The sequence below is a fragment of the Pleurodeles waltl genome, chromosome 9 (assembly GCF_031143425.1).
Source record: "Pleurodeles waltl isolate 20211129_DDA chromosome 9, aPleWal1.hap1.20221129, whole genome shotgun sequence".
NCBI classification, from domain to species: Eukaryota; Metazoa; Chordata; class Amphibia; order Caudata; family Salamandridae; genus Pleurodeles; species Pleurodeles waltl.
The window spans coordinates 175,890,339-175,962,244 of NC_090448.1; positions in this window are offsets into that span (position 1 = coordinate 175,890,339).

The following is a 71,906-nucleotide window of genomic DNA, read 5'->3' on the forward strand; positions in this document are numbered from 1 at the left end:
CCAGGTTCTGTTAACCTGAATCCTTTGCAAACCTCAAAATTTGGCTAAAAAAACACATGTTCCTCACATTTCTGTGGCAGAAAGTTCTGGAATCTGAGAGGAGCCACAAATTTCCTTCCACCCAGCGTTCCCCCAAGTCTCCCGATAAAAATGATACCTCACTTGTGTGGGTAGGCCTAGCGCCCGCGACAGGAAACGCCCCAAAGCGCAACGTGGACACATCCAAATTTTTGAAAGAAAACAGAGGTGTTTTTTGAAAAGTGCCTACCTGTAGATTTTGGCCTCTAGCTCAGCCGGCACCTAGGGAAACCTACCAAACCTGTGCATTTCTGAAAACTAGAGACCTAGGGGAATCCAAGATGAGGTGACTTGTGTGGCTCGGACCAGGTTCTGTAACCCTGAATCCTTTGCAAACCTCAAAATTTGGCTAAAAAAACACATGTTCCTCACATTTCTGTGGCAGAAAGTTCAGGAATCTGAGAGGAGCCACAAATTTCCTTCCACCCAGCGTTCCCCCAAGTCTCCCGATAAAAATGATACCTCACTTGTGTGGGTAGGCCTAGCGGCCGCAACAGGAAACGCCCCAAAGCGCAACGTGGACACATCCAAATTTTTGAAAGAAAACAGAGGTGTTTTTTGCAAAGTGCCTACCTGTAGATTTTGGCCTCTAGCTCAGCCGGCACCTAGGGAAACCTACCAAACCTGTGCATTTCTGAAAACTAGAGACCTAGGGGAATCCAAGATGGGGTGACTTGTGTGGCTCGGACCAGGTTCTGTTACCCTGAATCCTTTGCAAACCTCAAAATTTGGCTAAAAAAACACATGTTCCTCACATTTCTGTGGCAGAAAGTTCTGGAATCTGAGAGGAGCCACAAATTTCCTTCCACCCAGCTTTCCCCCAAGTCTCCTGATAAAAATGATACCTCACTTGTGTGGGTAGGCCTAGCGCCCGCGACAGGAAACGCCCCAAAGCGCAACGTGGACACATCCAAATTTTTGAAAGAAAACAGAGGTGTTTTTTGCAAAGTGCCTACTTGTAGATTTTGGCCTCTAGCTCAGCCAGTACCTAGGGAAACCTACCAAACCTGTGCATTTCTGAAAACTAGAGACCTAGGGGAATCCAAGATGAGGTGACTTGTGTGGCTCGGACTAAGTTCTGTTACCCTGACTCCTTTGCAAAACACAAAATTTGGCTAAAAAAACACATGTTCCTCACATTTCTGTGGCAGAAAGTTCTGGAATCTGAGAGGAGCCACAAATTTTCTTCCACCCAGCATTCCCCCAAGTCTCCCGATAAAAATGATACCTCACTTGTGTGGGTAGGCCTAGCGCCCGCGACAGGAAACGCCCCAAAGCGCATCGTGGACACATCCAAATTTTTGAAAGAAAACAGAGGTGTTTTTTGCAAAGTGCCTACCTGTAGATTTTGGCCTCTAGCTCAGCCGGCACCTAGGGAAACCTACCAAACCTGTGCATTTCTGAAAACTAGAGACCTAGGGGAATCCAAGATGAAGTGACTTGTGTGGCTCGGACCAGGTTCTGTTACCCTGAATCCTTTGCAAACCTCAAAATTTGGCTAAAAAAACACATGTTCCTCACATTTCTGTGGCAGAAAGTTCTGGAATCTGAGAGGAGCCACACATTTCCTTCCACCCAGCGTTCCCCCAAGTCTCCCGATAAAAATGATACCTCACTTGTGTGGGTAGGCCTAGCGCCTGCAACAGGAAACGCCCCAAAGCGCAACGTGGACACATCCAAATTTTTGAAAGAAAACAGAGGTGTTTTTTGCAAAGTGCCTACCTGTAGATTTTGGCCTCTAGCTCAGCTGGCACCTAGGGAAACCTACCAAACCTGTGCATTTCTGAAAACTAGAGACCTAGGGGAATCCAAGATGAGGTGACTTGTGTGGCTCGGACCAAGTTCTGTTACTCTGACTCCTTTGCAAACCTCAAAATTTGGCTAAAAAAACACATGTTCCTCACATTTCTGTGGCAGAAAGTTCTGGAATCTGAGAGGAGCCACAAATTTCCTTCCACCCAGCGTTCCCCCAAGTCTCCCGATAAAAATGATACCTCACTTGTGTGGGTAGGCTTAGCGCCCGCGACAGGAAACGCCCCAAAGCGCAACGTGGACACATCCAAATTTTTGAAAGAAAACAGAGGTGTTTTTTGCAAAGTGCCTACCTGTAGATTTTGGCCTCTAGCTCAGCCGGCACCTAGGGAAACCTACCAAACCTGGGCATTTCTGAAAACTAGAGACCTAGGGGAATCCAAGATGGGGTGACTTGTGTGGCTCGGACCAGGTTCTGTTATCCTGAATCCTTTGCAAACCTCAAAATTTGGCTAAAAAAACACATGTTCCTCACATTTCTGTGGCAGAAAGTTCTGGAATCTGAGAGGAGCCACAAATTTCCTTCCACCCAGCTTTCCCCCAAGTCTCCTGATAAAAATGATACCTCACTTGTGTGGGTAGGCCTAGCGCCCGCGACAGGAAACGCCCCAAAGCGCAACGTGGACACATCCAAATTTTTGAAAGAAAACAGAGGTGTTTTTTGCAAAGTGCCTACCTGTAGATTTTGGCCTCTAGCTCAGCCGGCACCTAGGGAAACCTACCAAACCTGTGCATTTCTGAAAACTAGAGACCTAGGGGAATCCAAGATGAGGTGACTTTTGTGGCTCGGACCAAGTTCTGTTACCCTGACTCCTTTGCAAACCTCAAAATTTGGCTAAAAAAACACATGTTCCTCACATTTCTGTGGCAGAAAGTTCTGGAATCTGAGAGGAGCCACAAATTTTCTTCCACCCAGCGTTCCCCCAAGTCTCCCGATAAAAATGATACCTCACTTGTGTGGGTAGGCCTAGCGCCCGCGACAGGAAACGCTCCAAAGCGCAATGTGGACACCTCCAAATTTTTGAAAGAAAACAGAGGTGTTTTTTGCAAAGTGCCTACCTGTAGATTTTGACCTCTAGCTCAGCCGGCACCTAGGGAAACCTACCAAACCTGTGCATTTCTAAAAACTAGAGACCTAGGGGAATCCAAGATGGGGTGACTTGTGTGGCTCGGACCAGGTTCTGTTAACCTGAATCCTTTGCAAACCTCAAAATTTGGCTAAAAAAACACATGTTCCTCACATTTCTGTGGCAGAAAGTTCTGGAATCTGAGAGGAGCCACAAATTTCCTTCCACCCAGCGTTCCCCCAAGTCTCCCGATAAAAATGATACCTCACTTGTGTGGGTAGGCCTAGCGCCCGCGACAGGAAACGCCCCAAAGCGCAACGTGGACACATCCAAATTTTTGAAAGAAAACAGAGGTGTTTTTTGCAAAGTGCCTACCTGTAGATTTTGGCCTCTAGCTCAGCCGGCACCTAGGGAAACCTACCAAACCTGTGCATTTCTGAAACCTAGAGACCTAGGGGAATCCAAGATGGGGTGACTTGTGTGGCTCGGACCAGGTTCTGTTACCCTGAATCCTTTGCAAACCTCAAAATTTGGCTAAAAAAACACATGTTCCTCACATTTCTGTGCCAGAAAGTTCTGGAATCTGAGAGGAGCCACAAATTTCCTTCCACCCAGCTTTCCCCCAAGTCTCCCGATAAAAATGATACCTCACTTGTGTGGGTAGGCCTAGCGCCCGCGACAGGAAACGCCCCAAAGCGCAACGTGGACACATCCAAATTTTTGAAAGAAAACAGAGGTGTTTTTTGCAAAGTGCCTACCTGTAGATTTTGGCCTCTAGCTCAGCCGGCAACTAGGGAAACCTACCAAACCTGTGCATTTCTGAAAACTAGAGACCTAGGGGAATCCAAGATGGGGTGACTTGTGTGGCTCGGACCAGGTTCTGTTACCCAGAATCCTTTGCAAACCTAAAAATTTGGCTAAAAAAACACATGTTCCTCACATTTCTGTGGCAGAAAGTTCTGGAATCTGAGAGGAGCCACAAATTTCCTTCCAACCAGCGTTCCCCCAAGTCTCCCGATAAAAATGATACCTCACTTGTGTGGGTAGGCCTAGCGCCCGCGACAGGAAACGCCCCAAAGCGCATCGTGGACACATCCAAATTTTTGAAAGAAAACAGAGGTGTTTTTTGCAAAGTGCCTACCTGTAGATTTTGGCCTCTAGCTCAGCCGGCACCTAGGGAAACCTACCAAACCTGTGCATTTCTGAAAACTAGAGACCTAGGGGAATCCAAGATGAAGTGACTTGTGTGGCTCGGACCAGGTTCTGTTACCCTGAATCCTTTGCAAACCTCAAAATTTGGCTAAAAAAACACATGTTCCTCACATTTCTGTGGCAGAAAGTTCTGGAATCTGAGAGGAGCCACAAATTTCCTTCCACCCAGCGTTCCCCCAAGTCTCCCGATAAAAATGATACCTCACTTGTGTGGGTAGGCCTAGCGCCTGCAACAGGAAACGCCCCAAAGCGCAACGTGGACACATCCAAATTTTTGAAAGAAAACAGAGGTGTTTTTTGCAAAGTGCCTACCTGTAGATTTTGGCCTCTAGCTCAGCCGGAACCTAGGGAAACCTACCAAACCTGTGCATTTCTGAAAACTAGAGACCTAGGGGAATCCAAGATGAGGTGACTTGTGTGGCTCGGACCAAGTTCTGTTACCCTGACTCCTTTGCAAACCTCAAAATTTGGCTAAAAAAAAACATGTTCCTCACATTTCTGTGACAGAAAGTTCTGGAATCTGAGAGGAGCCACAAATTTCCTTCCACCCAGCGTTCCCCCAAGTCTCCCGATAAAAATGATACCTCACTTGTGTGGGTAGGCCTAGCGCCCGCGACAGGAAACGCCCCGAAGCGCAACGTGGACACATCCAAATTTTTTAAAGAAAACAGAGGTGTTTTTTGCAAAGTGCCTACCTGTAGATTTTGGCCTCTAGCTCAGCCGGCACCTAGGGAAACCTACCAAACCTGTGCATTTCTGAAAACTAGAGACCTAGGGGAATCCAAGATGAAGTGACTTGTGTGGCTCGGACCAGGTTCTGTTACCCTGAATCCTTTGCAAACCTCAAAATTTGGCTAAAAAAACACATGTTCCTCACATTTCTGTGGCAGAAAGTTCTGGAATCTGAGAGGACCACAAATTTCCTTCCACCCAGCGTTCCCCCAAGTCTCCCGATAAAAATGATACCTCACTTGTGTGGGTAGGCCTAGCGCCCGCAACAGGAAACGCCCCAAAGCGCAACGTGGACACATCCAAATTTTTGAAAGAAAACAGAGGTGTTTTTTGCAAAGTGCCTACCTGTAGATTTTGGCCTCTAGCTCAGCCGGCACCTAGGGAAACCTACCAAACCTGTGCATTTCTGAAAACTAGAGACCTAGGGGAATCCAAGATGGGGTGACTTGTGAGGCTCGGACCAGGTTCTGTTAACCTGAATCCTTTGCAAACCTCAAAATTTGGCTAAAAAAACACATGTTCCTCACATTTCTGTGGCAGAAAGTTCTGGAATCTGAGAGGAGCCACAAATTTCCTTCCACCCAGCGTTCCCCCAAGTCTCCCGATAAAAATGATACCTCACTTGTGTGGGTAGGCCTAGCGCCCGCGACAGGAAACGCCCCAAAGCGCATCGTGGACACATCCAAATTTTTGAAAGAAAACAGAGGTGTTTTTTGCAAAGTGCCTACCTGTAGATTTTGGCCTCTAGCTCAGCCGGCACCTAGGGAAACCTACCAAACCTGTGCATTTCTGAAAACTAGAGACCTAGGGGAATCCAAGATGAGGTGACTTGTGTGGCTCGGACCAAGTTCTGTTACCCTGACTCCTTTGCAAACCTCAAAATTTGGCAAAAAAAAAACATGTTCCTCACATTTCTGTGGCAGAAAGTTCTGGAATCTGAGAGGAGCCACAAATTTCCTTCCACCCAGCGTTCCCCCAAGTCTCCCGATAAAAATGATACCTCACTTGTGTGGGTAGGCCTAGCGCCCGCGACAGGAAACGCCCCGAAGCGCAACGTGGACACATCCAAATTTTTTAAAGAAAACAGAGGTGTTTTTTGCAAAGTGCCTACCTGTAGATTTTGGCCTCTAGCTCAGCCGGCACCTAGGGAAACCTACCAAACCTGTGCATTTCTGAAAACTAGAGACCTAGGGGAATCCAAGATGAAGTGACTTGTGTGGCTCGGACCAGGTTCTGTTACCCTGAATCCTTTGCAAACCTCAAAATTTGGCTAAAAAAACACATGTTCCTCACATTTCTGTGGCAGAAAGTTCTGGAATCTGAGAGGACCACAAATTTCCTTCCACCCAGCGTTCCCCCAAGTCTCCCGATAAAAATGATACCTCACTTGTGTGGGTAGGCCTAGCGCCCGCAACAGGAAACGCCCCAAAGCGCAACGTGGACACATCCACATTTTTTAAAGAAAACAGAGGTGTTTTTTGCAAAGTGCCTACCTGTAGATTTTGGCCTCTAGCTCAGCCAGCACCTAGGGAAACCTACCAAACCTGTCCATTTCTGAAAACTAGAGACCTAGGGGAATCCAAGATGGGGTGACTTGTGTGGCTCGGACCAGGTTCTGTTAACCTGAATCCTTTGCAAACCTCAAAATTTGGCTAAAAAAACACATGTTCCTCACATTTCTGTGGCAGAAAGTTCTGGAATCTGAGAGGAGCCACAAATTTCCTTCCACCCAGCGTTCCCCCAAGTCTCCCGATAAAAATGATACCTCACTTGTGTGGGTAGGCCTAGCGCCCGCGACAGGAAACGCCCCAAAGCGCAACGTGGACACATCCAAATTTTTGAAAGAAAACAGAGGTGTTTTTTGAAAAGTGCCTACCTGTAGATTTTGGCCTCTAGCTCAGCCGGCACCTAGGGAAACCTACCAAACCTGTGCATTTCTGAAAACTAGAGACCTAGGGGAATCCAAGATGAGGTGACTTGTGTGGCTCGGACCAGGTTCTGTAACCCTGAATCCTTTGCAAACCTCAAAATTTGGCTAAAAAAACACATGTTCCTCACATATCTGTGGCAGAAAGTTCAGGAATCTGAGAGGAGCCACAAATTTCCTTCCACCCAGCGTTCCCCCAAGTCTCCCGATAAAAATGATACCTCACTTGTGTGGGTAGGCCTAGCGGCCGCAACAGGAAACGCCCCAAAGCGCAACGTGGACACATCCAAATTTTTGAAAGAAAACAGAGGTGTTTTTTGCAAAGTGCCTACCTGTAGATTTTGGCCTCTAGCTCAGCCGGCACCTAGGGAAACCTACCAAACCTGTGCATTTCTGAAAACTAGAGACCTAGGGGAATCCAAGATGGGGTGACTTGTGTGGCTCGGACCAGGTTCTGTTACCCTGAATCCTTTGCAAACCTCAAAATTTGGCTAAAAAAACACATGTTCCTCACATTTCTGTGGCAGAAAGTTCTGGAATCTGAGAGGAGCCACAAATTTCCTTCCACCCAGCTTTCCCCCAAGTCTCCTGATAAAAATGATACCTCACTTGTGTGGGTAGGACTAGCGCCCGCGACAGGAAACGCCCCAAAGCGCAACGTGGACACATCCAAATTTTTTAAAGAAAACAGAGGTGTTTTTTGCAAAGTGCCTACCTGTAGATTTTGGCCTCTAGCTCAGCCGGCACCTAGGGAAACCTACCAAACCTGTGCATTTCTGAAAACTAGAGACCTAGGGGAATCCAAGATGAAGTGACTTGTGTGGCTCGGACCAGGTTCTGTTACCCTGAATCCTTTGCAAACCTCAAAATTTGGCTAAAAAAACACATGTTCCTCACATTTCTGTGGCAGAAAGTTCTGGAATCTGAGAGGACCACAAATTTCCTTCCACCCAGCGTTCCCCCAAGTCTCCCGATAAAAATGATACCTCACTTGTGTGGGTAGGCCTAGCGCCCGCAACAGGAAACGCCCCAAAGCGCAACGTGGACACATCCACATTTTTGAAAGAAAACAGAGGTGTTTTTTGCAAAGTGCCTACCTGTAGATTTTGGCCTCTAGCTCAGCCAGCACCTAGGGAAACCTACCAAACCTGTGCATTTCTGAAAACTAGAGACCTAGGGGAATCCAAGATGGGGTGACTTGTGTGGCTCGGACCAGGTTCTGTTAACCTGAATCCTTTGCAAACCTCAAAATTTGGCTAAAAAAACACATGTTCCTCACATTTCTGTGGCAGAAAGTTCTGGAATCTGAGAGGAGCCACAAATTTCCTTCCACCCAGCGTTCCCCCAAGTCTCCCGATAAAAATGATACCTCACTTGTGTGGGTAGGCCTAGCGCCCGCGACAGGAAACGCCCCAAAGCGCAACGTGGACACATCCAAATTTTTGAAAGAAAACAGAGGTGTTTTTTGAAAAGTGCCTACCTGTAGATTTTGGCCTCTAGCTCAGCCGGCACCTAGGGAAACCTACCAAACCTGTGCATTTCTGAAAACTAGAGACCTAGGGGAATCCAAGATGAGGTGACTTGTGTGGCTCGGACCAGGTTCTGTAACCCTGAATCCTTTGCAAACCTCAAAATTTGGCTAAAAAAACACATGTTCCTCACATTTCTGTGGCAGAAAGTTCAGGAATCTGAGAGGAGCCACAAATTTCCTTCCACCCAGCGTTCCCCCAAGTCTCCCGATAAAAATGATACCTCACTTGTGTGGGTAGGCCTAGCGGCCGCAACAGGAAACGCCCCAAAGCGCAACGTGGACACATCCACATTTTTGAAAGAAAACAGAGGTGTTTTTTGCAAAGTGCCTACCTGTAGATTTTGGCCTCTAGCTCAGCCGGCACCTAGGGAAACCTACCAAACCTGTGCATTTCTGAAAACTAGAGACCTAGGGGAATCCAAGATGGGGTGACTTGTGTGGCTCGGACCAGGTTCTGTTACCCTGAATCCTTTGCAAACCTCAAAATTTGGCTAAAAAAACACATGTTCCTCACATTTCTGTGGCAGAAAGTTCTGGAATCTGAGAGGAGCCACAAATTTCCTTCCACCCAGCTTTCCCCCAAGTCTCCTGATAAAAATGATACCTCACTTGTGTGGGTAGGCCTAGCGCCCGCGACAGGAAACGCCCCAAAGCGCAACGTGGACACATCCAAATTTTTGAAAGAAAACAGAGGTGTTTTTTGCAAAGTGCCTACTTGTAGATTTTGGCCTCTAGCTCAGCCAGTACCTAGGGAAACCTACCAAACCTGTGCATTTCTGAAAACTAGAGACCTAGGGGAATCCAAGATGAGGTGACTTGTGTGGCTCGGACCAAGTTCTGTTACCCTGACTCCTTTGCAAAACACAAAATTTGACTAAAAAAACACATGTTCCTCACATTTCTGTGGCAGAAAGTTCTGGAATCTGAGAGGAGCCACAAATTTTCTTCCACCCAGCATTCCCCCAAGTCTCCCGATAAAAATGATACCTCACTTGTGTGGGTAGGCCTAGCGCCCGCGACAGGAAACGCCCCAAAGCGCATCGTGGACACATCCAAATTTTTTAAAGAAAACAGAGGTGTTTTTTGCAAAGTGCCTACCTGTAGATTTTGGCCTCTAGCTCAGCCGGCACCTAGGGAAACCTACCAAACCTGTGCATTTCTGAAAACTAGAGACCTAGGGGAATCCAAGATGAAGTGACTTGTGTGGCTCGGACCAGGTTCTGTTACCCTGAATCCTTTGCAAACCTCAAAATTTGGCTAAAAAAACACATGTTCCTCACATTTCTGTGGCAGAAAGTTCTGGAATCTGAGAGGAGCCACAAATTTCCTTCCACCCAGCGTTCCCCCAAGTCTCCCGATAAAAATGATACCTCACTTGTGTGGGTAGGCCTAGCGCCTGCAACAGGAAACGCCCCAAAGCGCAACGTGGACACATCCAAATTTTTGAAAGAAAACAGAGGTGTTTTTTGCAAAGTGCCTACCTGTAGATTTTGGCCTCTAGCTCAGCTGGCACCTAGGGAAACCTACCAAACCTGTGCATTTCTGAAAACTAGAGACCTAGGGGAATCCAAGATGAGGTGACTTGTGTGGCTCGGACCAAGTTCTGTTACCATGACTCCTTTGCAAACCTCAAAATTTGGCTAAAAAAAAACATGTTCCTCACATTTCTGTGGCAGAAAGTTCTGGAATCTGAGAGGAGCCACAAATTTCCTTCCACCCAGCGTTCCCCCAAGTCTCCCGATAAAAATGATACCTCACTTGTGTGGGTAGGCCTAGCGCCCGCGACAGGAAACGCCCCGAAGCGCAACGTGGACACATCCAAATTTTTGAAAGAAAACAGAGGTGTTTTTTGCAAAGTGCCTACCTGTAGATTTTGGCCTCTAGCTCAGCCGGCACCTAGGGAAACCTACCAAACCTGTGCATTTCTGAAAACTAGAGACCTAGGGGAATCCAAGATGAAGTGACTTGTGTGGCTCGGACCAGGTTCTGTTACCCTGAATCCTTTGCAAACCTCAAAATTTGGCTAAAAAAACACATGTTCCTCACATTTCTGTGGCAGAAAGTTCTGGAATCTGAGAGGACCACAAATTTCCTTCCACCCAGCGTTCCCCCAAGTCTCCCGATAAAAATGATACCTCACTTGTGTGGGTAGACCTTGCGCCCGCAACAGGAAACGCCCCAAAGCGCAACGTGGACACATCCAAATTTTTGAAAGAAAACAGAGGTGTTTTTTGCAAAGTGCCTACCTGTAGATTTTGGCCTCTAGCTCAGCCAGCACCTAGGGAAACCTACCAAACCTGTGCATTTCTGAAAACTAGAGACCTAGGGGAATCCAAGATGGGGTGACTTGTGTGGCTCGGACCAGGTTCTGTTAACCTGAATCCTTTGCATCCCTCAAAATTTGGCTAAAAAAACACATGTTCCTCACATTTCTGTGGCAGAAAGTTCTGGAATCTGAGAGGAGCCACAAATTTCCTTCCACCCAGCGTTCCCCCAAGTCTCCCGATAAAAATGATACCTCACTTGTGTGGGTAGGCCTAGCGCCTGCAACAGGAAACGCCCCAAAGCGCAACGTGGACACATCCAAATTTTTGAAAGAAAACAGAGGTGTTTTTTGCAAAGTGCCTACCTGTAGATTTTGGCCTCTAGCTCAGCCGGCACCTAGGGAAACCTACCAAACCTGTGCATTTCTGAAAACTAGAGACCTAGGGGAATCCAAGATGAGGTGACTTGTGTGGCTCGGACCAAGTTCTGTTACCCTGACTCCTTTGCAAACCTCAAAATTTGGCTAAAAAAAAACATGTTCCTCACATTTCTGTGGCAGAAAGTTCTGGAATCTGAGAGGAGCCACAAATTTCCTTCCACCCAGCGTTCCCCCAAGTCTCCCGATAAAAATGATACCTCACTTGTGTGGGTAGGCCTAGCGCCCGCGACAGGAAACGCCCCGAAGCGCAACGTGGACACATCCAAATTTTTTAAAGAAAACAGAGGTGTTTTTTGCAAAGTGCCTACCTGTAGATTTTGGCCTCTAGCTCAGCCGGCACCTAGGGAAACCTACCAAACCTGTGCATTTCTGAAAACTAGAGACCTAGGGGAATCCAAGATAAAGTGACTTGTGTGGCTCGGACCAGGTTCTGTTACCCTGAATCCTTTGCAAACCTCAAAATTTGGCTAAAAAAACACATGTTCCTCACATTTCTGTGGCAGAAAGTTCTGGAATCTGAGAGGACCACAAATTTCCTTCCACCCAGCGTTCCCCCAAGTCTCCCGATAAAAATGATACCTCACTTGTGTGGGTAGGCCTAGCGCCCGCAACAGGAAACGCCCCAAAGCGCAACGTGGACACATCCAAATTTTTGAAAGAAAACAGAGGTGTTTTTTGCAAAGTGCCTACCTGTAGATTTTGGCCTCTAGCTCAGCCAGCACCTAGGGAAACCTACCAAACCTGTGCATTTCTGAAAACTAGAGACCTAGGGGAATCCAAGATGGGGTGACTTGTGTGGCTCGGACCAGGTTCTGTTAACCTGAATCCTTTGCAAACCTCAAAATTTGGCTAAAAAAACACATGTTCCTCACATTTCTGTGGCAGAAAGTTCTGGAATCTGAGAGGAGCCACAAATTTCCTTCCACCCAGCGTTCCCCCAAGTCTCCCGATAAAAATGATACCTCACTTGTGTGGGTAGGCCTAGCGCCCGCAACAGGAAACGCCCCAAAGCGCAAAGTGGACACATCCAAATTTTTGAAAGAAAACAGAGGTGTTTTTTGAAAAGTGCCTACCTGTAGATTTTGGCCTCTAGCTCAGCCGGCACCTAGGGAAACCTACCAAACCTGTGCATTTCTGAAAACTAGAGACCTAGGGGAATCCAAGATGGGGTGACTTGTGTGGCTCGGACCAGGTTCTGTTACCCTGAATCCTTTGCAAACCTCAAAATTTGGCTAAAAAAACACATGTTCCTCACATTTCTGTGGCAGAAAGTTCTGGAATCTGAGAGGAGCCACAAATTTTCTTCCACCCAGCATTCCCCCAAGTCTCCTGATAAAAATGATACCTCACTTGTGTGGGTAGGCCTAGCGCCCGCGACAGGAAACGCCCCAAAGCGCATCGTGGACACATTCAAATTTTTGAAAGAAAACAGAGGTGTTTTTTGCAAAGTGCCTACCTGTAGATTTTGGCCTCTAGCTCAGCCGGCACCTAGGGAAACCTACCAAACCTGTGCATTTCTGAAAACTAGAGACCTAGGGGAATCCAAGATGAAGTGACTTGTGGGGCTCGGACCAGGTTCTGTTACCCTGAATCCTTTGCAAACCTCAAAATTTGGCTAAAAAAACACATGTTCCTCACATTTCTGTGGCAGAAAGTTCTGGAATCTGAGAGGACCACAAATTTCCTTCCACCCAGCGTTCCCCCAAGTCTCCCGATAAAAATGATACCTCACTTGTGTGGGTAGGCCTAGCGCCCGCAACAGGAAACGCCCCAAAGCGCAACGTGGACACATCCAAATTTTTGAAAGAAAACAGAGGTGTTTTTTGCAAAGTGCCTACCTGTAGATTTTGGCCTCTAGCTCAGCCAGCACCTAGGGAAACCTACCAAACCTGTGCATTTCTGAAAACTAGAGACCTAGGGGAATCCAAGATGGGGTGACTTGTGTGGCTCGGACCAGGTTCTGTTAACCTGAATCCTTTGCAAACCTCAAAATTTGGCTAAAAAAACACATGTTCCTCACATTTCTGTGGCAGAAAGTTCTGGAATCTGAGAGGAGCCACAAATTTCCTTCCACCCAGCGTTCCCCCAAGTCTCCCGATAAAAATGATACCTCACTTGTGTGGGTAGGCCTAGCGCCCGCAACAGGAAACGCCCCAAAGCGCAAAGTGGACACATCCAAATTTTTGAAAGAAAACAGAGGTGTTTTTTGAAAAGTGCCTACCTGTAGATTTTGGCCTCTAGCTCAGCCGGCACCTAGGGAAACCTACCAAACCTGTGCATTTCTGAAAACTAGAGACCTAGGGGAATCCAAGATGGGGTGACTTGTGTGGCTCGGACCAGGTTCTGTTACCCTGAATCCTTTGCAAACCTCAAAATTTGGCTAAAAAAACACATGTTCCTCACATTTCTGTGGCAGAAAGTTCTGGAATCTGAGAGGAGCCACAAATTTTCTTCCACCCAGCATTCCCCCAAGTCTCCCGATAAAAATGATACCTCACTTGTGTGGGTAGGCCTAGCGCCCGCGACAGGAAACGCCCCAAAGCGCATCGTGGACACATTCAAATTTTTGAAAGAAAACAGAGGTGTTTTTTGCAAAGTGCCTACCTGTAGATTTTGGCCTCTAGCTCAGCCGGCACCTAGGGAAACCTACCAAACCTGTGCATTTCTGAAAACTAGAGACCTAGGGGAATCCAAGATGAAGTGACTTGTGGGGCTCGGACCAGGTTCTGTTACCCTGAATCCTTTGCAAACCTCAAAATTTGGCTAAAAAAACACATGTTCCTCACATTTCTGTGGCAGAAAGTTCTGGAATCTGAGAGGACCACAAATTTCCTTCCACCCAGCGTTCCCCCAAGTCTCCCGATAAAAATGATACCTCACTTGTGTGGGTAGGCCTAGCGCCCGCAACAGGAAACGCCCCAAAGCGCAACGTGGACACATCCAAATTTTTGAAAGAAAACAGAGGTGTTTTTTGCAAAGTGCCTACCTGTAGATTTTGGCCTCTAGCTCAGCCAGCACCTAGGGAAACCTACCAAACCTGTGCATTTCTGAAAACTAGAGACCTAGGGGAATCCAAGATGGGGTGACTTGTGTGGCTCGGACCAGGTTCTGTTAACCTGAATCCTTTGCAAACCTCAAAATTTGGCTAAAAAAACACATGTTCCTCACATTTCTGTGGCAGAAAGTTCTGGAATCTGAGAGGAGCCACAAATTTCCTTCCACCCAGCGTTCCCCCAAGTCTCCCGATAAAAATGATACCTCACTTGTGTGGGTAGGCCTAGCGCCCGCGACAGGAAACGCCCCAAAGCGCAACGTGGACACATCCAAATTTTTGAAAGAAAACAGAGGTGTTTTTTGAAAAGTGCCTACCTGTAGATTTTGGCCTCTAGCTCAGCCGGCACCTAGGGAAACCTACCAAACCTGTGCATTTCTGAAAACTAGAGACCTAGGGGATCCAAGATGAGGTGACTTGTGTGGCTCGGACCAGGTTCTGTAACCCTGAATCCTTTGCAAACCTCAAAATTTGGCTAAAAAAACACATGTTCCTCACATTTCTGTGGCAGAAAGTTCTGGAATCTGAGAGGAGCCACAAATTTCCTTCCACCCAGCGTTCCCCCAAGTCTCCCGATAAAAATGATACCTCACTTGTGTGGGTAGGCCTAGCGGCCGCAACAGGAATCGCCCCGAAGCGCAACGTGGACACATCCAAATTTTTGAAAGAAAACAGAGGTGTTTTTTGCAAAGTGCCTACCTGTAGATTTTGGCCTCTAGCTCAGCCGGCACCTAGGGAAACCTACCAAACCTGTGCATTTCTGAAAACTAGAGACCTAGGGGAATCCAAGATGAGGTGACTTGTGTGGCTCGGACCAAGTTCTGTTACCCTGACTCCTTTGCAAACCTCAAAATTTGGCTAAAAAAAAACATGTTCCTCACATTTCTGTGGCAGAAAGTTCTGGAATCTGAGAGGAGCCACAAATTTCCTTCCACCCAGCGTTCCCCCAAGTCTCCCGATAAAAATGATACCTCACTTGTGTGGGTAGGACTAGCGCCCGCGACAGGAAATGCCCCGAAGCGCAACGTGGACACATCCAAATTTTTTAAAGAAAACAGAGGTGTTTTTTGCAAAGTGCCTACCTGTAGATTTTGGCCTCTAGCTCAGCCGGCACCTAGGGAAACCTACCAAACCTGTGCATTTCTGAAAACTAGAGACCTAGGGGAATCCAAGATGAAGTGACTTGTGTGGCTCGGACCAGGTTCTGTTACCCTGAATCCTTTGCAAACCTCAAAATTTGGCTAAAAAAACACATGTTCCTCACATTTCTGTGGCAGAAAGTTCTGGAATCTGAGAGGACCACAAATTTCCTTCCACCCAGCGTTCCCCCAAGTCTCCCGATAAAAATGATACCTCACTTGTGTGGGTAGGCCTAGCGCCCGCGACAGGAAACGCCCCAAAGCGCAACGTGGACACATCCAAATTTTTGAAAGAAAACAGAGGTGTTTTTTGCAAAGTGCCTACCTGTAGATTTTGGCCTCTAGCTCAGCCAGCACCTAGGGAAACCTACCAAACCTGTGCATTTCTGAAAACTAGAGACCTAGGGGAATCCAAGATGGGGTGACTTGTGTGGCTCGGACCAGGTTCTGTTAACCTGAATCCTTTGCAAACCTCAAAATTTGGCTAAAAAAACACATGTTCCTCACATTTCTGTGGCAGAAAGTTCTGGAATCTGAGAGGAGCCACAAATTTCCTTCCACCCAGCGTTCCCCCAAGTCTCCCGATAAAAATGATACCTCACTTGTGTGGGTAGGCCTAGCGCCCGCGACAGGAAACGCCCCAAAGCGCAACGTGGACACATCCAAATTTTTGAAAGAAAACAGAGGTGTTTTTTTAAAAGTGCCTACCTGTAGATTTTGGCCTCTAGCTCAGCCGGCACCTAGGGAAACCTACCAAACCTGTGCATTTCTGAAAACTAGAGACCTAGGGGAATCCAAGATGAGGTGACTTGTGTGGCTCGGACCAGGTTCTGTAACCCTGAATCCTTTGCAAACCTCAAAATTTGGCTAAAAAAACACATGTTCCTCACATTTCTGTGGCAGAAAGTTCTGGAATCTGAGAGGAGCCACAAATTTCCTTCCACCCAGCGTTCCCCCAAGTCTCCCGATAAAAATGATACCTCACTTGTGTGGGTAGGCCTAGCGGCCGCAACAGGAAATGCCCCAAAGCGCAACGTGGACACATCCAAATTTTTTAAAGAAAACAGAGGTGTTTTTTGCAAAGTGCCTACCTGTAGATTTTGGCCTCTAGCTCAGCCGGCACCTAGGGAAACCTACCAAACCTGTGCATTTCTGAAAACTAGAGACCTAGGGGAATCCAAGATGGGGTGACTTGTGTGGCTCGGACCAGGTTCTGTTACCCTGAATCCTTTGCAAACCTCAAAATTTGGCTAAAAAAACACATGTTCCTCACATTTCTGTGGCAGAAAGTTCTGGAATCTGAGAGGAGCCACAAATTTCCTTCCACCCAGCTTTCCCCCAAGTCTCCTGATAAAAATGATACCTCACTTGTGTGGGTAGGCCTAGCGCCCGCGACAGGAAACGCCCCAAAGCGCAACGTGGACACATCCAAATTTTTGAAAGAAAACAGAGGTGTTTTTTGCAAAGTGCCTACCTGTAGATTTTGGCCTCTAGCTCAGCCGGTACCTAGGGAAACCTACCAAACCTGTGCATTTCTGAAAACTAGAGACCTAGGGGAATCCAAGATGAGGTGACTTGTGTGGCTCGGACCAAGTTCTGTTACCCTGACTCCTTTGCAAACCTCAAAATTTGGCTAAAAAAACACATGTTCCTCACATTTCTGTGGCAGAAAGTTCTGGAATCTGAGAGGAGCCACAAATTTTCTTCCACCCAGCGTTCCCCCAAGTCTCCCGATAAAAATGATACCTCGCCTTGTGTGGGTAGGCCTAGCGCCCGCAACAGGAAACGCCCCAAAGCGCAACGTGGACACATCCAAATTTTTGAAAGAAAACAGAGGTGTTTTTTGCAAAGTGCCTACCTGTAGATTTTGGCCTCTAGCTCAGCCGGCACCTAGGGAAACCTACCAAACCTGTGCATTTCTGAAACCTAGAGACCTAGGGGAATCCAAGATGGGGTGACTTGTGTGGCTCGGACCAGGTTCTGTTACCCTGAATCCTTTGCAAACCTCAAAATTTGGCTAAAAAAACACATGTTCCTCACATTTCTGTGGCAGAAAGTTCTGGAATCTGAGAGGAGCCACAAATTTCCTTCCACCCAGCTTTCCCCCAAGTCTCCCGATAAAAATGATACCTCACTTGTGTGGGTAGGCCTAGCGCCCGCGACAGGAAACGCCCCAAAGCGCAACGTGGACACATCCACATTTTTGAAAGAAAACAGAGGTGTTTTTTGCAAAGTGCCTACCTGTAGATTTTGGCCTCTAGCTCAGCCGGAACCTAGGGAAACCTACCAAACCTGTGCATTTCTGAAAACTAGAGACCTAGGGGAATCCAAGATGGGGTGACTTGTGTGGCTCGGACCAGGTTCTGTTACCCAGAATCCTTTGCAAACCTCAAAATTTGGCTAAAAAAACACATGTTCCTCACATTTCTGTGGCAGAAAGTTCTGGAATCTGAGAGGAGCCACAAATTTCCTTCCACCCAGCGCTCCCCCAAGTCTCCCGATAAAAATGATACCTCTCTTGTGTGGGTAGGCCTAGCGCCCGCGAGAGGAAACGCCCCAAAGCGCATCGTGGACACATCCAAATTTTTGAAAGAAAACAGAAGTGTTTTTTGCAAAGTGCCTACCTGTAGATTTTGGCCTCTAGCTCAGCCGGCACCTAGGGAAACCTACCAAAACTGTGCATTTCTGAAAACTAGAGACCTAGGGGAATCCAAGATGAGGTGACTTGTGTGGCTCGGACCAGGTTCTGTTACCCTGACTCCTTTGCAAACCTCAAAATTTGGCTAAAAAAACACATGTTCCTCACATTTCTGTGGCAGAAAGTTCTGGAATCTGAGAGGAGCCACAAATTTCCTTCCACCCAGCGTTCCCCCAAGTCTCCCGATAAAAATGATACCTCACTTGTGTGGGTAGGCCTAGCGCCTGCAACAGGAAACGCCCCAAAGCGCAACGTGGACACATCCAAATTTTTGAAAGAAAACAGAGGTGTTTTTTGCAAAGTGCCTACCTGTAGATTTTGGCCTCTAGCTCAGCCGGCACCTAGGGAAACCTACCAAACCTGTGCATTTCTGAAAACTAGAGACCTAGGGGAATCCAAGATGAGGTGACTTGTGTGGCTCGGACCAAGGTCTGTTACCCTGACTCCTTTGCAAACCTCAAAATTTGGCTAAAAAAAAACATGTTCCTCACATTTCTGTGGCAGAAAGTTCTGGAATCTGAGAGGAGCCACAAATTTCCTTCCACCCAGCGTTCCCCCAAGTCTCCCGATAAAAATGATACCTCACTTGTGTGGGTAGGCCTAGCGCCCGCGACAGGAAACGCCCCGAAGCGCAACGTGGACACATCCAAATTTTTTAAAGAAAACAGAGGTGTTTTTTGCAAAGTGCCTACCTGTAGATTTTGGCCTCTAGCTCAGCCGGCACCTAGGGAAACCTACCAAACCTGTGCATTTCTGAAAACTAGAGACCTAGGGGAATCCAAGATGAAGTGACTTGTGTGGCTCGGACCAGGTTCTGTTACCCTGAATCCTTTGCAAACCTCAAAATTTGGCCAAAAAAAACACATGTTCCTCACATTTCTGTGGCAGAAAGTTCTGGAATCTGAGAGGACCACAAATTTCCTTCCACCCAGCGTTCCCCCAAGTCTCCCGATAAAAATGATACCTCACTTGTGTGGGTAGGCCTAGCGCCCGCAACAGGAAACGCCCCAAAGCGCAACGTGGACACATCCAAATTTTTGAAAGAAAACAGAGGTGTTTTTTGCAAAGTGCCTTCCTGTAGATTTTGGCCTCTAGCTCAGCCAGCACCTAGGGAAACCTACCAAACCTGTGCATTTCTGAAAACTAGAGACCTAGGGGAATCCAAGATGGGGTGACTTGTGTGGCTCGGACCAGGTTCTGTTAACCTGAATCCTTTGCAAACCTCAAAATTTGGCTAAAAAAACACATGTTCCTCACATTTCTGTGGCAGAAAGTTCTGGAATCTGAGAGGAGCCACAAATTTCCTTCCACCCAGCGTTCCCCTAAGTCTCCCGATAAAAATGATACCTCACTTGTGTGGGTAGGCCTAGCGCCTGCAACAGGAAACGCCCCAAAGCGCAACGTGGACACATCCAAATTTTTGAAAGAAAACAGAGGTGTTTTTTGCAAAGTGCCTACCTGTAGATTTTGGCCTCTAGCTCAGCCGGCACCTAGGGAAACCTACCAAACCTGTGCATTTCTGAAAACTAGAGACCTAGGGGAATCCAAGATGGGGTGACTTGTGTGGCTCGGACCAGGTTCTGTTAACCTGAATCCTTTGCAAACCTCAAAATTTGGCTAAAAAAACACATGTTCCTCACATTTCTGTGGCAGAAAGTTCTGGAATCTGAGAGGAGCCACAAATTTCCTTCCACCCAGCGTTCCCCCAAGTCTCCCGATAAAAATGATACCTCACTTGTGTGGGTAGGCCTAGCGCCCGCGACAGGAAACGCCCCAAAGCGCAACGTGGACACATCCAAATTTTTGAAAGAAAACAGAGGTGTTTTTTGAAAAGTGCCTACCTGTAGATTTTGGCCTCTAGCTCAGCCGGCACCTAGGGAAACCTACCAAACCTGTGCATTTCTGAAAACTAGAGACCTAGGGGAATCCAAGATGAGGTGACTTGTGTGGCTCGGACCAGGTTCTGTAACCCTGAATCCTTTGCAAACCTCAAAATTTGGCTAAAAAAACACATGTTCCTCACATTTCTGTGGCAGAAAGTTCTGGAATCTGAGAGGAGCCACAAATTTCCTTCCACCTAGCGTTCCCCCAAGTCTCCCGATAAAAATGATACCTCATTTGTGTGGGTAGGCCTAGCGGCCGCAACAGGAAGCGCCCCAAAGCGCAACGTGGACACATCCAAATTTTTGAAAGAAAACAGAGGTGTTTTTTGCAAAGTGCCTACCTCTAGATTTTGGCCTCTAGCTCAGCCGGCACCTAGGGAAACCTACCAAACCTGTGCATTTCTGAAAACTAGAGACCTAGGGGAATCCAAGATGGGGTGACTTGTGTGGCTCGGACCAGGTTCTGTTACCCTGAATCCTTTGCAAACCTCAAAATTTGGCTAAAAAAACACATGTTCCTCACATTTCTGTGGCAGAAAGTTTTGGAATCTGAGAGGAGCCACAAATTTCCTTCCACCCAGCTTTCCCCCAAGTCTCCTGATAAAAATGATACCTCACTTGTGTGGGTAGGCCTAGCGCCCGCGACAGGAAACGCCCCAAAGCGCAACGTGGACACATCCAAATTTTTGAAAGAAAACAGAGGTGTTTTTTGCAAAGTGCCTACCTGTAGATTTTGGCCTCTAGCTCAACCGGTACCTAGGGAAACCTACCAAACCTGTGCATTTCTGAAAACTAGAGACCTAGGGGAATCCAAGATGAGGTGACTTGTGTGGCTCGGACCAAGTTCTGTTACCCTGACTCCTTTGCAAACCTCAAAATTTGGCTAAAAAAACACATGTTCCTCACATTTCTGTGGCAGAAAGTTCTTGAATCTGAGAGGAGCCACAAATTTTCTTCCACCCAGCATTCCCCCAAGTCTCCCGATAAAAATGATACCTCACTTGTGTGGGTAGGCCTAGCGCCCGCGACAGGAAACGCCCCAAAGCGCATCGTGGACACATCCAAATTTTTGAAAGAAAACAGAGGTGTTTTTTGCAAAGTGCCTACCTGTAGATTTTGGCCTCTAGCTCAGCCGGCACCTAGGGAAACCTACCAAACCTGTGCATTTCTGAAAACTAGAGACCTAGGGGAATCCAAGATGAAGTGACTTGTGTGGCTCGGACCAGGTTCTGTTACCCTGAATCCTTTGCAAACCTCAAAATTTGGCTAAAAAAACACATGTTCCTCACATTTCTGTGGCAGAAAGTTCTGGAATCTGAGAGGAGCCACAAATTTCCTTCCACCCAGCGTTCCCCCAAGTCTCCCGATAAAAATGATACCTCACTTGTGTGGGTAGGCCTAGCGCCTGCAACAGGAAACGCCCCAAAGCGCAACGTGGACACATCCAAATTTTTGAAAGAAAACAGAGGTGTTTTTTGCAAAGTGCCTACCTGTAGATTTTGGCCTCTAGCTCAGCCGGCACCTAGGGAAACCTACCAAACCTGTGCATTTCTGAAAACTAGAGACCTAGGGGAATCCAAGATGAGGTGACTTGTGTGGCTCGGACCAAGGTCTGTTACCCTGACTCCTTTGCAAACCTCAAAATTTGGCTAAAAAAAAACATGTTCCTCACATTTCTGTGGCAGAAAGTTCTGGAATCTGAGAGGAGCCACAAATTTCCTTCCACCCAGCGTTCCCCCAAGTCTCCCGATAAAAATGATACCTCACTTGTGTGGGTAGGCCTAGCGCCCGCGACAGGAAACGCCCCGAAGCGCAACGTGGACACATCCAAATTTTTTAAAGAAAACAGAGGTGTTTTTTGCAAAGTGCCTACCTGTAGATTTTGGCCTCTAGCTCAGCCGGCACCTAGGGAAACCTACCAAACCTGTGCATTTCTGAAAACTAGAGACCTAGGGGAATCCAAGATGAAGTGACTTGTGTGGCTCGGACCAGGTTCTGTTACCCTGAATCCTTTGCAAACCTCAAAATTTGGCCAAAAAAAACACATGTTCCTCACATTTCTGTGGCAGAAAGTTCTGGAATCTGAGAGGACCACAAATTTCCTTCCACCCAGCGTTCCCCCAAGTCTCCCGATAAAAATGATACCTCACTTGTGTGGGTAGGCCTAGCGCCCGCAACAGGAAACGCCCCAAAGCGCAACGTGGACACATCCAAATTTTTGAAAGAAAACAGAGGTGTTTTTTGCAAAGTGCCTTCCTGTAGATTTTGGCCTCTAGCTCAGCCAGCACCTAGGGAAACCTACCAAACCTGTGCATTTCTGAAAACTAGAGACCTAGGGGAATCCAAGATGGGGTGACTTGTGTGGCTCGGACCAGGTTCTGTTAACCTGAATCCTTTGCAAACCTCAAAATTTGGCTAAAAAAACACATGTTCCTCACATTTCTGTGGCAGAAAGTTCTGGAATCTGAGAGGAGCCACAAATTTCCTTCCACCCAGCGTTCCCCCAAGTCTCCCGATAAAAATGATACCTCACTTGTGTGGGTAGGCCTAGCGCCCGCGACAGGAAACGCCCCAAAGCGCAACGTGGACACATCCAAATTTTTGAAAGAAAACAGAGGTGTTTTTTGAAAAGTGCCTACCTGTAGATTTTGGCCTCTAGCTCAGCCGGCACCTAGGGAAACCTACCAAACCTGTGCATTTCTGAAAACTAGAGACCTAGGGGAATCCAAGATGAGGTGACTTGTGTGGCTCGGACCAGGTTCTGTAACCCTGAATCCTTTGCAAACCTCAAAATTTGGCTAAAAAAACACATGTTCCTCACATTTCTGTGGCAGAAAGTTCTGGAATCTGAGAGGAGCCACAAATTTCCTTCCACCTAGCGTTCCCCCAAGTCTCCCGATAAAAATGATACCTCATTTGTGTGGGTAGGCCTAGCGGCCGCAACAGGAAGCGCCCCAAAGCGCAACGTGGACACATCCAAATTTTTGAAAGAAAACAGAGGTGTTTTTTGCAAAGTGCCTACCTCTAGATTTTGGCCTCTAGCTCAGCCGGCACCTAGGGAAACCTACCAAACCTGTGCATTTCTGAAAACTAGAGACCTAGGGGAATCCAAGATGGGGTGACTTGTGTGGCTCGGACCAGGTTCTGTTACCCTGAATCCTTTGCAAACCTCAAAATTTGGCTAAAAAAACACATGTTCCTCACATTTCTGTGGCAGAAAGTTTTGGAATCTGAGAGGAGCCACAAATTTCCTTCCACCCAGCTTTCCCCCAAGTCTCCTGATAAAAATGATACCTCACTTGTGTGGGTAGGCCTAGCGCCCGCGACAGGAAACGCCCCAAAGCGCAACGTGGACACATCCAAATTTTTGAAAGAAAACAGAGGTGTTTTTTGCAAAGTGCCTACCTGTAGATTTTGGCCTCTAGCTCAACCGGTACCTAGGGAAACCTACCAAACCTGTGCATTTCTGAAAACTAGAGACCTAGGGGAATCCAAGATGAGGTGACTTGTGTGGCTCGGACCAAGTTCTGTTACCCTGACTCCTTTGCAAACCTCAAAATTTGGCTAAAAAAATACATGTTCCTCACATTTCTGTGGCAGAAAGTTCTTGAATCTGAGAGGAGCCACAAATTTTCTTCCACCCAGCATTCCCCCAAGTCTCCCGATAAAAATGATACCTCACTTGTGTGGGTAGGCCTAGCGCCCGCGACAGGAAACGCCCCAAAGCGCATCGTGGACACATCCAAATTTTTGAAAGAAAACAGAGGTGTTTTTTGCAAAGTGCCTACCTGTAGATTTTGGCCTCTAGCTCAGCCGGCACCTAGGGAAACCTACCAAACCTGTGCATTTCTGAAAACTAGAGACCTAGGGGAATCCAAGATGAAGTGACTTGTGTGGCTCGGACCAGGTTCTGTTACCCTGAATCCTTTGCAAACCTCAAAATTTGGCTAAAAAAACACATGTTCCTCACATTTCTGTGGCAGAAAGTTCTGGAATCTGAGAGGAGCCACAAATTTCCTTCCACCCAGCGTTCCCCCAAGTCTCCCGATAAAAATGATACCTCACTTGTGTGGGTAGGCCTAGCGCCTGCAACAGGAAACGCCCCAAAGCGCAACGTGGACACATCCAAATTTTTGAAAGAAAACAGAGGTGTTTTTTGCAAAGTGCCTACCTGTAGATTTTGGCGTCTAGCTCAGCCGGCACCTAGGGAAACCTACCAAACCTGTGCATTTCTGAAAACTAGAGACCTAGGGGAATCCAAGATGAGGTGACTTGTGTGGCTCGGACCAAGTTCTGTTACCCTGACTCCTTTGCAAACCTCAAAATTTGGCTAAAAAAAAAAATGTTCCTCACATTTCTGTGGCAGAAAGTTCTGGAATCTGAGAGGAGCCACAAATTTCCTTCCACCCAGCGTTCCCCCAAGTCTCCCGATAAAAATGATACCTCACTTGTGTGGGTAGGCCTAGCGCCCGCGACAGGAAACGCCCCGAAGCGCAACGTGGACACATCCACATTTTTTAAAGAAAACAGAGGTGTTTTTTGCAAAGTGCCTACCTGTAGATTTTGGCCTCTAGCTCAGCCGGCACCTAGGGAAACCTACCAAACCTGTGCATTTCTGAAAACTAGAGACCTAGGGGAATCCAAGATGAAGTGACTTGTGTGGCTCGGACCAGGTTCTGTTACCCTGAATCCTTTGCAAACCTCAAAATTTGGCTAAAAAAACACATGTTCCTCACATTTCTGTGGCAGAAAGTTCTGGAATCTGAGAGGACCACAAATTTCCTTCCACCCAGCGTTCCCCCAAGTCTCCCGATAAAAATGATACCTCACTTGTGTGGGTAGGCCTAGCGCCCGCAACAGGAAACGCCCCAAAGCGCAACGTGGACACATCCAAATTTTTGAAAGAAAACAGAGGTGTTTTTTGCAAAGTGCCTACCTGTAGATTTTGGCCTCTAGCTCAGCCAGCACCTAGGGAAACCTACCAAACCTGTGCATTTCTGAAAACTAGAGACCTAGGGGAATCCAAGATGGGGTGACTTGTGTGGCTCGGACCAGGTTCTGTTAACCTGAATCCTTTGCAAACCTCAAAATTTGGCTAAAAAAACACATGTTCCTCACATTTCTGTGGCAGAAAGTTCTGGAATCTGAGAGGAGCCACAAATTTCCTTCCACCCAGCGTTCCCCCAAGTCTCCCGATAAAAATGATACCTCACTTGTGTGGGTAGGCCTAGCGCCCGCGACAGGAAACGCCCCAAAGCGCAACGTGGACACATCCAAATTTTTGAAAGAAAACAGAGGTGTTTTTTTGAAAAGTGCCTACCTGTAGATTTTGGCCTCTAGCTCAGCCGGCACCTAGGGAAACCTACCAAACCTGTGCATTTCTGAAAACTAGAGACCTAGGGGAATCCAAGATGAGGTGACTTGTGTGGCTCGGACCAGGTTCTGTAACCCTGAATCCTTTGCAAACCTCAAAATTTGGCTAAAAAAACACATGTTCCTCACATTTCTGTGGCAGAAAGTTCTGGAATCTGAGAGGAGCCACAAATTTCCTTCCACCCAGCGTTCCCCCAAGTCTCCCGATAAAAATGATACCTCACTTGTGTGGGTAGGCCTAGCGGCCGCAACAGGAAACGCCCCAAAGCGCAACGTGGACACATCCAAATTTTTGAAAGAAAACAGAGGTGTTTTTTGCAAAGTGCCTACCTGTAGATTTTGGCCTCTAGCTCAGCCGGCACCTAGAGAAACCTACCAAACCTGTGCATTTCTGAAAACTAGAGACCTAGGGGAATCCAAGATGAGGTGACTTGTGTGGCTCGGACCAAGTTCTGTTACCCTGACTCCTTTGCAAACCTCAAAATTTGGCTAAAAAAAAACATGTTCCTCACATTTCTGTGGCAGAAAGTTCTGGAATCTGAGAGGAGCCACAAATTTCCTTCCACCCAGCGTTCCCCCAAGTCTCCCGATAAAAATGATACCTCACTTGTGTGGGTAGGCCTAGCGCCCGCGACAGGAAACGCCCCGAAGCGCAACGTGGACACATCCAAATTTTTTAAAGAAAACAGAGGTGTTTTTTGCAAAGTGCCTACCTGTAGATTTTGGCCTCTAGCTCAGCCGGCACCTAGGGAAACCTACCAAACCTGTGCATTTCTGAAAACTAGAGACCTAGGGGAATCCAAGATGAAGTGACTTGTGTGGCTCGGACCAGGTTCTGTTACCCTGAATCCTTTGCAAACCTCAAAATTTGGCTAAAAAAACACATGTTCCTCACATTTCTGTGGCAGAAAGTTCTGGAATCTGAGAGGACCACAAATTTCCTTCCACCCAGCGTTCCCCCAAGTCTCCCGATAAAAATGATACCTCACTTGTGTGGGTAGGCCTAGCGCCCGCAACAGGAAACGCCCCAAAGCGCAACGTGGACACATCCACATTTTTGAAAGAAAACAGAGGTGTTTTTTGCAAAGTGCCTACCTGTAGATTTTGGCCTCTAGCTCAGCCAGCACCTAGGGAAACCTACCAAACCTGTGCATTTCTGAACACTAGAGACCTAGGGGAATCCAAGATGAAGTGACTTGTGTGGCTCGGACCAGGTTCTGTTACCCTGAATCCTTTGCAAACCTCAAAATTTGGCTAAAAAAACACATGTTCCTCACATTTCTGTGGCAGAAAGTTCTGGAATCTGAGAGGACCACAAATTTCCTTCCACCCAGCGTTCCCCCAAGTCTCCCGATAAAAATGATACCTCACTTGTGTGGGTAGGCCTAGCGCCCGCAACAGGAAACGCCCCAAAGCGCAACGTGGACACATCCAAATTTTTGAAAGAAAACAGAGGTGTTTTTTGAAAAGTGCCTACCTGTAGATTTTGGCCTCTAGCTCAGCCGGCACCTAGGGAAACCTACCAAACCTGTGCATTTCTGAAAACTAGAGACCTAGGGGAATCCAAGATGAGGTGACTTGTGTGGCTCGGACCAGGTTCTGTAACCCTGAATCCTTTGCAAACCTCAAAATTTGGCTAAAAAAACACATGTTACTCACATTTCTGTGGCAGAAAGTTCTGGAATCTGAGAGGAGCCACAAATTTCCTTCCACCCAGCGTTCCCCCAAGTCTCCCGATAAAAATGATACCTCACTTGTGTGGGTAGGCCTAGCGGCCGCAACAGGAAACACCCCAAAGCGCAACATGGACACATCCAAATTTTTGAAAGAAAACAGAGGTGTTTTTTGCAAAGTGTGTACCTGTAGATTTTGGCCTCTAGCTCAGCCGGCACCTAGGGAAACCTACCAAACCTGTGCATTTCTGAAAACTAGAGACCTAGGGGAATCCAAGATGAGGTGACTTGTGTGGCTCGGACCAAGTTCTGTTACCCTGACTCCTTTGCAAACCTCAAAATTTGGCTAAAAAAAAACATGTTCCTCACATTTCTGTGGCAGAAAGTTCTGGAATCTGAGAGGAGCCACAAATTTCCTTCCACCCAGCGTTCCCCCAAGTCTCCCGATAAAAATGATACCTCACTTGTGTGGGTAGGCCTAGCGCCCGCGACAGGAAACGCCCCGAAGCGCAACGTGGACACATCCAAATTTTTGAAAGAAAACAGAGGTGTTTTTTGCAAAGTGCCTACCTGTAGATTTTGGCCTCTAGCTCAGCCGGCACCTAGGGAAACCTACCAAACCTGTGCATTTCTGAAAACTAGAGACCTAGGGGAATCCAAGATGGGGTGACTTGTGTGGCTCGGACCAGGTTCTGTTAACCTGAATCCTTTGCAAACCTCAAAATTTGGCTAAAAAAACACATGTTCCTCACATTTCTGTGGCAGAAAGTTCTGGAATCTGAGAGGAGCCACAAATTTCCTTCCACCCAGCGTTCCCCCAAGTCTCCCGATAAAAATGATACCTCACTTGTGTGGGTAGGCCTAGCGCCCGCGACAGGAAACGCCCCAAAGCGCAACGTGGACACATCCAAATTTTTGAAAGAAAACAGAGGTGTTTTTTGAAAAGTGCCTACCTGTAGATTTTGGCCTCTAGCTCAGCCGGCACCTAGGGAAACCTAGCAAACCTGTGCATTTCTGAAAACTAGAGACCTAGGGGAATCCAAGATGAGGTGACTTGTGTGGCTCGGACCAGGTTCTGTAACCCTGAATCCTTTGCAAACCTCAAAATTTGGCTAAAAAAACACATGTTCCTCACATTTCTGTGGCAGAAAGTTCTGGAATCTGAGAGGAGCCACAAATTTCCTTCCACCTAGCGTTCCCCCAAGTCTCCCGATAAAAATGATACCTCATTTGTGTGGGTAGGCCTAGCGGCCGCAACAGGAAGCGCCCCAAAGCGCAACGTGGACACATCCAAATTTTTGAAAGAAAACAGAGGTGTTTTTTGCAAAGTGCCTACCTCTAGATTTTGGCCTCTAGCTCAGCCGGCACCTAGGGAAACCTACCAAACCTGTGCATTTCTGAAAACTAGAGACCTAGGGGAATCCAAGATGGGGTGACTTGTGTGGCTCGGACCAGGTTCTGTTACCCTGAATCCTTTGCAAACCTCAAAATTTGGCTAAAAAAACACATGTTCCTCACATTTCTGTGGCAGAAAGTTTTGGAATCTGAGAGGAGCCACAAATTTCCTTCCACCCAGCTTTCCCCCAAGTCTCCTGATAAAAATGATACCTCACTTGTGTGGGTAGGCCTAGCGCCCGCGACAGGAAACGCCCCAAAGCGCAACGTGGACACATCCAAATTTTTGAAAGAAAACAGAGGTGTTTTTTGCAAAGTGCCTACCTGTAGATTTTGGCCTCTAGCTCAACCGGTACCTAGGGAAACCTACCAAACCTGTGCATTTCTGAAAACTAGAGACCTAGGGGAATCCAAGATGAGGTGACTTGTGTGGCTCGGACCAAGTTCTGTTACCCTGACTCCTTTGCAAACCTCAAAATTTGGCTAAAAAAACACATGTTCCTCACATTTCTGTGGCAGAAAGTTCTTGAATCTGAGAGGAGCCACAAATTTTCTTCCACCCAGCATTCCCCCAAGTCTCCCGATAAAAATGATACCTCACTTGTGTGGGTAGGCCTAGCGCCCGCGACAGGAAACGCCCCAAAGCGCATCGTGGACACATCCAAATTTTTGAAAGAAAACAGAGGTGTTTTTTGCAAAGTGCCTACCTGTAGATTTTGGCCTCTAGCTCAGCCGGCACCTAGGGAAACCTACCAAACCTGTGCATTTCTGAAAACTAGAGACCTAGGGGAATCCAAGATGAAGTGACTTGTGTGGCTCGGACCAGGTTCTGTTACCCTGAATCCTTTGCAAACCTCAAAATTTGGCTAAAAAAACACATGTTCCTCACATTTCTGTGGCAGAAAGTTCTGGAATCTGAGAGGAGCCACAAATTTCCTTCCACCCAGCGTTCCCCCAAGTCTCCCGATAAAAATGATACCTCACTTGTGTGGGTAGGCCTAGCGCCTGCAACAGGAAACGCCCCAAAGCGCAACGTGGACACATCCAAATTTTTGAAAGAAAACAGAGGTGTTTTTTGCAAAGTGCCTACCTGTAGATTTTGGCGTCTAGCTCAGCCGGCACCTAGGGAAACCTACCAAACCTGTGCATTTCTGAAAACTAGAGACCTTTGGGATTCCAAGATGAGGTGACTTGTGTGGCTCGGACCAAGTTCTGTTACCCTGACTCCTTTGCAAACCTCAAAATTTGGCTAAAAAAAAAAATGTTCCTCACATTTCTGTGGCAGAAAGTTCTGGAATCTGAGAGGAGCCACAAATTTCCTTCCACCCAGCGTTCCCCCAAGTCTCCCGATAAAAATGATACCTCACTTGTGTGGGTAGGCCTAGCGCCCGCGACAGGAAACGCCCCGAAGCGCAACGTGGACACATCCACATTTTTTAAAGAAAACAGAGGTGTTTTTTGCAAAGTGCCTACCTGTAGATTTTGGCCTCTAGCTCAGCCGGCACCTAGGGAAACCTACCAAACCTGTGCATTTCTGAAAACTAGAGACCTAGGGGAATCCAAGATGAAGTGACTTGTGTGGCTCGGACCAGGTTCTGTTACCCTGAATCCTTTGCAAACCTCAAAATTTGGCTAAAAAAACACATGTTCCTCACATTTCTGTGGCAGAAAGTTCTGGAATCTGAGAGGACCACAAATTTCCTTCCACCCAGCGTTCCCCCAAGTCTCCCGATAAAAATGATACCTCACTTGTGTGGGTAGGCCTAGCGCCCGCAACAGGAAACGCCCCAAAGCGCAACGTGGACACATCCAAATTTTTGAAAGAAAACAGAGGTGTTTTTTGCAAAGTGCCTACCTGTAGATTTTGGCCTCTAGCTCAGCCAGCACCTAGGGAAACCTACCAAACCTGTGCATTTCTGAAAACTAGAGACCTAGGGGAATCCAAGATGGGGTGACTTGTGTGGCTCGGACCAGGTTCTGTTAACCTGAATCCTTTGCAAACCTCAAAATTTGGCTAAAAAAACACATGTTCCTCACATTTCTGTGGCAGAAAGTTCTGGAATCTGAGAGGAGCCACAAATTTCCTTCCACCCAGCGTTCCCCCAAGTCTCCCGATAAAAATGATACCTCACTTGTGTGGGTAGGCCTAGCGCCCGCGACAGGAAACGCCCCAAAGCGCAACGTGGACACATCCAAATTTTTGAAAGAAAACAGAGGTGTTTTTTTGAAAAGTGCCTACCTGTAGATTTTGGCCTCTAGCTCAGCCGGCACCTAGGGAAACCTACCAAACCTGTGCATTTCTGAAAACTAGAGACCTAGGGGAATCCAAGATGAGGTGACTTGTGTGGCTCGGACCAGGTTCTGTAACCCTGAATCCTTTGCAAACCTCAAAATTTGGCTAAAAAAACACATGTTCCTCACATTTCTGTGGCAGAAAGTTCTGGAATCTGAGAGGAGCCACAAATTTCCTTCCACCCAGCGTTCCCCCAAGTCTCCCGATAAAAATGATACCTCACTTGTGTGGGTAGGCCTAGCGGCCGCAACAGGAAACGCCCCAAAGCGCAACGTGGACACATCCAAATTTTTTAAAGAAAACAGAGGTGTTTTTTGCAAAGTGCCTACCTGTAGATTTTGGCCTCTAGCTCAGCCGGCACCTAGAGAAACCTACCAAACCTGTGCATTTCTGAAAACTAGAGACCTAGGGGAATCCAAGATGAGGTGACTTGTGTGGCTCGGACCAAGTTCTGTTACCCTGACTCCTTTGCAAACCTCAAAATTTGGCTAAAAAAAAACATGTTCCTCACATTTCTGTGGCAGAAAGTTCTGGAATCTGAGAGGAGCCACAAATTTCCTTCCACCCAGCGTTCCCCCAAGTCTCCCGATAAAAATGATACCTCACTTGTGTGGGTAGGCCTAGCGCCCGCGACAGGAAACGCCCCGAAGCGCAACGTGGACACATCCAAATTTTTTAAAGAAAACAGAGGTGTTTTTTGCAAAGTGCCTACCTGTAGATTTTGGCCTCTAGCTCAGCCGGCACCTAGGGAAACCTACCAAACCTGTGCATTTCTGAAAACTAGAGACCTAGGGGAATCCAAGATGAAGTGACTTGTGTGGCTCGGACCAGGTTCTGTTACCCTGAATCCTTTGCAAACCTCAAAATTTGGCTAAAAAAACACATGTTCCTCACATTTCTGTGGCAGAAAGTTCTGGAATCTGAGAGGACCACAAATTTCCTTCCACCCAGCGTTCCCCCAAGTCTCCCGATAAAAATGATACCTCACTTGTGTGGGTAGGCCTAGCGCCCGCAACAGGAAACGCCCCAAAGCGCAACGTGGACACATCCACATTTTTGAAAGAAAACAGAGGTGTTTTTTGCAAAGTGCCTACCTGTAGATTTTGGCCTCTAGCTCAGCCAGCACCTAGGGAAACCTACCAAACCTGTGCATTTCTGAAAACTAGAGACCTAGGGGAATCCAAGATGAAGTGACTTGTGTGGCTCGGACCAGGTTCTGTTACCCTGAATCCTTTGCAAACCTCAAAATTTGGCTAAAAAAACACATGTTCCTCACATTTCTGTGGCAGAAAGTTCTGGAATCTGAGAGGACCACAAATTTCCTTCCACCCAGCGTTCCCCCAAGTCTCCCGATAAAAATGATACCTCACTTGTGTGGGTAGGCCTAGCGCCCGCAACAGGAAACGCCCCAAAGCGCAACGTGGACACATCCAAATTTTTGAAAGAAAACAGAGGTGTTTTTTGAAAAGTGCCTACCTGTAGATTTTGGCCTCTAGCTCAGCCGGCACCTAGGGAAACCTACCAAACCTGTGCATTTCTGAAAACTAGAGACCTAGGGGAATCCAAGATGAGGTGACTTGTGTGGCTCGGACCAGGTTCTGTAACCCTGAATCCTTTGCAAACCTCAAAATTTGGCTAAAAAAACACATGTTACTCACATTTCTGTGGCAGAAAGTTCTGGAATCTGAGAGGAGCCACAAATTTCCTTCCACCCAGCGTTCCCCCAAGTCTCCCGATAAAAATGATACCTCACTTGTGTGGGTAGGCCTAGCGGCCGCAACAGGAAACACCCCAAAGCGCAACATGGACACATCCAAATTTTTGAAAGAAAACAGAGGTGTTTTTTGCAAAGTGTGTACCTGTAGATTTTGGCCTCTAGCTCAGCCGGCACCTAGGGAAACCTACCAAACCTGTGCATTTCTGAAAACTAGAGACCTAGGGGAATCCAAGATGAGGTGACTTGTGTGGCTCGGACCAAGTTCTGTTACCCTGACTCCTTTGCAAACCTCAAAATTTGGCTAAAAAAAACATGTTCCTCACATTTCTGTGGCAGAAAGTTCTGGAATCTGAGAGGAGCCACAAATTTCCTTCCACCCAGCGTTCCCCCAAGTCTCCCGATAAAAATGATACCTCACTTGTGTGGGTAGGCCTAGCGCCCGCGACAGGAAACGCCCCGAAGCGCAACGTGGACACATCCAAATTTTTGAAAGAAAACAGAGGTGTTTTTTGCAAAGTGCCTACCTGTAGATTTTGGCCTCTAGCTCAGCCGGCACCTAGGGAAACCTACCAAACCTGTGCATTTCTGAAAACTAGAGACCTAGGGGAATCCAAGATGAAGTGACTTGTGTGGCTCGGACCAGGTTCTGTTACCCTGAATCCTTTGCAAACCTCAAAATTTGGCTAAAAAAACACATGTTCCTCACATTTCTGTGGCAGAAAGTTCTGGAATCTGAGAGGACCACAAATTTCCTTCCACCCAGCGTTCCCCCAAGTCTCCCGATAAAAATGATACCTCACTTGTGTGGGTAGGCCTAGCGCCCGCAACAGGAAACGCCCCAAAGCGCAACGTGGACACATCCAAATTTTTGAAAGAAAACAGAGGTGTTTTTTGCAAAGTGCCTACCTGTAGATTTTGGCCTCTAGCTCAGCCAGCACCTAGGGAAACCTACCAAACCTGTGCATTTCTGAAAACTAGAGACCTAGGGGAATCCAAGATGGGGTGACTTCTGTGGCTCGGACCAGGTTCTGTTAACCTGAATCCTTTGCAAACCTCAAAATTTGGCTAAAAAAACACATGTTCCTCACATTTCTGTGGCAGAAAGTTCTGGAATCTGAGAGGAGACACAAATTTCCTTCCACCCAGCGTTCCCCCAAGTCTCCCGATAAAAATGATACCTCACTTGTGTGGGTAGGCCTAGCGCCCGCGACAGGAAACGCCCCAAAGCGCAACGTGGACACATCCAAATTTTTGAAAGAAAACAGAGGTGTTTTTTGAAAAGTGCCTACCTGTAGATTTTGGCCTCTAGCTCAGCCGGCACCTAGGGAAACCTACCAAACCTGTGCATTTCTGAAAACTAGAGACCTAGGGGAATCCAAGATGAGGTGACTTGTGTGGCTTGGACCAGGTTCTGTAACCCTGAATCCTTTGCAAACCTCAAAATTTGGCTAAAAAAACACATGTTCCTCACATTTCTGTGGCAGAAAGTTCTGGAATCTGAGAGGAGCCACAAATTTCCTTCCACCCAGCGTTCCCCCAAGTCTCCCGATAAAAATGATACCTCACTTGTGTGGGTAGGCCTAGCGGCCGCAACAGGAAACGCCCCAAAGCGCAACGTGGACACATCCAAATTTTTTAAAGAAAACAGAGGTGTTTTTTGCAAAGTGCCTACCTGTAGATTTTGGCCTCTAGCTCAGCCGGCACCTAGGGAAACCTACCAAACCTGTGCATTTCTGAAAACTAGAGACCTAGGGGAATCCAAGATGGGGTGACTTGTGTGGCTCGGACCAGGTTCTGTTACCCTGAATCCTTTGCAAACCTCAAAATTTGGCTAAAAAAACACATGTTCCTCACATTTCTGTGGCAGAAAGTTCTGGAATCTGAGAGGAGCCACAAATTTCCTTCCACCCAGCTTTCCCCCAAGTCTCCTGATAAAAATGATACCTCACTTGTGTGGGTAGGCCTAGCGCCCGCGACAGGAAACGCCCCAAAGCGCAACGTGGACACATCCAAATTTTTGAAAGAAAACAGAGGTGTTTTTTGCAAAGTGCCTACCTGTAGATTTTGGCCTCTAGCTCAGCCGGTACCTAGGGAAACCTACCAAACCTGTGCATTTCTGAAAACTAGAGACCTAGGGGAATCCAAGATGAGGTGACTTGTGTGGCTCGGACCAAGTTCTGTTACCCTGACTCCTTTGCAAACCTCAAAATTTGGCTAAAAAAACACATGTTCCTCACATTTCTGTGGCAGAAAGTTCTGGAATCTGAGAGGAGCCACAAATTTTCTTCCACCCAGCGTTCCCCCAAGTCTCCCGATAAAAATGATACCTCGCCTTGTGTGGGTAGGCCTAGCGCCCGCGACAGGAAACGCCCCAAAGCGCAACGTGGACACATCCAAATTTTTGAAAGAAAACAGAGGTGTTTTTTGCAAAGTGCCTACCTGTAGATTTTGGCCTCTAGCTCAGCCGGCACCTAGGGAAACCTACCAAACCTGTGCATTTCTGAAACCTAGAGACCTAGGGGAATCCAAGATGGGGTGACTTGTGTGGCTCGGACCAGGTTCTGTTACCCTGAATCCTTTGCAAACCTCAAAATTTGGCTAAAAAAACACATGTTCCTCACATTTCTGTGGCAGAAAGTTCTGGAATCTGAGAGGAGCCACAAATTTCCTTCCACCCAGCTTTCCCCCAAGTCTCCCGATAAAAATGATACCTCACTTGTGTGGGTAGGCCTAGCGCCCGCGACAGGAAACGCCCCAAAGCGCAACGTGGACACATCCACATTTTTGAAAGAAAACAGAGGTGTTTTTTGCAAAGTGCCTACCTGTAGATTTTGGCCTCTAGCTCAGCCGGCACCTAGGGAAACCTACCAAACCTGTGCATTTCTGAAAACTAGAGACCTAGGGGAATCCAAGATGGGGTGACTTGTGTGGCACAGACCAGGTTCTGTTACCCAGAATCCTTTGCAAACCTCAAAATTTGGATAAAAAAACACATGTTCCTCACATTTCTGTGGCAGAAAGTTCTGGAATCTGAGAGGAGCCACAAATTTCCTACCACCCAGCGTTCCCCCAAGTCTCCCGATAAAAATGATACCTCTCTTGTGTGGGTAGGCCTAGCGCCCGCGAGAGGAAACGGCCCAAAGCGCATCGTGGACACATCCAAATTTTTGAAAGAAAACAGAATTGTTTTTTGCAAAGTGCCTACCTGTAGATTTTGGCCTCTAGCTCAGCCGGTACCTAGGGAAACCTACCAAACCTGTGCATTTCTGAAAACTAGAGACCTAGGGGAATCCAAGATGAGGTGACTTGTGTGGCTCGGACCAGGTTCTGTTACCCTGACTCCTTTGCAAACCTCAAAATTTGGCTAAAAAAACACATGTTCCTCACATTTCTGTGGCAGAAAGTTCTGGAATCTGAGAGGAGCCACAAATTTCCTTCCACCCAGCGTTCCCCCAAGTCTCCCAATAAAAATGATACCTCACTTGTGTGGGTAGGCCTAGCGCCCGCGACAGGAAACGCCCCAAAGCGCAAACTGGACACATCCAAATTTTTGAAAGAAAACAGAGGTGTTTTTTGCAAAGTGCCTACCTGTAGATTTTGGCCTCTAGCTCAGCCGGCACCTAGGGAAACCTACCAAACCTGTGCATTTCTGAAAACTAGAGACCTAGGGGAATCCAAGATGGGGTGACTTGTGTGGCTCGGACCAAGTTCTGTTACCCTGAATCCTTTGCAAACCTCAAAATTTGGCTAAAAAAACACATGTGCCTCACATTTCTGTGGCAGAAAGTTCTGGAATCTGATCGGAGCCACAAATTTCCTTCCACCCAGCGTTCCCCCAAGTCTCCCGATAAAAATGATACCTCACTTGTGTGGGTAGGCCTAGCGCCCGCGACAGGAAACGCCCCAAAGCGCATCGTGGACACATCCACATTTTTGAAAGAAAACAGAGGTGTTTTTTGCAAAGTGCCTACCTGTAGATTTTGTCCTCTAGCTCAGCCGGCACGTAGGGAAACCTACCAAACCTGTGCATTTCTGAAAACTAGAGACCTAGGGGAAACCAAGATGAGGTGACTTGTGTGGCTCGGACCAAGTTCTGTTACTCTGACTCCTTTGCAAACCTCAAAATTTGGCTAAAAAAACACATGTTCCTCACATTTCTGTGGCAGAAAGTTCTGGAATCTGAGAGGAGCCACAAATTTTCTTACACCCAGCGTTCCCCCAAGTCTCCCGATAAAAATGATACCTCACTTGTGTGGGTAGGCCTAGCGCCCGCGACAGGAAACGCCCCAAAGCGCAACGTGGACACATCCAAATTTTTGAAAGAAAACAGAGGTGTTTTTTGCAAAGTGCCTACCTGTAGATTTTGGCCTCTAGCTCAGCCGGCACCTAGGGAAACCTACCAAACCTGTGCATTTCTGAAACCTAGAGACCTAGGGGAATCCAAGATGGGGTGACTTGTGTGGCTCGGACCAGGTTCTGTTACCCTGAATCCTTTGCAAACCTCAAAATTTGGCTAAAAAAACACATGTTCCTCACATTTCTGTGGCAGAAAGTTCTGGAATCTGAGAGGAGCCACAAATTTCCTTCCACCCAGCTTTCCCCCAAGTCTCCCGATAAAAATGATACCTCACTTGTGTGGGTAGGCCTAGCGCCCGCGACAGGAAACGCCCCAAAGCGCAACGTGGACACATCCACATTTTTGAAAGAAAACAGAGGTGTTTTTTGCAAAGTGCCTACCTGTAGATTTTGGCCTCTAGCTCAGCCGGCACCTAGGGAAACCTACCAAACCTGTGCATTTCTGAAAACTAGAGACCTAGGGGAATCCAAGATGGGGTGACTTGTGTGGCACAGACCAGGTTCTGTTACCCAGAATCCTTTGCAAACCTCAAAATTTGGATAAAAAAACACATGTTCCTCACATTTCTGTGGCAGAAAGTTCTGGAATCTGAGAGGAGCCACAAATTTCCTACCACCCAGCGTTCCCCCAAGTCTCCCGATAAAAATGATACCTCTCTTGTGTGGGTAGGCCTAGCGCCCGCGAGAGGAAACGGCCCAAAGCGCATCGTGGACACATCCAAATTTTTGAAAGAAAACAGAATTGTTTTTTGCAAAGTGCCTACCTGTAGATTTTGGCCTCTAGCTCAGCCGGTACCTAGGGAAACCTACCAAACCTGTGCATTTCTGAAAACTAGAGACCTAGGGGAATCCAAGATGAGGTGACTTGTGTGGCTCGGACCAGGTTCTGTTACCCTGACTCCTTTGCAAACCTCAAAATTTGGCTAAAAAAACACATGTTCCTCACATTTCTGTGGCAGAAAGTTCTGGAATCTGAGAGGAGCCACAAATTTCCTTCCACCCAGCGTTCCCCCAAGTCTCCCAATAAAAATGATACCTCACTTGTGTGGGTAGGCCTAGCGCCCGCGACAGGAAACGCCCCAAAGCGCAAACTGGACACATCCAAATTTTTGAAAGAAAACAGAGGTGTTTTTTGCAAAGTGCCTACCTGTAGATTTTGGCCTCTAGCTCAGCCGGCACCTAGGGAAACCTACCAAACCTGTGCATTTCTGAAAACTAGAGACCTAGGGGAATCCAAGATGGGGTGACTTGTGTGGCTCGGACCAAGTTCTGTTACCCTGAATCCTTTGCAAACCTCAAAATTTGGCTAAAAAAACACATGTGCCTCACATTTCTGTGGCAGAAAGTTCTGGAATCTGATCGGAGCCACAAATTTCCTTCCACCCAGCGTTCCCCCAAGTCTCCCGATAAAAATGATACCTCACTTGTGTGGGTAGGCCTAGCGCCCGCGACAGGAAACGCCCCAAAGCGCATCGTGGACACATCCACATTTTTGAAAGAAAACAGAGGTGTTTTTTGCAAAGTGCCTACCTGTAGATTTTGTCCTCTAGCTCAGCCGGCACGTAGGGAAACCTACCAAACCTGTGCATTTCTGAAAACTAGAGACCTAGGGGAAACCAAGATGAGGTGACTTGTGTGGCTCGGACCAAGTTCTGTTACTCTGACTCCTTTGCAAACCTCAAAATTTGGCTAAAAAAACACATGTTCCTCACATTTCTGTGGCAGAAAGTTCTGGAATCTGAGAGGAGCCACAAATTTTCTTACACCCAGCGTTCCCCCAAGTCTCCCGATAAAAATGATACCTCACTTGTGTGGGTAGGCCTAGCGCCCGCGACAGGAAACGCCCCAAAGCGCAACGTGGACACATCCAAATTTTTTAAAGAAAACAGAGGTGTTTTTTGCAAAGTGCCTACCTGTAGATTTTGGCCTCTAGCTCAGCCGGCACCTAGGGAAACCTACCAAACCTGTGCATTTCTGAAAACTAGAGACCTAGGGGAATCCAAGATGGGGTGACTTGTGTGGCTCGGACCAGGTTCTGTTACCCTGAATCCTTTGCAAACCTCAAAATTTGGCTAAAAAAACACGTGTTCCTCACATTTCTGTGGCAGAAAGTTCTGGAATCTGAGAGGAGCCACAAATTTCCTTCCACCCAGCGTTCCCCCAAGTCTCCCGATAAAAATGATACCTCACTTGTGTGGGTAGGCCTAGCGCCCGCGACAGGAAACGCCCCAAAGCGCAACGTGGACACATCCAAATTTTTGAAAGAAAACAGAGGTGTTTTTTGAAAAGTGCCTACCTGTAGATTTTGGCCTCTAGCTCAGCCGGCACCTAGGGAAACCTACCAAACCTGTGCATTTCTGAAAACTAGAGACCTAGGGGAATCCAAGATGAGGTGACTTGTGTGGCTCGGACCAGGTTCTGTAACCCTGAATCCTTTGCAAACCTCAAAATTTGGCTAAAAAAACACATGTTCCTCACATTTCTGTGGCAGAAAGTTCTGGAATCTGAGAGGAGCCACAAATTTCCTTCCACCCAGCGTTCCCCCAAGTCTCCCGATAAAAATGATACCTCACTTGTGTGGGTAGGCCTAGCGCCCGCAACAGGAAACGCCCCAAAGCGCAACGTGGACACATCCACATTTTTGAAAGAAAACAGAGGTGTTTCTTGCAAAGTGCCTACCTGTAGATTTTGCCCTCTAGCTCAGCCGGCACCTAGGGATACCTACCAAACCTGTGCATTTCTGAAAACTAGAGACCTAGGGGAATCCAAGATGAGGTGACTTGTGTGGCTCGGACCAAGTTCTGTTACTCTGACTCCTTTGCAAACCTCAAAATTTGGCTAAAAAAACACATGTTCCTCACATTTCTGTGGCAGAAAGTTCTGGAATCTGAGAGGAGCCACAAATTTCCTTCCACCCAGCGTTCCCCCAAGTCTCCCGATATAAATGATACCTCACTTGTGTGGGTAGGCCTAGCGCCCGCGACAGGAAACGCCCCAAAGCGCAACGTGGACACATCCAAATTTTTGAAAGAAAACAGAGGTGTTTTTTGCAAAGTGCTTACCTGTAGATTTTGTCCTCTAGCTCAGCCGGCACCTAGGGAAACCTACCAAACCTGTGCATTTCTGAAAACTAGAGACCTAGGGGAATCCAAGATGGGGTGACTTGTGTGGCTCGGACCAGGTTCTGTTACCCTGAATCCTTTGCAAACCTCAAAATTTGGCTAAAAAAAACATGTTGCTCACATTTCTGTGGCAGAAAGTTCTGGAATCTGAGAGGAGCCACAAATTTCCTTCCACCCAGCTTTCCTCCAAGTCTCCCGATAAAAATGATACCTCACTTGTGTGGGTAGGCCTAGCGCCCGCGACAGGAAACGCCCCAAAGCGCAACGTGGACACATCCAAATTTTTGAAAGAAAACAGAGGTGTTTTTTGCAAAGTGCCTACCTGTAGATTTTGGCCTCTAGCTCAGCCGGCACCTAGGGAAACCTACCAAACCTGTGCATTTCTGAAAACTAGAGACCTAGGGGAATCCAAGATGGGGTGACTTGTGTGGCTCGGACCAGGTTCTGTTACCCAGAATCCTTTGCAAACCTCAAAATTTGGCTAAAAAAACAAATGTTCCTCACATTTCTGTGGCAGAAAGTTCTGGAATCTGAGAGGAGCCACAAATTTCCTTCCACCCAGCGTTCCCCCAAGTCTCCCGATAAAAATGATACCTCACTTGTGTGGGTAGGCCTAGCGCCCGCGACAGGAAACGCCCCAAAGCGCAACGTGGACACATCCATATTTTTGAAAGAAAACAGAGGTGTTTTTTGCAAAGTGCCTACCTGTAGATTTTGGCCTCTAGCTCAGCCGGCACCTAGGGAAACCTACCAAACCTGTGCATTTCTGAAAACTAGAGACCTAGGGGAATCCAAGATGAGGTGACTTGTGTGGCTCGGACCAGGTTCTGTTACCCTGAATCCTTTGCAAACCTCAAAATTTGGCTAAAAAAACACATGTTCCTCACATTTCTGTGGCAGAAAGTTTTGGAATCTGAGAGGAGCCACAAATTTCCTTCCACCTAGCGTTCCTCCAAGTCTCCCGATAAAAATGATACCTCACTTGTGTGGGTAGGCCTAGCGCCCGCAACAGGAAACGCCCCAAAGCGCAACGTGGACACATCCAAATTTTTGAAAGAAAACAGAGGTGTTTTTTGCAAAGTGCCTACCTGTAGATTTTGACCTCTAGCTCAGCCGGGACCTAGGGAAACCTACCAAACCTGTGCATTTCTGAAAACTAGAGACCTAGGGGAATCCAAGATGAGGTGACTTGTGTGGCTCGGACCAAGTTATGTTACTCTGACTCCTTTGCAAATCTCAAAATTTGGCTAAAAAAACACATGTTCCTCACATTTCTGTGGCAGAAAGTTCTGGAATCTGAGAGGAGCCACAAATTTCCTTACACCCAGCGTTCCCCCAAGTCTCCCAATAAAAATGATACCTCACTTGTGTGGGTAGGCCTAGCGCCCGCGACAGGAAACGCCCCAAAGCGCAACGTGGCCACATCCAAATTTTTGAAAGAAAACAGAGGTGTTTTTTGCAAAGTGCCTACCTGTAGATTTTGGCCTCTAGCTCAGCCAGCACCTAGGGAAACCTACCAAACCTGTGCATTTCTGAAAACTAGAGACCTAGGGGAATCCAAGATGGGGTGACTTGTGTGGCTCGGACCAGGTTCTGTTAACCTGAATCCTTTGCAAACCTCAAAATTTGGCTAAAAAAACACATGTTCCTCACATTTCTGTGGCAGAAAGTTCTGGAATCTGAGAGGAGCCACAAATTTCCTTCCACCCAGCGTTCCCCCAAGTCTCCCGATAAAAATGATACCTCACTTGTGTGGGTAGGCCTAGCGCCCGCGACAGGAAACGCCCCAAAGCGCAACGTGGACACATCCAAATTTTTGAAAGAAAACAGAGGTGTTTTTTGAAAAGTGCCTACCTGTAGATTTTGGCCTCTAGCTCAGCCGGCACCTAGGGAAACCTACCAAACCTGTGCATTTCTGAAAACTAGAGACCTAGGGGAATCCAAGATGAGGTGACTTGTGTGGCTTGGACCAGGTTCTGTAACCCTGAATCCTTTGCAAACCTCAAAATTTGGCTAAAAAAACACATGTTCCTCACATTTCTGTGGCAGAAAGTTCTGGAATCTGAGAGGAGCCACAAATTTCCTTCCACCCAGCGTTCCCCCAAGTCTCCCGATAAAAATGATACCTCACTTGTGTGGGTAGGCCTAGCGGCCGCAACAGGAAACGCCCCAAAGCGCAACGTGGACACATCCAAATTTTTTAAAGAAAACAGAGGTGTTTTTTGCAAAGTGCCTACCTGTAGATTTTGGCCTCTAGCTCAGCCGGCACCTAGGGAAACCTACCAAACCTGTGCATTTCTGAAAACTAGAGACCTAGGGGAATCCAAGATGGGGTGACTTGTGTGGCTCGGACCAGGTTCTGTTACCCTGAATCCTTTGCAAACCTCAAAATTTGGCTAAAAAAACACATGTTCCTCACATTTCTGTGGCAGAAAGTTCTGGAATCTGAGAGGAGCCACAAATTTCCTTCCACCCAGCTTTCCCCCAAGTCTCCTGATAAAAATGATACCTCACTTGTGTGGGTAGGCCTAGCGCCCGCGACAGGAAACGCCCCAAAGCACAACGTGGACACATCCAAATTTTTGAAAGAAAACAGAGGTGTTTTTTGCAAAGTGCCTACCTGTAGATTTTGGCCTCTAGCTCAGCCGGTACCTAGGGAAACCTACCAAACCTGTGCATTTCTGAAAACTAGAGACCTAGGGGAATCCAAGATGAGGTGACTTGTGTGGCTCGGAACAAGTTCTGTTACCCTGACTCCTTTGCAAACCTCAAAATTTGGCTAAAAAAACACATGTTCCTCACATTTCTGTGGCAGAAAGTTCTGGAATCTGAGAGGAGCCACAAATTTTCTTCCACCCAGCGTTCCCCCAAGTCTCCCGATAAAAATGATACCTCGCCTTGTGTGGGTAGGCCTAGCGCCCGCGACAGGAAACGCCCCAAAGCGCAACGTGGACACATCCAAATTTTTGAAAGAAAACAGAGGTGTTTTTTGCAAAGTGCCTACCTGTAGATTTTGGCCTCTAGCTCAGCCGGCACCTAGGGAAACCTACCAAACCTGTGCATTTCTGAAACCTAGAGACCTAGGGGAATCCAAGATGGGGTGACTTGTGTGGCTCGGACCAGGTTCTGTTACCCTGAATCCTTTGCAAACCTCAAAATTTGGCTAAAAAAACACATGTTCCTCACATTTCTGTGGCAGAAAGTTCTGGAATCTGAGAGGAGCCACAAATTTCCTTCCACCCAGCTTTCCCCCAAGTCTCCCGATAAAAATGATACCTCACTTGTGTGGGTAGGCCTAGCGCCCGCGACAGGAAACGCCCCAAAGCGCAACGTGGACACATCCACATTTTTGAAAGAAAACAGAGGTGTTTTTTGCAAAGTGCCTACCTGTAGATTTTGGCCTCTAGCTCAGCCGGCACCTAGGGAAACCTACCAAACCTGTGCATTTCTGAAAACTAGAGACCTAGGGGAATCCAAGATGGGGTGACTTGTGTGGCACAGACCAGGTTCTGTTACCCAGAATCCTTTGCAAACCTCAAAATTTGGATAAAAAAACACATGTTCCTCACATTTCTGTGGCAGAAAGTTCTGGAATCTGAGAGGAGCCACAAATTTCCTACCACCCAGCGTTCCCCCAAGTCTCCCGATAAAAATGATACCTCTCTTGTGTGGGTAGGCCTAGCGCCCGCGAGAGGAAACGGCCCAAAGCGCATCGTGGACACATCCAAATTTTTGAAAGAAAACAGAATTGTTTTTTGCAAAGTGCCTACCTGTAGATTTTGGCCTCTAGCTCAGCCGGTACCTAGGGAAACCTACCAAACCTGTGCATTTCTGAAAACTAGAGACCTAGGGGAATCCAAGATGAGGTGACTTGTGTGGCTCGGACCAGGTTCTGTTACCCTGACTCCTTTGCAAACCTCAAAATTTGGCTAAAAAAACACATGTTCCTCACATTTCTGTGGCAGAAAGTTCTGGAATCTGAGAGGAGCCACAAATTTCCTTCCACCCAGCGTTCCCCCAAGTCTCCCAATAAAAATGATACCTCACTTGTGTGGGTAGGCCTAGCGCCCGCGACAGGAAACGCCCCAAAGCGCAACGTGGACACATCCAAATTTTTGAAAGAAAACAGAGGTGTTTTTTGCAAAGTGCCTACCTGTAGATTTTGGCCTCTAGCTCAGCCGGCACCTAGGGAAACCTACCAAACCTGTGCATTTCTGAAAACTAGAGACCTAGGGGAATCCAAGATGGGGTGACTTGTGTGGCTCGGACCAAGTTCTGTTACCCTGAATCCTTTGCAAACCTCAAAATTTGGCTAAAAAAACACATGTGCCTCACATTTCTGTGGCAGAAAGTTCTGGAATCTGATCGGAGCCACAAATTTCCTTCCACCCAGCGTTCCCCCAAGTCTCCCGATAAAAATGATACCTCACTTGTGTGGGTAGGCCTAGCGCCCGCGACAGGAAACGCCCCAAAGCGCATCGTGGACACATCCACATTTTTGAAAGAAAACAGAGGTGTTTTTTGCAAAGTGCCTACCTGTAGATTTTGTCCTCTAGCTCAGCCGGCACGTAGGGAAACCTACCAAACCTGTGCATTTCTGAAAACTAGAGACCTAGGGGAAACCAAGATGAGGTGACTTGTGTGGCTCGGACCAAGTTCTGTTACTCTGACTCCTTTGCAAACCTCAAAATTTGGCTAAAAAAACACATGTTCCTCACATTTCTGTGGCAGAAAGTTCTGGAATCTGAGAGGAGCCACAAATTTTCTTACACCCAGCGTTCCCCCAAGTCTCCCGATAAAAATGATACCTCACTTGTGTGGGTAGGCCTAGCGCCCGCGACAGGAAACGCCCCAAAGCGCAACGTGGACACATCCAAATTTTTTAAAGAAAACAGAGGTGTTTTTTGCAAAGTGCCTACCTGTAGATTTTGGCCTCTAGCTCAGCCGGCACCTAGGGAAACCTACCAAACCTGTGCATTTCTGAAAACTAGAGACCTAGGGGAATCCAAGATGGGGTGACTTGTGTGGCTCGGACCAGGTTCTGTTACCCTGAATCCTTTGCAAACCTCAAAATTTGGCTAAAAAAACACGTGTTCCTCACATTTCTGTGGCAGAAAGTTCTGGAATCTGAGAGGAGCCACAAATTTCCTTCCACCCAGCGTTCCCCCAAGTCTCCCGATAAAAATTATACCTCACTTGTGTGGGTAGGCCTAGCGCCCGCGACAGGAAACGCCCCAAAGCGCAACGTGGACACATCCAAATTTTTGAAAGAAAACAGAGGTGTTTTTTGAAAAGTGCCTACCTGTAGATTTTGGCCTCTAGCTCAGCCGGCACCTAGGGAAACCTACCAAACCTGTGCATTTCTGAAAACTAGAGACCTAGGGGAATCCAAGATGAGGTGACTTGTGTGGCTCGGACCAGGTTCTGTAACCCTGAATCCTTTGCAAACCTCAAAATTTGGCTAAAAAAACACATGTTCCTCACATTTCTGTGGCAGAAAGTTCTGGAATCTGAGAGGAGCCACAAATTTCCTTCCACCCAGCGTTCCCCCAAGTCTCCCGATAAAAATGATACCTCACTTGTGTGGGTAGGCCTAGCGCCCGCAACAGGAAACGCCCCAAAGCGCAACGTGGACACATCCACATTTTTGAAAGAAAACAGAGGTGTTTCTTGCAAAGTGCCTACCTGTAGATTTTGCCCTCTAGCTCAGCCGGCACCTAGGGATACCTACCAAACCTGTGCATTTCTGAAAACTAGAGACCTAGGGGAATCCAAGATGAGGTGACTTGTGTGGCTCGGACCAAGTTCTGTTACTCTGACTCCTTTGCAAACCTCAAAATTTGGCTAAAAAAACACATGTTCCTCACATTTCTGTGGCAGAAAGTTCTGGAATCTGAGAGGAGCCACAAATTTCCTTCCACCCAGCGTTCCCCCAAGTCTCCCGATATAAATGATACCTCACTTGTGTGGGTAGGCCTAGCGCCCGCGACAGGAAACGCCCCAAAGCGCAACGTGGACACATCCAAATTTTTGAAAGAAAACAGAGGTGTTTTTTGCAAAGTGCTTACCTGTAGATTTTGTCCTCTAGCTCAGCCGGCACCTAGGGAAACCTACCAAACCTGTGCATTTCTGAAAACTAGAGACCTAGGGGAATCCAAGATGGGGTGACTTGTGTGGCTCGGACCAGGTTCTGTTACCCTGAATCCTTTGCAAACCTCAAAATTTGGCTAAAAAAAACATGTTGCTCACATTTCTGTGGCAGAAAGTTCTGGAATCTGAGAGGAGCCACAAATTTCCTTCCACCCAGCTTTCCTCCAAGTCTCCCGATAAAAATGATACCTCACTTGTGTGGGTAGGCCTAGCGCCCGCGACAGGAAACGCCCCAAAGCGCAACGTGGACACATCCAAATTTTTGAAAGAAAACAGAGGTGTTTTTTGCAAAGTGCCTACCTGTAGATTTTGGCCTCTAGCTCAGCCGGCACCTAGGGAAACCTACCAAACCTGTGCATTTCTGAAAACTAGAGACCTAGGGGAATCCAAGATGGGGTGACTTGTGTGGCTCGGACCAGGTTCTGTTACCCAGAATCCTTTGCAAACCTCAAAATTTGGCTAAAAAAACAAATGTTCCTCACATTTCTGTGGCAGAAAGTTCTGGAATCTGAGAGGAGCCACAAATTTCCTTCCACCCAGCGTTCCCCCAAGTCTCCCGATAAAAATGATACCTCACTTGTGTGGGTAGGCCTAGCGCCCGCGACAGGAAACGCCCCAAAGCGCAACGTGGACACATCCACATTTTTGAAAGAAAACAGAGGTGTTTTTTGCAAAGTGCCTACCTGTAGATTTTGGCCTCTAGCTCAGCCGGCACCTAGGGAAACCTACCAAACCTGTGCATTTCTGAAAACTAGAGACCTAGGGGAATCCAAGATGAGGTGACTTGTGTGGCTCGGACCAGGTTCTGTTACCCTGAATCCTTTGCAAACCTCAAAATTTGGCTAAAAAAACACATGTTCCTCACATTTCTGTGGCAGAAAGTTCTGGAATCTGAGAGGAGCCACAAATTTCCTTCCACCTAGCGTTCCTCCAAGTCTCCCGATAAAAATGATACCTCACTTGTGTGGGTAGGCCTAGCGCCCGCAACAGGAAACGCCCCAAAGCGCAACGTGGACACATCCAAATTTTTGAAAGAAAACAGAGGTGTTTTTTGCAAAGTGCCTACCTGTAGATTTTGACCTCTAGCTCAGCCGGGACCTAGGGAAACCTACCAAACCTGTGCATTTCTGAAAACTAGAGACCTAGGGGAATCCAAGATGAGGTGACTTGTGTGGCTCGGACCAAGTTATGTTACTCTGACTCCTTTGCAAATCTCAAAATTTGGCTAAAAAAACACATGTTCCTCACATTTCTGTGGCAGAAAGTTCTGGAATCTGAGAGGAGCCACAAATTTCCTTACACCCAGCGTTCCCCCAAGTCTCCCAATAAAAATGATACCTCACTTGTGTGGGTAGGCCTAGCGCCCGCGACAGGAAACGCCCCAAAGCGCAACGTGGACACATCCAAATTTTTGAAAGAAAACAGAGGTGTTTTTTGCAAAGTGCATACCTGTAGATTTTGGCCTCTAGCTCTGCCGGCACCTAGGGAAACCTACCAAACCTGTGTATTTCTGAAAACTAGAGACCTAGGGGAATCCAAGATGAGGTGACTTGTGTGGCTCGGACCAAGTTCTGTTACTCTGACTCCTTTGCAAACCTCAAAATTTGGCTAAAAAAACACATGTTCCTCACATTTCTGTGGCAGAAAGTTCTGGAATCTGAGAGGAGCCACAAATTTCCTTCCACCCAGCGTTCCCCCAAGTCTCCCGATAAAAATGATACCTCACTTGTGTGGGTAGGCCTAGCGCCCGCGACAGGACACGCCCCAAAGCGCATCGTGGACACATCCAAATTTTTGAAAGAAAACAGAGGTGTTTTTTGCAAAGTGCCTACCTGTAGATTTTGGCCTCTAGCTCAGCCGGCACCTAGGGAAACCTACCAAACCTGTGCATTTCTGAAAACTAGAGACCTAGGGGAATCCAAGATGAGGTGACTTGTGTGGCTCGGACCAGGTTCTGTTACCCTGAATCCTTTGCAAACCTCAAAATTTGGCTTAAAAAACACATGTTCCTCACATTTCTGTGGCAGAAAGTTCTGGAATCTGAGAGGAGCCACAAATTTCCTTCCACCCAGCGTTCCCCCAAGTCTCCAGATAAAAATGATACCTCACTTGTGTGGGTAGGCCTAGCGCCCGCAACAGGAAACGCCCCAAAGCGCAACGTGGACACATCCAAATTTTTTTAAGAAAACAGAGGTGTTTTTTGCAAAGTGCCTACCTGTAGATTTTGGCCTGTAGCTCAGCCGGCACCTAGGGAAACCTACCAAACCTGTGCATTTCTGAAAACTAGAGACCTAGGGGAATCCAAGATGAGGTGACTTGTGTGGCTCGGACCAAGTTCTGTTACCCTGACTCCTTTGCAAACCTCAAAATTTGGCTAAAAAAACACATGTTCCTCACATTTCTGTGGCAGAAAGTTCTGGAATCTGAGAGGAGCCACAAATTTCCTTCCACCCAGCTTTCCCCCAAGTCTCCTGATAAAAATGATACCTCACTTGTGTGGGTAGGCCTAGCGCCCGCGACAGGAAACGCCCCAAAGCGCAACGTGGACACATCCAAATTTTTGAAAGAAAACAGAGGTGTTTTTTGCAAAGTGCCTACCTGTAGATTTTGGCCTCTAGCTCAGCCGGTACCTAGGGAAACCTACCAAACCTGTGCATTTCTGAAAACTAGAGACCTAGGGGAATCCAAGATGAGGTGACTTGTGTGGCTCGGACCAAGTTCTGTTACCCTGACTCCTTTGCAAACCTCAAAATTTGGCTAAAAAAACACATGTTCCTCACATTTCTGTGGCAGAAAGTTCTGGAATCTGAGAGGAGCCACAAATTTTCTTCCACCCAGCGTTCCCCCAAGTCTCCCGATAAAAATGATACCTCGCCTTGTGTGGGTAGGCCTAGCGCCCGCGACAGGAAACGCCCCAAAGCGCAACGTGGACACATCCAAATTTTTGAAAGAAAACAGAGGTGTTTTTTGCAAAGTGCCTACCTGTAGATTTTGGCCTCTAGCTCAGCCGGCACCTAGGGAAACCTACCAAACCTGTGCATTTCTGAAACCTAGAGACCTAGGGGAATCCAAGATGGGGTGACTTGTGTGGCTCGGACCAGGTTCTGTTACCCTGAATCCTTTGCAAACCACAAAATTTGGCTAAAAAAACACATGTTCCTCACATTTCTGTGGCAGAAAGTTCTGGAATCTGAGAGGAGCCACAAATTTCCTTCCACCCAGCTTTCCCCCAAGTCTCCCGATAAAAATGATACCTCACTTGTGTGGGTAGGCCTAGCGCCCGCGACAGGAAACGCCCCAAAGCGCAACGTGGACACATCCACATTTTTGAAAGAAAACAGAGGTGTTTTTTGCAAAGTGCCTACCTGTAGATTTTGGCCTCTAGCTCAGCCGGCACCTACGGAAACCTACCAAACCTGTGCATTTCTGAAAACTAGAGACCTAGGGGAATCCAAGATGGGGTGACTTGTGTGGCTCGGACCAGGTTCTGTTACCCAGAATCCTTTGCAAACCTCAAAATTTGGCTAAAAAAACACATGTTCCTCACATTTCTGTGGCAGAAAGTTCTGGAATCTGAGAGGAGCCACAAATTTCCTTCCACCCAGCGTTCCCCCAAGTCTCCCGATAAAAATGATACCTCTCTTGTGTGGGTAGGCCTAGCGCCCGCGACAGGAAACGCCCCAAAGCGCAACGTGGACACATCCAAATTTTTGAAAGAAAACAGAGGTGTTTTTTGCAAAGTGCCTACCTGTAGATTTTGGCCTGTAGCTCAGCCGGCACCTAGGGAAACCTACCAAACCTGTGCATTTCTGAAAACTAGAGACCTAGGGGAATCCAAGATGAGGTGACTTGTGTGGCTCGGACCAAGTTCTGTTACCCTGAATCCTTTGCAAACCTCAAAATTTGGCTAAAAAAACACATGTGCCTCACATTTCTGTGGCAGAAAGTTCTGGAATCTGATCGGAGCCACAAATTTCCTTCCACCCAGCGTTCCCCCAAGTCTCCTGATAAAAATGATACCTCACTTGTGTGGGTAGGCCTAGCGCCCGCGACAGGAAACGCCCCAAAGCGCAACGTGGACACATCCACATTTTTGAAAGAAAACAGAGGTGTTTTTTGCAAAGTGCCTACCTGTAGATTTTGGCCTCTAGCTCAGCCGGTACCTAGGGAAACCTACCAAACCTGTGCATTTCTGAAAACTAGAGACCTAGGGGAATCCAAGATGAGGTGACTTGTGTGGCTCGGACCAAGTTCTGTTACCCTGACTCCTTTGCAAACCTCAAAATTTGGCTAAAAAAACACATGTTCCTCACATTTCTGTGGCAGAAAGTTCTGGAATCTGAGAGGAGCCACAAATTTTCTTCCACCCAGCGTTCCCCCAAGTCTCCCGATAAAAATGATACCTCGCCTTGTGTGGGTAGGCCTAGCGCCCGCGACAGGAAACGCCCCAAAGCGCAACGTGGACACATCCAAATTTTTGAAAGAAAACAGAGGTGTTTTTTGCAAAGTGCCTACCTGTAGATTTTGGCCTCTAGCTCAGCCGGCACCTAGGGAAACCTACCAAACCTGTGCATTTCTGAAACCTAGAGACCTAGGGGAATCCAAGATGGGGTGACTTGTGTGGCTCGGACCAGGTTCTGTTACCCTGAATCCTTTGCAAACCTCAAAATTTGGCTAAAAAAACACATGTTACTCACATTTCTGTGGCAGAAAGTTCTGGAATCTGAGAGGAGCCACAAATTTCCTTCCACCCAGCTTTCCCCCAAGTCTCCCGATAAAAATGATACCTCACTTGTGTGGGTAGGCCTAGCGCCCGCGACAGGAAACGCCCCAAAGCGCAACGTGGACACATCCACATTTTTGAAAGAAAACAGAGGTGTTTTTTGCAAAGTGCCTACCTGTAGATTTTGGCCTCTAGCTCAGCCGGCACCTAGGGAAACCTACCAAACCTGTGCATTTCTGAAAACTAGAGACCTAGGGGAATCCAAGATGGGGTGACTTGTGTGGCTCGGACCAGGTTCTGTTACCCAGAATCCTTTGCAAACCTCAAAATTTGGCTAAAAAAACACATGTTCCTCACATTTCTGTGGCAGAAAGTTCTGGAATCTGAGAGGAGCCACAAATTTCCTTCCACCCAGCGTTCCCCCAAGTCTCCCGATAAAAATGATACCTCTCTTGTGTGGGTAGGCCTAGCGCCCGCGACAGGAAACGCCCCAAAGCGCAACGTGGACACATCCAAATTTTTGAAAGAAAACAGAGGTGTTTTTTGCAAAGTGCCTACCTGTAGATTTTGGCCTGTAGCTCAGCCGGCACCTAGGGAAACCTACCAAACCTGTGCATTTCTGAAAACTAGAGACCTAGGGGAATCCAAGATGGGGTGACCTGTGTGGCTCGGACCAAGTTCTGTTACCCTGAATCCTTTGCAAACCTCAAAATTTGGCTAAAAAAACACATGTGCCTCACATTTCTGTGGCAGAAAGTTCTGGAATCTGATCGGAGCCACAAATTTCCTTCCACCCAGCGTTCCCCCAAGTCTCCCGATAAAAATGATACCTCACTTGTGTGGGTAGGCCTAGCGCCCGCGACAGGACACGCCCCAAAGCGCATCGTGGACACATCCACATTTTTGAAAGAAAACAGAGGTGTTTTTTGCAAAGTGCCTACCTGTAGATTTTAACCTCTAGCTCAGCCGGCACGTAGGGAAACCTACCAAACCTGTGCATTTCTGAAAACTAGAGACCTAGGGGAAACCAAGATGAGGTGACTTGTGTGGCTCGGACCAAGTTCTGTTACTCTGACTCCTTTGCAAACCTCAAAATTTGGCTAAAAAAACACATGTTCCTCACATTTCTGTGGCAGAAAGTTCTGGAATCTGAGAGGAGCCACAAATTTTCTTACACCCAGCGTTCCCCCAAGTCTCCCGATAAAAATGATACCTCACTTGTGTGGGTAGGCCTAGCGCCCGCGACAGGAAACGCCCCAAAGCGCAACGTGGACACATCCAAATTTTTTAAAGAAAACGGAGGTGTTTTTTGCAAAGTGCCTACCTGTAGATTTTGGCCTCTAGCTCAGCCGGCACCTAGGGAAACCTACCAAACCTGTGCATTTCTGAAAACTAGAGACCTAGGGGAATCCAAGATGGGGTGACTTGTGTGGCTCGGACCAGGTTCTGTTACCCTGAATCCTTTGCAAACCTCAACATTTGGCTAAAAAAACACATGTTCCTCACATTTCTGTGGCAGAAAGTTCTGGAATATGAGAGGAGCCACAAATTTCCTTCCACCCAGCGTTCCCCCAAGTCTCCCGATAAAAATGATACCTCACTTGTGTGGGTAGGCCTAGCGCCCGCGACAGGAAACGCCCCAAAGCGCAACGTGGACACATCCAAATTTTTGAAAGAAAACAGAGGTGTTTTTTGAAAAGTGCCTACCTGTAGATTTTGGCCTCTAGCTCAGCCGGCACCTAGGGAAACCTACCAAACCTGTGCATTTCTGAAAACTAGAGACCTAGGGGAATCCAAGATGAGGTGACTTGTGTGGCTCGGACCAGGTTCTGTAACCCTGAATCCTTTGCAAACCTCAAAATTTGGCTAAAAAAACACATGTTCCTCACATTTCTGTGGCAGAAAGTTCTGGAATCTGAGAGGAGCCACAAATTTCCTTCCACCCAGCGTTCCCCCAATTCTCCCGATAAAAATGATACCTCACTTGTGTGGGTAGGCCTAGCGCCCGCAACAGGAAACGCCCCAAAGCGCAACGTGGACACATCCACATTTTTTAAAGAAAACAGAGGTGTTTCTTGCAAAGTGCCTACCTGTAGATTTTGCCCTCTAGCTCAGCCGGCACCTAGGGATACCTACCAAACCTGTGCATTTCTGAAAACTAGAGACCTAGGGGAATCCAAGATGAGGTGACTTGTGTGGCTCGGACCAAGTTCTGTTACTCTGACTCCTTTGCAAACCTCAAAATTTGGCTAAAAAAACACATGTTCCTCACATTTCTGTGGCAGAATTTTCTGGAATCTGAGAGGAGCCACAAATTTCCTTCCACCCAGCGTTCCCCTAAGTCTCCCGATATAAATGATACCTCACTTGTGTGGGTAGGCCTAGCGCCCGCGACAGGAAACGCCCCAAAGCGCAACGTGGACACATCCAAATTTTTGAAAGAAAACAGAGGTGTTTTTTGCAAAGTGCTTACCTGTAGATTTTGTCCTCTAGCTCAGCCGGCACCTAGGGAAACCTACCAAACCTGTGCATTTCTGAAAACTAGAGACCTAGGGGAATCCAAGATGGGGTGACTTGTGTGGCTCGGACCAGGTTCTGTTACCCTGAATCCTTTGCAAACCTCAAAATTTGGCTAAAAAAACACATGTTCCTCACATTTCTGTGGCAGAAAGTTCTGGAATCTGAGAGGAGCCACAAATTTCCTTCCACCCAGCTTTCCTCCAAGTCTCCCGATAAAAATGATACCTCACTTGTGTGGGTAGGCCTAGCGCCCGCGACAGGAAACGCCCCAAAGCGCAACGTGGACACATCCAAATTTTTGAAAGAAAACAGAGGTGTTTTTTGCAAAGTGCCTACCTGTAGATTTTGGCCTCTAGCTCAGCCGGCACCTAGGGAAACCTACCAAACCTGTGCATTTCTGAAAACTAGAGACCTAGGGGAATCCAAGATGGGGTGACTTGTGTGGCTCGGACCAGGTTCTGTTACCCAGAATCCTTTGCAAACCTCAAAATTTGGCTAAAAAAACACATGTTCCTCACATTTCTGTGGCAGAAAGTTCTGGAATCTGAGAGGAGCCACAAATTTCCTTCCACCCAGCGTTCCCCCAAGTCTCCCGATAAAAATGATACCTCACTTGTGTGGGTAGGCCTAGCGCCCGCGACAGGACACGCCCCAAAGCGCATCGTGGACACATCCAAATTTTTGAAAGAAAACAGAGGTGTTTTTTGCAAAGTGCCTACCTGTAGATTTTGGCCTCTAGCTCAGCCGGCACCTAGGGAAACCTACCAAACCTGTGCATTTCTGAAAACTAGAGACCTAGGGGAATCCAAGATGAGGTGACTTGTGTGGCTCGGACCAGGTTCTGTAACCCTGAATCCTTTGCAAACCTCAAAATTTGGCTAAAAAAACACATGTTCCTCACATTTCTGTGGCAGAAAGTTCTGGAATCTGAGAGGAGCCACAAATTTCCTTCCACCCAGCGTTCCCCCAAGTCTCCCGATAAAAATGATACCTCACTTGAGTGGGTAGGCCTAGCGCCCGCAACAGGAAACGCCCCAAAGCGCAACGTGGACACATCCACATTTTTGAAAGAAAACAGAGGTGTTTCTTGCAAAGTGCCTACCTGTAGATTTTGCCCTCTAGCTCAGCCGGCACCTAGGGATACCTACCAAACCTGTGCATTTCTGAAAACTAGAGACCTAGGGGAATCCAAGATGAGGTGACTTGTGTGGCTCGGACCAAGTTCTGTTACTCTGACTCCTTTGCAAACCTCAAAATTTGGCTAAAAAAACACATGTTCCTCACATTTCTGTGGCAGAAAGTTCTGGAATCTGAGAGGAGCCACAAATTTCCTTCCACCCAGCGTTCCCCCAAGTCTCCCGATATAAATGATACCTCACTTGTGTGGGTAGGCCTAGCGCCCGCGACAGGAAACGCCCCAAAGCGCAACGTGGACACATCCAAATTTTTGAAAGAAAACAGAGGTGTTTTTTGCAAAGTGCTTACCTGTAGATTTTGTCCTCTAGCTCAGCCGGCACCTAGGGAAACCTACCAAACCTGTGCATTTCTGAAAACTAGAGACCTAGGGGAATCCAAGATGGGGTGACTTGTGTGGCTCGGACCAGGTTCTGTTACCCTGAATCCTTTGCAAACCTCAAAATTTGGCTAAAAAAACACATGTTCCTCACATTTCTGTGGCAGAAAGTTCTGGAATCTGAGAGGAGCCACAAATTTCCTTCCACCCAGCTTTCCTCCAAGTCTCCCGATAAAAATGATACCTCACTTGTGTGGGTAGGCCTAGCGCCCGCGACAGGAAACGCCCCAAAGCGCAACGTGGACACATCCAAATTTTTGAAAGAAAACAGAGGTGTTTTTTGCAAAGTGCCTACCTGTAGATTTTGGCCTCTAGCTCAGCCGGCACCTAGGGAAACCTACCAAACCGGTGCATTTCTGAAAACTAGAGACCTAGGGGAATCCAAGATGGGGTGACTTGTGTGGCTCGGACCAGGTTCTGTTACCCAGAATCCTTTGCAAACCTCAAAATTTGGCTAAAAAAACACATGTTCCTCACATTTCTGTGGCAGAAAGTTCTGGAATCTGAGAGGAGCCACAAATTTCCTTCCTCCCAGCGTTCCCCCAAGTCTCCCGATAAAAATGATACCTCACTTGTGTGGGTAGGCCTAGCGCCCGCGACAGGACACGCCCCAAAGCGCATCGTGGACACATCCAAATTTTTGAAAGAAAACAGAGGTGTTTTTTGCAAAGTGCCTACCTGTAGATTTTGGCCTCTAGCTCAGCCGGCACCTAGGGAAACCTACCAAACCTGTGCATTTCTGAAAACTAGAGACCTAGGGGAATCCAAGATGAGGTGACTTGTGTGGCTCGGACCAGGTTCTGTTACCCTGAATCCTTTGCAAACCTCAAAATTTGGCTTAAAAAACACATGTTCCTCACATTTCTGTGGCAGAAAGTTCTGGAATCTGAGAGGAGCCACAAATTTCCTTCCACCCAGCGTTCCCCCAAGTCTCCCGATAAAAATGATACCTCACTTGTGTGGGTAGGCCTAGCGCCCGCAACAGGAAACGCCCCAAAGCGCAACGTGGACACATCCAAATTTTTTAAAGAAAACAGAGGTGTTTTTTGCAAAGTGCCTACCTGTAGATTTTGGCCTGTAGCTCAGCCGGCACCTAGGGAAACCTACCAAACCTGTGCATTTCTGAAAACTAGAGACCTAGGGGAATCCAAGATGAGGTGACTTGTGTGGCTCGGACCAAGTTCTGTTATCCTGACTCCTTTGCAAACCTCAAAATTTGGCTAAAAAAACACATGTTCCTCACATTTCTGTGGCAGAAAGTTCTGGAATCTGAGAGGAGCCACAAATTTCCTTCCACCCAGCTTTCCCCCAAGTCTCCTGATAAAAATGATACCTCACTTGTGTGGGTAGGCCTAGCGCCCGCGACAGGAAACGCCCCAAAGCGCAACGTGGACACATCCAAATTTTTGAAAGAAAACAGAGGTGTTTTTTGCAAAGTGCCTACCTGTAGATTTTGGCCTGTAGCTCAGCCGGCACCTAGGGAAACCTACCAAACCTGTGCATTTCTGAAAACTAGAGACCTAGGGGAATCCAAGATGGGGTGACCTGTGTGGCTCAGACCAAGTTCTGTTACCCTGAATCCTTTGCAAACCTCAAAATTTGGCTAAAAAAACACATGTGCCTCACATTTCTGTGGCAGAAAGTTCTGGAATCTGATCGGAGCCACAAATTTCCTTCCACCCAGCGTTCCCCCAAGTCTCCCGATAAAAATGATACCTCACTTGTGTGGGTAGGCCTAGCGCCCGCGACAGGAAACGCCCCAAAGCGCATCGTGGACACATCCACATTTTTGAAAGAAAACAGAGGTGTTTTTTGCAAAGTGCCTACCTGTAGATTTTGACCTCTAGCTCAGCCGGCACGTAGGGAAACCTACCAAACCTGTGCATTTCTGAAAACTAGAAACCTAGGGGAAACCAAGATGAGGTGACTTGTGTGGCTCGGACCAAGTTCTGTTACTCTGACTCCTTTGCAAACCTCAAAATTTGGCTAAAAAAACACATGTTCCTCACATTTCTGTGGCAGAAAGTTCTGGAATCTGAGAGGAGCCACAAATTTTCTTACACCCAGCGTTCCCCCAAGTCTCCCGATAAAAATGATACCTCACTTGTGTGGGTAGGCCTAGCGCCCGCGACAGGAAACGCCCCAAAGCGCAACGTGGACACATCCAAATTTTTTAAAGAAAACGGAGGTGTTTTTTGCAAAGTGCCTACCTGTAGATTTTGGCCTCTAGCTCAGCCGGCACCTAGGGAAACCTACCAAACCTGTGCATTTCTGAAAACTAGAGACCTAGGGGAATCCAAGATGGGGTGACTTGTGTGGCTCGGACCAGGTTCTGTTACCCTGAATCCTTTGCAAACCTCAACATTTGCCTAAAAAAACACATGTTCCTCACATTTCTGTGGCAGAAAGTTCTGGAATATGAGAGGAGCCACAAATTTCCTTCCACCCAGCGTTCCCCCAAGTCTCCCGATAAAAATGATACCTCACTTGTGTGGGTAGGCCTAGCGCCCGCGACAGGAAACGCCCCAAAGCGCAACGTGGACACATCCAAATTTTTGAAAGAAAACAGAGGTGTTTTTTGAAAAGTGCCTACCTGTAGATTTTGGCCTCTAGCTCAGCCGGCACCTAGGGAAACCTACCAAACCTGTGCATTTCTGAAAACTAGAGACCTAGGGGAATCCAAGATGAGGTGACTTGTGTGGCTCGGACCAGGTTCTGTAACCCTGAATCCTTTGCAAACCTCAAAATTTGGCTAAAAAAACACATGTTCCTCACATTTCTGTGGCAGAAAGTTCTGGAATCTGAGAGGAGCCACAAATTTCCTTCCACCCAGCGTTCCCCCAAGTCTCCCGATAAAAATGATACCTCACTTGTGTGGGTAGGCCTAGCGCCCGCAACAGGAAACGCCCCAAAGCGCAACGTGGACACATCCACATTTTTGAAAGAAAACAGAGGTGTTTCTTGCAAAGTGCCTACCTGTAGATTTTGCCCTCTAGCTCAGCCGGCACCTAGGGATACCTACCAAACCTGTGCATTTCTGAAAACTAGAGACCTAGGGGAATCCAAGATGAGGTGACTTGTGTGGCTCGGACCAAGTTCTGTTACTCTGACTCCTTTGCAAACCTCAAAATTTGGCTAAAAAAACACATGTTCCTCACATTTCTGTGGCAGAAAGTTCTGGAATCTGAGAGGAGCCACAAATTTCCTTCCACCCAGCGTTCCCCCAAGTCTCCCGATATAAATGATACCTCACTTGTGTGGGTAGGCCTAGCGCCCGCGACAGGAAACGCCCCAAAGCGCAACGTGGACACATCCAAATTTTTGAAAGAAAACAGAGGTGTTTTTTGCAAAGTGCTTACCTGTAGATTTTGTCCTCTAGCTCAGCCGGCACCTAGGGAAACCTACCAAACCTGTGCATTTCTGAAAACTAGAGACCTAGGGGAATCCAAGATGGGGTGACTTGTGTGGCTCGGACCAGGTTATGTTACCCTGAATCCTTTGCAAACCTCAAAATTTGGCTAAAAAAACACATGTTCCTCACATTTCTGTGGCAGAAAGTTCTGGAATCTGAGAGGAGCCACAAATTTCCTTCCACCCAGCTTTCCTCCAAGTCTCCCGATAAAAATGATACCTCACTTGTGTGGGTAGGCCTAGCGCCCGCGACAGGAAACGCCCCAAAGCGCAACGTGGACACATCCAAATTTTTGAAAGAAAACAGAGGTGTTTTTTGCAAAGTGCCTACCTGTAGATTTTGGCCTCTAGCTCAGCCGGCACCTAGGGAAACCTACCAAACCTGTGCATTTCTGAAAACTAGAGACCTAGGGGAATCCAAGATGGGGTGACTTGTGTGGCTCGGACCAGGTTCTGTTACCCAGAATCCTTTGCAAACCTCAAAATTTGGCTAAAAAAACACATGTTCCTCACATTTCTGTGGCAGAAAGTTCTGGAATCTGAGAGGAGCCACAAATTTCCTTCCACCCAGCGTTCCCCCAAGTCTCCCGATAAAAATGATACCTCACTTGTGTGGGTAGGCCTAGCGCCCGCGACAGGACACGCCCCAAAGCGCATCGTGGACACATCCAAATTTTTGAAAGAAAACAGAGGTGTTTTTTGCAAAGTGCCTACCTGTAGATTTTGGCCTCTAGCTCAGCCGGCACCTAGGGAAACCTACCAAACCTGTGCATTTCTGAAAACTAGAGACCTAGGGGAATCCAAGATGAGGTGACTTGTGTGGCTCGGACCAGGTTCTGTAACCCTGAATCCTTTGCAAACCTCAAAATTTGGCTAAAAAAACACATGTTCCTCACATTTCTGTGGCAGAAAGTTCTGGAATCTGAGAGGAGCCACAAATTTCCTTCCACCCAGCGTTCCCCCAAGTCTCCTGATAAAAATGATACCTCACTTGTGTGGGTAGGCCTAGCGCCCGCAACAGGAAACGCCCCAAAGCGCAACGTGGACACATCCACATTTTTGAAAGAAAACAGAGGTGTTTCTTGCAAAGTGCCTACCTGTAGATTTTGCCCTCTAGCTCAGCCGGCACCTAGGGATACCTACCAAACCTGTGCATTTCTGAAAACTAGAGACCTAGGGGAATCCAAGATGAGGTGACTTGTGTGGCTCGGACCAAGTTCTGTTACTTTGACTCCTTTGCAAACCTCAAAATTTGGCTAAAAAAACACATGTTCCTCACATTTCTGTGGCAGAAAGTTCTGGAATCTGAGAGGAGCCACAAATTTCCTTCCACCCAGCGTTCCCCCAAGTCTCCCGATATAAATGATACCTCACTTGTGTGGGTAGGCCTAGCGCCCGCGACAGGAAACGCCCCAAAGCGCAACGTGGACACATCCAAATTTTTGAAAGAAAACAGAGGTGTTTTTTGCAAAGTGCTTACCTGTAGATTTTGTCCTCTAGCTCAGCCGGCACCTAGGGAAACCTACCAAACCTGTGCATTTCTGAAAACTAGAGACCTAGGGGAATCCAAGATGGGGTGACTTGTGTGGCTCGGACCAGGTTCTGTTACCCTGAATCCTTTGCAAACCTCAAAATTTGGCTAAAAAAACACATGTTCCTCACATTTCTGTGGCAGAAAGTTCTGGAATCTGAGAGGAGCCACAAATTTCCTTCCACCCAGCTTTCCTCCAAGTCTCCCGATAAAAATGATACCTCACTTGTGTGGGTAGGCCTAGCGCCCGCGACAGGAAACGCCCCAAAGCGCAACGTGGACACATCCAAATTTTTGAAAGAAAACAGAGGTGTTTTTTGCAAAGTGCCTACCTGTAGATTTTGGCCTCTAGCTCAGCCGGCACCTAGGGAAACCTACCAAACCTGTGCATTTCTGAAAACTAGAGACCTAGGGGAATCCAAGATGGGGTGACTTGTGTGGCTCGGACCAGGTTCTGTTACCCAGAATCCTTTGCAAACCTCAAAATTTGGCTAAAAAAACACATGTTCCTCACATTTCTGTGGCAGAAAGTTCTGGAATCTGAGAGGAGCCACAAATTTCCTTCCACCCAGCGTTCCCCCAAGTCTCCCGATAAAAATGATACCTCACTTGTGTGGGTAGGCCTAGCGCCCGCGACAGGACACGCCCCAAAGCGCATCGTGGACACATCCAAATTTTTGAAAGAAAACAGAGGTGTTTTTTGCAAAGTGCCTACCTGTAGATTTTGGCCTCTAGCTCAGCCGGCACCTAGGGAAACCTACCAAACCTGTGCATTTCTGAAAACTAGAGACCTAGGGGAATCCAAGATGAGGTGACTTGTGTGGCTCGGACCAGGTTCTGTTACCCTGAATCCTTTGCAAACCTCAAAATTTGGCTTAAAAAACACATGTTCCTCACATTTCTGTGGCAGAAAGTTCTGGAATCTGAGAGGAGCCACAAATTTCCTTCCACCCAGCGTTCCCCCAAGTCTCCCGATAAAAATGATACCTCACTTGTGTGGGTAGGCCTAGCGCCCGCAACAGGAAACGCCCCAAAGCGCAACGTGGACACATCCAAATTTTTTTAAGAAAACAGAGGTGTTTTTTGCAAAGTGCCTACCTGTAGATTTTGGCCTGTAGCTCAGCCGGCACCTAGGGAAACCTACCAAACCTGTGCATTTCTGAAAACTAGAGACCTAGGGGAATCCAAGATGAGGTGACTTGTGTGGCTCGGACCAAGTTCTGTTACCCTGACTCCTTTGCAAACCTCAAAATTTGGCTAAAAAAACACATGTTCCTCACATTTCTGTGGCAGAAAGTTCTGGAATCTGAGAGGAGCCACAAATTTCCTTCCACCCAGCTTTCCCCCAAGTCTCCTGATAAAAATGATACCTCACTTGTGTGGGTAGGCCTAGCGCCCGCGACAGGAAACGCCCCAAAGCGCAACGTGGACACATCCAAATTTTTGAAAGAAAACAGAGGTGTTTTTTGCAAAGTGCCTACCTGTAGATTTTGGCCTGTAGCTCAGCCGGCACCTAGGGAAACCTACCAAACCTGTGCATTTCTGAAAACTAGAGACCTAGGGGAATCCAAGATGGGGTGACCTGTGTGGCTCGGACCAAGTTCTGTTACCCTGAATCCTTTGCAAACCTCAAAATTTGGCTAAAAAAACACATGTGCCTCACATTTCTGTGGCAGAAAGTTCTGGAATCTGATCGGAGCCACAAATTTCCTTCCACCCAGCGTTCCCCCAAGTCTCCCGATAAAAATGATACCTCACTTGTGTGGGTAGGCCTAGCGCCCGCGACAGGAAACGCCCCAAAGCGCATCGTGGACACATCCACATTTTTGAAAGAAAACAGAGGTGTTTTTTGCAAAGTGCCTACCTGTAGATTTTGACCTCTAGCTCAGCCGGCACGTAGGGAAACCTACCAAACCTGTGCATTTCTGAAAACTAGAAACCTAGGGGAAACCAAGATGAGGTGACTTGTGTGGCTCGGACCAAGTTCTGTTACTCTAACTCCTTTGCAAACCTCAAAATTTGGCTAAAAAAACACATGTTCCTCACATTTCTGTGGCAGAAAGTTCTGGAATCTGAGAGGAGCCACAAATTTTCTTACACCCAGCGTTCCCCCAAGTCTCCCGATAAAAATGATACCTCACTTGTGTGGGTAGGCCTAGCGCCCGCGACAGGAAACGCCCCAAAGCGCAACGTGGACACATCCAAATTTTTTAAAGAAAACGGAGGTGTTTTTTGCAAAGTGCCTACCTGTAGATTTTGGCCTCTAGCTCAGCCGGCACCTAGGGAAACCTACCAAACCTGTGCATTTCTGAAAACTAGAGACCTAGGGGAATCCAAGATGGGGTGACTTGTGTGGCTCGGACCAGGTTCTGTTACCCTGAATCCTTTGCAAACCTCAACATTTGCCTAAAAAAACACATGTTCCTCACATTTCTGTGGCAGAAAGTTCTGGAATATGAGAGGAGCCACAAATTTCCTTCCACCCAGCGTTCCCCCAAGTCTCCCGATAAAAATGATACCTCACTTGTGTGGGTAGGCCTAGCGCCCGCGACAGGAAACGCCCCAAAGCGCAACGTGGACACATCCAAATTTTTGAAAGAAAACAGAGGTGTTTTTTGAAAAGTGCCTACCTGTAGATTTTGCCCTCTAGCTCAGCCGGCACCTAGGGAAACCTACCAAACCTGTGCATTTCTGAAAACTAGAGACCTAGGGGAATCCAAGATGAGGTGACTTGTGTGGCTCGGACCAGGTTCTGTAACCCTGAATCCTTTGCAAACCTCAAAATTTGGCTAAAAAAACACATGTTCCTCACATTTCTGTGGCAGAAAGTTCTGGAATCTGAGAGGAGCCACAAATTTCCTTCCACCCAGCGTTCCCCCAAGTCTCCCGATAAAAATGATACCTCACTTGTGTGGGTAGGCCTAGCGCCCGCAACAGGAAACGCCCCAAAGCGCAACGTGGACACATCCACATTTTTTAAAGAAAACAGAGGTGTTTCTTGCAAAGTGCCTACCTGTAGATTTTGCCCTCTAGCTCAGCCGGCACCTAGGGATACCTACCAAACCTGTGCATTTCTGAAAACTAGAGACCTAGGGGAATCCAAGATGAGGTGACTTGTGTGGCTCGGACCAAGTTCTGTTACTCTGACTCCTTTGCAAACCTCAAAATTTGGCTAAAAAAACACATGTTCCTCACATTTCTGTGGCAGAAAGTTCTGGAATCTGAGAGGAGCCACAAATTTCCTTCCACCCAGCGTTCCCCCAAGTCTCCCGATATAAATGATACCTCACTTGTGTGGGTAGGCCTAGCGCCCGCGACAGGAAACGCCCCAAAGCGCAACGTGGACACATCCAAATTTTTGAAAGAAAACAGAGGTGTTTTTTGCAAAGTGCTTACCTGTAGATTTTGTCCTCTAGCTCAGCCGGCACCTAGGGAAACCTACCAAACCTGTGCATTTCTGAAAACTAGAGACCTAGGGGAATCCAAGATGGGGTGACTTGTGTGGCTCGGACCAGGTTCTGTTACCCTGAATCCTTTGCAAACCTCAAAATTTGGCTAAAAAAACACATGTTCCTCACATTTCTGTGGCAGAAAGTTCTGGAATCTGAGAGGAGCCACAAATTTCCTTCCACCCAGCTTTCCTCCAAGTCTCCCGATAAAAATGATACCTCACTTGTGTGGGTAGGCCTAGCGCCCGCGACAGGAAACGCCCCAAAGCGCAACGTGGACACATCCAAATTTTTGAAAGAAAACAGAGGTGTTTTTTGCAAAGTGCCTACCTGTAGATTTTGGCCTCTAGCTCAGCCGGCACCTAGGGAAACCTACCAAACCTGTGCATTTCTGAAAACTAGAGACCTAGGGGAATCCAAGATGGGGTGACTTGTGTGGCTCGGACCAGGTTCTGTTACCCAGAATCCTTTGCAAACCTCAAAATTTGGCTAAAAAAACACATGTTCCTCACATTTCTGTGGCAGAAAGTTCTGGAATCTGAGAGGAGCCACAAATTTCCTTCCACCCAGCGTTCCCCCAAGTCTCCCGATAAAAATGATACCTCACTTGTGTGGGTAGGCCTAGCGCCCGCGACAGGACACGCCCCAAAGCGCATCGTGGACACATCCAAATTTTTGAAAGAAAACAGAGGTGTTTTTTGCAAAGTGCCTACCTGTAGATTTTGGCCTCTAGCTCAGCCGGCACCTAGGGAAACCTACCAAACCTGTGCATTTCTGAAAACTAGAGACCTAGGGGAATCCAAGATGAGGTGACTTGTGTGGCTCGGACCAGGTTCTGTAACCCTGAATCCTTTGCAAACCTCAAAATTTGGCTAAAAAAACACATGTTCCTCACATTTCTGTGGCAGAAAGTTCTGGAATCTGAGAGGAGCCACAAATTTCCTTCCACCCAGCGTTCCCCCAAGTCTCCCGATAAAAATGATACCTCACTTGTGTGGGTAGGCCTAGCGCCCGCAACAGGAAACGCCCCAAAGCGCAACGTGGACACATCCACATTTTTTAAAGAAAACAGAGGTGTTTCTTGCAAAGTGCCTACCTGTAGATTTTGCCCTCTAGCTCAGCCGGCACCTAGGGATACCTACCAAACCTGTGCATTTCTGAAAACTAGAGACCTAGGGGAATCCAAGATGAGGTGACTTGTGTGGCTCGGACCAAGTTCTGTTACTCTGACTCCTTTGCAAACCTCAAAATTTGGCTAAAAAAACACATGTTCCTCACATTTCTGTGGCAGAAAGTTCTGGAATCTGAGAGGAGCCACAAATTTCCTTCCACCCAGCGTTCCCCCAAGTCTCCCGATATAAATGATACCTCACTTGTGTGGGTAGGCCTAGCGCCCGCGACAGGAAACGCCCCAAAGCGCAACGTGGACACATCCAAATTTTTGAAAGAAAACAGAGGTGTTTTTTGCAAAGTGCTTACCTGTAGATTTTGTCCTCTAGCTCAGCCGGCACCTAGGGAAACCTACCAAACCTGTGCATTTCTGAAAACTAGAGACCTAGGGGAATCCAAGATGGGGTGACTTGTGTGGCTCGGACCAGGTTCTGTTACCCTGAATCCTTTGCAAACCTCAAAATTTGGCTAAAAAAACACATGTTCCTCACATTTCTGTGGCAGAAAGTTCTGGAATCTGAGAGGAGCCACAAATTTCCTTCCACCCAGCTTTCCTCCAAGTCTCCCGATAAAAATGATACCTCACTTGTGTGGGTAGGCCTAGCGCCCGCGACAGGAAACGCCCCAAAGCGCAACGTGGACACATCCAAATTTTTGAAAGAAAACAGAGGTGTTTTTTGCAAAGTGCCTACCTGTAGATTTTGGCCTCTAGCTCAGCCGGCACCTAGGGAAACCTACCAAACCTGTGCATTTCTGAAAACTAGAGACCTAGGGGAATCCAAGATGGGGTGACTTGTGTGGCTCGGACCAGGTTCTGTTACCCAGAATCCTTTGCAAACCTCAAAATTTGGCTAAAAAAACACATGTTCCTCACATTTCTGTGGCAGAAAGTTCTGGAATCTGAGAGGAGCCACAAATTTCCTTCCACCCAGCGTTCCCCCAAGTCTCCCGATAAAAATGATACCTCACTTGTGTGGGTAGGCCTAGCGCCCGCGACAGGACACGCCCCAAAGCGCATCGTGGACACATCCAAATTTTTGAAAGAAAACAGAGGTGTTTTTTGCAAAGTGCCTACCTGTAGATTTTGGCCTGTAGCTCAGCCGGCACCTAGGGAAACCTACCAAACCTGTGCATTTCTGAAAACTAGAGACCTAGGGGAATCCAAGATGAGGTGACTTGTGTGGCTCGGACCAGGTTCTGTTACCCTGAATCCTTTGCAAACCTCAAAATTTGGCTTAAAAAACACATGTTCCTCACATTTCTGTGGCAGAACGTTCTGGAATCTGAGAGGAGCCACAAATTTCCTTCCACCCAGCGTTCCCCCAAGTCTCCCGATAAAAATGATACCTCACTTGTGTGGGTAGGCCTAGCGCCCGCAACAGGAAACGCCCCAAAGCGCAACGTGGACACATCCAAATTTTTGAAAGAAAACAGAGGTGTTTTTTGCAAAGTGCCTACCTGTAGATTTTGGCCTGTAGCTCAGCCGGCACCTAGGGAAACCTACCAAACCTGTGCATTTCTGAAAACTAGAGACCTAGGGGAATCCAAGATGAGGTGACTTGTGTGGCTCGGACCAAGTTCTGTTACCCTGACTCCTTTGCAAACCTCAAAATTTGGCTAAAAAAACACATGTTCCTCACATTTCTGTGGCAGAAAGTTCTGGAATCTCAGAGGAGCCACAAATTTCCTTCCACCCAGCTTTCCCCCAAGTCTCCTGATAAAAATGATACCTCACTTGTGTGGGTAGGCCTAGCGCCCGCGACAGGAAACGCCCCAAAGCGCAACGTGGACACATCCAAATTTTTGAAAGAAAACAGAGGTGTTTTTTGCAAAGTGCCTACCTGTAGATTTTGGCCTCTAGCTCAGCCGGTACCTAGGGAAACCTACCAAACCTGTGCATTTCTGAAAACTAGAGACCTAGGGGAATCCAAGATGAGGTGACTTGTGTGGCTCGGACCAAGTTCTGTTACCCTGACTCCTTTGCAAACCTCAAAATTTGGCTAAAAAAACACATGTTCCTCACATTTCTGTGGCAGAAAGTTCTGGAATCTGAGAGGAGCCACAAATTTTCTTCCACCCAGCGTTCCCCCAAGTCTCACGATAAAAATGATACCGCGCCTTGTGTGGGTAGGCCTAGCGCCCGGGACAGGAAACGCCCCAAAGCGCAACGTGGACACATCCAAATTTTTGAAAGAAAACAGAGGTGTTTTTTGCAAAGTGCCTACCTGTAGATTTTGGCCTCTAGCTCAGCCGGCACCTAGGGAAACCTACCAAACCTGTGCATTTCTGAAACCTAGAGACCTAGGGGAATCCAAGATGGGGTGACTTGTGTGGCTCGGACCAGGTTCTGTTACCCTGAATCCTTTGCAAACCTCAAAATTTGGCTAAAAAAACACATGTTCCTCACATTTCTGTGGCAGAAAGTTCTGGAATCTGAGAGGAGCCACAAATTTCCTTCCACCCAGCTTTCCCCCAAGTCTCCCGATAAAAATGATACCTCACTTGTGTGGGTAGGCCTAGCGCCCGCGACAGGAAACGCCCCAAAGCGGAATGTGGACACATCCACATTTTTGAAAGAAAACAGAGGTGTTTTTTGCAAAGTGCCTACCTGTAGATTTTGGCCTCTAGCTCAGCTGGCACCTAGGGAAACCTACCAAACCTGTGCATTTCTGAAAACTAGAGACCTAGGGGAATCCAAGATGGGGTGACTTGTGTGGCTCGGACCAGGTTCTGTTACCCAGAATCCTTTGCAAACCTCAAAATTTGGCTAAAAAAACACATGTTCCTCACATTTCTGTGGCAGAAAGTTCTGGAATCTGAGAGGAGCCACAAATTTCCTTCCACCCAGCGTTCCCCCAAGTCTCCCGATAAAATTGATACCTCTCTTGTGTGGGTAGGCCTAGCGCCCGCGAGAGGAAACGCCCCAAAGCGCATCGTGGACACATCCAAATTTTTGAAAGAAAACAGAAGTGTTTTTTGCAAAGTGCCTACCTGTAGATTTTGGCCTCTAGCTCAGCCGGCACCTAGGGAAACCTACCAAACCTGTGCATTTCTGAAAACTAGAGACCTAGGGGAATCCAAGATGAGGTGACTTGTGTGGCTCGGACCAGGTTCTGTTACCCTGACTCCTTTGCAAACCTCAAAATTTGGCTAAAAAAACACATGTTCCTCACATTTCTGTGGCAGAAAGTTCTGGAATCTGAGAGGAGCCACAAATTTCCTTCCACCCAGCGTTCCCCCAAGTCTCCCAATAAAAATGATACCTCACTTGTGTGGGTAGGCCTAGCGCCCGCGACAGGAAACGCCCCAAAGCGCAACGTGGACACATCCAAATTTTTGAAAGAAAACAGAGGTGTTTTTTGCAAAGTGCCTACCTGTAGATTTTGGCCTCTAGCTCAGCCGGCACCTAGGGAAACCTACCAAACCTGTGCATTTCTGAAAACTAGAGACCTAGGGGAATCCAAGATGAGGTGACTTGTGTGGCTCGGACCAGGTTCTGTAACCCTGAATCCTTTGCAAACCTCAAAATTTGGCTAAAAAAACACGTGTTCCTCACATTTCTGTGACAGAAAGTTCTGGAATCTGAGAGGAGCCACAAATTTCCTTCCACCCAGCGTTCCCCCAAGTCTCCCGATAAAAATTAAACCTCACTTGTGTGGGTAGGCCTAGCGCCCGCAACAGGAAACGCCCCAAAGCGCAACGTGGACACATCCAAATTTTTGAAAGAAAACAGAGGTGTTTTTTGAAAAGTGCCTACCTGTAGATTTTGGCCTCTAGCTCAGCCGGCACCTAGGGAAACCTACCAAACCTGTGCATTTCTGAAAACTAGAGACCTAGGGGAATCCAAGATGAGGTGACTTGTGTGGCTCGGACCAGGTTCTGTAACCCTGAATCCTTTGCAAACCTCAAAATTTGGCTAAAAAAACACATGTTCCTCACATTTCTGTGGCAGAAAGTTCTGGAATCTGAGAGGAGCCACAAATTTCCTTCCACCCAGCGTTCCCCCAAGTCTCCCGATAAAAATGATACCTCACTTGTGTGGGTAGGCCTAGCGCCCGCAACAGGAAACGCCCCAAAGCGCAACGTGGACACATCCACATTTTTGAAAGAAAACAGAGGTGTTTCTTGCAAAGTGCCTACCTGTAGATTTTGCCCTCTAGCTCAGCCGGCACCTAGGGATACCTACCAAACCTGTGCATTTCTGAAAACTAGAGACCTAGGGGAATCCAAGATGAGGTGACTTGTGTGGCTCGGACCAAGTTCTGTTACTCTGACTCCTTTGCAAACCTCAAAATTTGGCTAAAAAAACACATGTTCCTCACATTTCTGTGGCAGAAAGTTCTGGAATCTGAGAGGAGCCACAAATTTCCTTCCACCCAGCGTTCCCCCAAGTCTCCCGATATAAATGATACCTCACTTGTGTGGGTAGGCCTAGCGCCCGCGACAGGAAACGCCCCAAAGCGCAACGTGGACACATCCAAATTTTTGAAAGAAAACAGAGGTGTTTTTTGCAAAGTGCTTACCTGTAGATTTTGTCCTCTAGCTCAGCCGGCACCTAGGGAAACCTACCAAACCTGTGCATTTCTGAAAACTAGAGACCTAGGGGAATCCAAGATGGGGTGACTTGTGTGGCTCGGACCAGGTTCTGTTACCCTGAATCCTTTGCAAACCTCAAAATTTGGCTAAAAAAACACATGTTCCTCACATTTCTGTGGCAGAAAGTTCTGGAATCTGAGAGGAGCCACAAATTTCCTTCCACCCAGCGTTCCCCCAAGTCTCCCGATAAAAATGATACCTCACTTGTGTGGGTAGGCCTAGCGCCCGCGACAGGAAACGCCCCAAAGCGCAACGTGGACACATCCAAATTTTTGAAAGAAAACAGAGGTGTTTTTTGCAAAGTGCCTACCTGTAGATTTTGGCCTCTAGCTCAGCCGGCACCTAGGGAAACCTACCAAACCTGTGCATTTCTGAAAACTAGAGACCTAGGGGAATCCAAGATGAGGTGACTTGTGTGGCTCGGACCAGGTTCTGTTACCCTGAATCCTTTGCAAACCTCAAAATTTGGCTAAAAAAAAACATGTTCCTCACATTTCTGTGGCAGAAAGTTCTGGAATCTGAGAGGAGCCACAAATTTCCTTCCACCCAGCGTTACCCCAAGTCTCCCGATAAAAATGATACCTCACTTGTGTGGGTAGGCCTAGCGCCCGCAACAGGAAACGCCCCAAAGCGCAACGTGGACACATCCAAATTTTTGAAAGAAAACAGAGGTGTTTTTTGCAAAGTGCCTACCTGTAGATTTTGACCTCTAGCTCAGCCGGGACCTAGGGAAACCTACCAAACCTGTGCATTTCTGAAAACTAGAGACCTAGGGGAATCCAAGATGAGGTGACTTGTGTGGCTCGGACCAAGTTATGTTACTCTGACTCCTTTGCAAACCTCAAAATTTGGCTAAAAAAACACATGTTCCTCACATTTCTGTGGCAGAAAGTTCTGGAATCTGAGAGGAGCCACAAATTTCCTTACACCCAGCGTTCCCCCAAGTCTCCCAATAAAAATGATACCTCACTTTTGTGGGTAGGCCTAGCGCCCGCGACAGGAAACGCCCCAAAGCGCAACGTGGACACATCCAAATTTTTTAAAGAAAACAGAGGTGTTTTTTGCAAAGTGCCTACCTGTAGATTTTGGCCTCTAGCTCTGCCGGCACCTAGGGAAACCTACCAAACCTGTGCATTTCTGAAAACTAGAGACCTAGGGGAATCCAAGATGAGGTGACTTGTGTGGCTCGGACCAAGTTCTGTTACTCTGACTCCTTTGCAAACCTCAAAATTTGGCTAAAAAAACACATGTTCCTCACATTTCTGTGGCAGAAAGTTCTGGAATCTGAGAGGAGCCACAAATTTCCTTCCACCCAGCGTTCCCCCAAGTCTCCCGATAAAAATGATACCTCACTTGTGTGGGTAGGCCTAGCGCCCGCGACAGGTCACGCCCCAAAGCGCATCGTGGACACATCCAAATTTTTGAAAGAAAACAGAGGTGTTTTTTGCAAAGTGCCTACCTGTAGATTTTGGCCTCTAGCTCAGCCGGCACCTAGGGAAACCTACCAAACCTGTGCATTTCTGAAAACTAGAGACCTAGGGGAATCCAAGATGAGGTGACTTGTGTGGCTCGGACCAGGTTCTGTTACCCTGAATCCTTTGCAAACCTCAAAATTTGGCTTAAAAAACACATGTTCCTCACATTTCTGTGGCAGAAAGTTCTGGAATCTGAGAGGAGCCACAAATTTCCTTCCACCCAGCTTTCCCCCAAGTCTCCCGATAAAAAGGATACCTCACTTGTGTGGGTAGGCCTAGCGCCTGCGACAGGAAACGCCCCAAAGCGCAACGTGGACACATCCAAATTTTTGAAAGAAAATAGAGGTGTTTTTTGCAAAGTGCCTACCTGTAGATTTTGGCCTCTAGCTCAGCCGGCACCTAGGGAAACCTACCAAACCTGTGCATTTCTGAAAACTAGAGACCTAGGGGAATCCAAGATGGGGTGACTTGTGTGGCTCGGACCAGGTTCTGTTACCCAGAATCCTTTGCAAACCTCAAAATTTGGCTAAAAAAACACATGTTCCTCACATTTCTGTGGCAGAAAGTTCTGGAATCTGAGAGGAGCCACAAATTTCCTTCCACCCAGCGTTCCCCCAAGTCTCCCGATAAAAATGATACCTCACTTGTGTGGGTAGGCCTAGCGCCCGCAACAGGAAACGCCCCAAAGCGCAACGTGGACACATCCAAATTTTTGAAAGAAAACAGAGGTGTTTTTTGCAAAGTGCCTACCTGTAGATTTTGGCCTGTAGCTCAGCCGGCACCTAGGGAAACCTACCAAACCTGTGCATTTCTGAAAACTAGAGACCTAGGGGAATCCAAGATGAGGTGACTTGTGTGGCTCGGACCAAGTTCTGTTACCCTGACTCCTTTGCAAACCTCAAAATTTGGCTAAAAAAACACATGTTCCTCACATTTCTGTGGCAGAAAGTTCTGGAATCTGAGAGGAGCCACAAATTTCCTTCCACCCAGCGTTCCCCCAAGTCTCCCGATAAAAATGATACCTCACTTGTGTGGGTAGGCCTAGCGCCCGCGACAGGAAACGCCCCAAAGCGCAACGTGGACACATCCAAATTTTTGAAAGAAAACAGAGGTGTTTTTTGCAAAGTGCCTACCTGTAGATTTTGGCCTCTAGCTCAGCCGGCACCTAGGGAAACCTACCAAACCTGTGCATTTCTGAAAACTAGAGACCTAGGGGAATCCAAGATGAGGTGACTTGTGTGGCTCGGACCAGGTTCTGTTACCCTGAATCCTTTGCAAACCTCAAAATTTGGCTAAATAAACACATGTTCCTCACATTTCTGTGGCTGAAAGTTCTGGAATCTGAGAGGAGCCACAAATTTCCTTACACCCAGCGTTCCCCCAAGTCTCCCAATAAAAATGATACCTCACTTGTGTGGGTAGGCCTAGCGCCCGCGACAGGAAACGCCCCAAAGCGCAACGTGGACACATCCAAATTTTTGAAAGAAAACAGAGGTGTTTTTTGAAAAGTGCCTACCTGTAGATTTTGGCCTCTAGCTCAGCCG